General features: G+C 42.6%; 1 protein-coding gene and 1 pseudogene across 4 annotated transcripts in view; one reads left to right on the top strand and one right to left on the bottom strand.

Moving 5' to 3' along the window:
• Positions 1–9,038, top strand: part of LOC120054666 (long-chain-fatty-acid--CoA ligase 1-like) — a 9,691-nt gene extending 653 nt beyond the window's left edge. For 3 of the 4 annotated variants that reach the window (XM_039002197.1, XM_039002213.1, XM_039002204.1), the window contains exons 3-20: positions 10–74; positions 195–296; positions 493–592; positions 3,880–4,058; positions 4,247–4,279; positions 4,385–4,436; positions 4,656–4,729; positions 5,041–5,118; positions 5,216–5,350; positions 5,472–5,606; positions 7,294–7,389; positions 7,489–7,561; positions 7,683–7,771; positions 7,906–8,022; positions 8,124–8,267; positions 8,362–8,463; positions 8,577–8,648; positions 8,807–9,038. In XM_039002197.1, the coding sequence (XP_038858125.1) occupies positions 10–74; positions 195–296; positions 493–592; positions 3,880–4,058; positions 4,247–4,279; positions 4,385–4,436; positions 4,656–4,729; positions 5,041–5,118; positions 5,216–5,350; positions 5,472–5,606; positions 7,294–7,389; positions 7,489–7,561; positions 7,683–7,771; positions 7,906–8,022; positions 8,124–8,267; positions 8,362–8,463; positions 8,577–8,648; positions 8,807–8,947 (1,787 nt within the window). In that variant the 3' untranslated portion in view covers positions 8,948–9,038. The remainder of the gene's footprint in view (positions 1–9; positions 75–194; positions 297–492; positions 593–3,879; positions 4,059–4,246; positions 4,280–4,384; positions 4,437–4,655; positions 4,730–5,040; positions 5,119–5,215; positions 5,351–5,471; positions 5,607–7,293; positions 7,390–7,488; positions 7,562–7,682; positions 7,772–7,905; positions 8,023–8,123; positions 8,268–8,361; positions 8,464–8,576; positions 8,649–8,806) is intronic. The other variant, XM_039002223.1, reaches the window with a different exon arrangement.
• A 2,743-nt stretch (positions 9,039–11,781) lies between these two features.
• On the bottom strand, positions 11,782–50,456 carry LOC120051158 (annotated as a pseudogene).
• Between the last annotated feature and the right edge of the window lie 21,633 nt (positions 50,457–72,089).

Genomic DNA, 72,089 nt, shown 5'->3' with positions numbered 1-72,089 from the left:
GATGCACAGGGGATGGCCCATGCCTTGGCTTCAGGAAACCTGGGGAGCCTTACCAGTGGATCTCCTACACTGAGGTCTGTGGAGTGTGGATCTTTGGTCTTTGATTGTTATTACCAAGTAATTACATTATACGGTATGCTCAAGCTCTATTCATTGATTTGAATTATTGTTGCTGTCTGATTGTCCTGTTTTAGGTGGCTGAACAGGCACAGGTGCTGGGCTCTGGGCTTTTGGGCAAAGGCTGCCAACCAAAACCTGAGCAGTTAGTTGGAATATTTGCCCAGAACAGGCCAGAGGTACAGAAGGCTACACATTCCTTCCCTGCTATTCTACGTAGTGAGATGCCATGATGTTTAATCCTAAGATTTCCCTGTCTGTTAGAGCACTGTCCTTGTAGAGACACCACTAACGTAGTGACCAAGCATCAGTTAGGAAGGAGTCTGGGCTCTGTCTTTCTAATAGTGTTGCTCTGTCTCCCTCTGTTGGTGGCAGTGGATCATTTCAGAGCTGGCCTGCTACACCTTCTCTATGGCTGTGGTGCCCCTGTATGACACACTTGGAGAGGAGGCCATGGTGCATATCCTCAACCTGGGTAAGGCTGGAATACTCTGTTACAACATACTGTAATATATATATTACAGTGTATATATATATATACACTGTAATATATATATATATAGTACCAGTCAAAAGTTGACACACCTACTCATTACAGGGTTTTTGTTTATTTTTACTATTTTCTACATTGTAGAATAATAGTGAATACATCAAAGCTATTAAATAACACATCTGGAAGGATGTAGTAACCAAAAAAAGTGTTAAACAAATCAAAATATGTTTTATATTTGAGACTTCAAAGTAGCCCCCCTTTGCCTTGATGACAACTTTGCACACTCTTGGCATTCTCTCAACCAGCTTCATGAGGTAGTCACCTGGAATGCATTTCAATTAACAGGTGTGCCTTGTTAAAAGTTAATTTGTGGAATTTCTTTCCTTAATGCGTTTGAGGTCAGTCAATCCGTAAAATGTCACGAACTTTGAAAGTTTCTTCAAGTGCAGTCGCAAAAACCATCAAGCGCTATGATGAAACTGGCTCTCATGAGGACCGCCACAGGAAAGGAAGACCCAGAGTTACCTCTGCTGCAGAGGATTAGAGTTACCAGCCTCAGAAATCGGCAATTAACTCCACCTCAGATTGCAGCCCAAATAAATGCTTCACAGAGTTCAAGTAACAGACACATCTCAACATCAACTGTTCAGAGGAGACTGCGTAAATCAGGCTTTCCTGGTTGAATTGCTGCAAAGAAACCACTACTAAAGACACCAATAAGAAGAAGACTTGCTTGGGCCAAGAAACACGAGAAATGGACATTAGACCGGTGGAAATCTGTCCTTTTGGTCTGATGAGTCCAAATTTGAGATTTTCAGATCCAACCACCGTGTCTTTTTGAGACGCAGAGTAGGTGAACAGATGATCTCCGCATGTGTGGATCCCCTCGTGAAGCATGGAGGAGTTGGTGTGGGGGTGCTTTGCTGTTGCCCCTGTCTGTGATTTATTTCGAATTCAAGGCACACATAACCAGTATGGCTACCACAGCATTCTGCAGCAATATGCCATCCCATCTAGTTTGCACTTAGTGGGACTACCATTTGTTTTTCAACAGGACAATAACCCAACACACCTCAAGGCTGTGTAAGGGATATTTGACCAAGAAGGAGAGTGATGGAGTGCTGCATCAGGTGACCTGGCCTCCACAATCACCAAACCTCAACTAAATTGAGATGCATTGGGATGAGTAGGACCGCAGATTGAAGGAAAAGCAGCCAACAAGTGCTCAGCATATGTGGGAACTCCTTCAAGACTGTTGGAAAAGCATTCCAGGTGAAGCTGGTTGAGAGAATGCCGAGTGTGCATCAAGGCAAAGGGTGGATACTTTGAAGAATCTCAAATATAAAATATATTTAGATTTGTTTAACACTTTTTTTGGTTACTCCATCATTCCATATGTGTTTAATAGTTTTGATGTCGTCACTATTATTCTACAATGTAGAAAATAGTAAAAGTAAACAAAAACCCTGGAATGAGTAAGTGTGGCCAAACTTTTGACTCGTACTATGTATGTAATATACAGTTGAAGTCGGAAGTTTACATACACTTAGGTTGGAGTCATTAAAACTCGTTTTACACCACTCCACAAATTTCTTGTTAACAAACTGTAGTTTTTGCAAGTTGGTTAGGACATCTACTTTGTGCATGACACAAGTCATTTTTCCAACAATTGTTTACAGACAGATTATTTCCCTTATTCACTATCACAATTCCAGGGGGTCAGAAGTTTACATACACTAAGTTGACTGTGCCTTTAAACAGCTCGGAAAATTCCAGAAAATTATGTCATGGCTTTAGAAGCTTCTGATAGGCTAATTGACATAATTTGAGTCAAATGGAGGTGTACCTGTGGATATATTTCAAGGTCTACCTTCAAACTCAGTGCCTCTTTGCTTGACATCATGAGAAAAAGAAAAAAAATCAGCCAAGACCTCAGAAAGGAAATTGGAGACGTCCACAAGTCTGGTTGATCCTTGGGAGCAATTTTCAAACGCCTGAAGGTACCACGTTCATCTGTACAAACAGTAGTACGCAAGTATAAACACCATGCAGCCGTCATACCGCTCAGGAAGGAGACGCGTTCTGTCTCCTAGAGATGAACGTACTTTGGTGCGAAAAGTGCAAATCAATCCCAGAACAACAGCAAAGGACCTTGTGAAGATGCTGGAGGAAACGGGTACAAAGGTATCTATATCCACAGTAAAACAAGTCCTATATAGACAGAACCTGAAAAGCCCCTCAGGAAGGAAGAAGCCACTGCTCCAAAACCGCCATAAAAAAGCCAGACTACGGTTTGCAGCTGCACATGGGGATAAAGATCGTACTTTTTGGAGAAATGTCCTCTGGTCTGATGAAACAAAAATAGAACTGTTTGGCCATAATGACCATCGTTATGTTTGGAGGAAAAAGAGGGAGGATTGCAAGCCGAAGAACACCATCCCAACCGTGAAGCACGGGGGTGGCAGCATCATGTTGTGGGGGTGCTTTGCTGCAGGAGGGACTGGTGCAGTTCACAAAATAGATGGCATCATGAGGGAGGAAAATTATGTGGATATACTGAAGCAACATCTCAAGACATCAGTCAGGAAGTTAAAGCTTGGTCGCAAATGGGTCTTCCAAATGGACAATGACCCCAAGCATACTTCCAAAGTTGTGGCAAAATGGCTAAAGGACAACAAAGTCAGTGTATTGGAGTGGCCATCACAAAGCCCTGACATCAATCCTATAGAACATTTGTGGGCAGAACTGAAAAAGTGTGTGCGAGCAAGGAGGCCTGCAAACCTGACTCAGTTACACCAGCTCTGTCAGGAGGAATGGGCCAAAATTCACCCAACTTATTGTGGGAAGCTTGTGGAAGGCTACCCAAAACGTTTGACCCAAGTTAAACAATTTAAAGGCAATGCTACCAAATACTAATTGAGTGAATGTAAACTTCTGACCCACTGTGAATATGAAAGAAATAAAAACTGAAATAAATCATTCTCTACTATTATTCTGACATTTCACATTCTTAAAATAAAGTGGTGATCCTAACTGACCTAAGACCGGGAATTTTTACTATGACTAAACGTCAGGAATTGTGAAAAACTGAGTTTAAATGTATTTGGCTACGTTGTATATAAACTTCCGACTTCAACTGTGTGTGTGTGTGTGTGTGTGTGTGTGTATATATATATATATATTTTTTTTTTTAATAAAAAGATATTGGTCCACTCCTATACCACTGTCCTTTTACTCTTTATGTTCATTCTGTCTGTTTCACCTCCTAGCTGAGATCTCCCTGGTGATCTGTGACAAGGAGGAGAAGGCAGAGTCCCTTCTGGGGAATAAGGAGAAGGGTGTGACGCCTACTCTCTCCTGTCTGGTGCTCTTCAATCCCTGCAGTGATGCCATAGTGGAGAGGGGGAAGAACTGTGGAGTGGAGATTCTAGAACTCACACAGCTCATGGTGGGAGGAGGGTAGATGTATAAAATGTAAAGAGGATGAATTGATAGAATAGATGCCTGCTTCTTTGGTTGTGATACTGGATCAACATCACAAACAAAAGATCCCATCACACACCCTTTCGCCGGGGTTAGATTAGAAGTCACCTTGAGTACCACAGACATGACCGTGTGTGTGTGTGTATATTGCAGGAACTTGGACGACAGAACCTCAGAGATCCTGCGGTGAGTTTTCCTCTGGTAAATGTCGATTAGGTCACAATTACAGTTTTTGCTGCTTCCCTACTGTTTTTGATCCTGTTGTCATTCATCCGTGTCTGTTTGTTGCAGCCACCCCAACCCCAGGACCTGGCAGTCGTGTGCTTCACCAGTGGAACCACAGGTACCATGTGTTTTTATAGATCTCTGTGTGAGTCCTCAAGTACCCCCACTACCCTGCATGTTAATCATATACTTAAGCATTTACCCACGCTACTAGGAATGTGCCCATGGGGGCCCACTGACAACCTCTCATTAAGTTATGAGATAAATTCCGGTGTTACACAGAGCCGTGCAGTGATGCCCTCCTCCAAACTAAACTGTGTTCTGTTTATTTGGCCAGGAAAGCCCAAGGGAGCCATGATCACCCACGGCAACATCGCCTCCAATTCCTCCTCTGTTATTAAGATCCTGGAGGTCTGTTCTGGCTCCCACCTCCATCTTGAATTCAGAAGGAGTTTCATGGCTAGCTCCATTTTCTCTCTATTTGTCTCACTCCATCCCTCGTTCCATCTCTCTCACTGTTCTTCTCCCTGTAGTGTTTTAAGAGATGATAAATGGGATGTTTAATAGCCCTTGTGAATGTGAAATAGTTTACCCATAATTGTCCTTGTAAAATATACATTGCTGTTGTAAAATCTAGATTGCATATTTTAATTGGTTGTATGTCATCTCTATTATCCACTGTGTAACTTTTTTTAATGCGAAATTATTTCCCTCCAATACAGGGGTCATTTGTAATTCAGCAAGAGGACGTGTCCATATCTTACCTGCCTCTTGCCCACATGTTTGAGAGGATGATTCAGGTAGCTCAATCTCTTATGATTACAATAATACTTTTCTATGTCTGTCTTGGTGACTAAACATGTCAGACAGTGCTCTAAATGCTCCTGTCTGCCTCAGGTGTCCATGCTATGTCATGGGGCCAGGGTAGGATTCTACCAGGGGGATATCTCCCTGCTTATGGACGATATTAAGACTCTGAAACCCACCTTCTTCCCAGTGGTGCCTCGCCTGCTCAACCGCATCTACGACAAGGTCAGCAGATGAGTGCAAATCCTATGATACTGTACTAACCATACCAATTGTATTTGTTTATGTAGCCTTACTTCTAATTTTTTCTATGTTCTCTTCTGTGTGCATGCATGTCTGTGTGTAGATCTTAGGCTCCGTGACGTCCCCATTACGCCGGGCAGTGCTGCACTATGCAGTGAGGAGGAAGCAGGCTGAGCTCAGCAGTGGGGTGGTACGTAACAACAGTCTGTGGGACTGGCTGGTGTTCAACAGGATTCAGGTACGTCACTGAACACATACAGTGCATTCTGAAAGTATTCAGACCCCTTCCCTTTTTCCACATTTTGGTATGTTACAGCCTTATTCTAAAATTAATTAAATATGTTTTTTCTCATCAATCTACACACAATACCCCATAATGACAGAGCGAAAACAGGTTTTTAGAAATTTTTGCAAATGTATTAAAAATAAAAATAAATACCTTAAGTATTCAGACCCTTTGCTATGAGACTCAGAATTTGAGCTCAGGTGCATCCTGTTTCCATTGATCATCCTTGAGATGTTTCTACAACTTAATTGGAGTCCACCTGTGGTAAATTCAATTGATTGGACACACACCTGTCTATATAATGTCCCACAGTTGACAGTGCATGTCAGAGCAAAAACCAAGCCATGAGGTCGAAGGAGTTGTCCATAGAGCTCCGAGACAGGATTGTGTCGAGGCACAGATCTGGGGAAGGGTACCAAAACATTTCTGCAGTATTGAAGGTCCCCAAGAACACAGTGGCCTCCATCATTCTTAAATGGAAGAAGTTTGGAACCACCAATACTCTTACTAGAGCTGGCCACCCGGCCAAATTTAGCAATCGGGGGAAAAGGGCCTGACCAAGAACCCGATGATCACTCTGACAGAGCAGAGTTCCTCTGTGGAGATGGAAGAACCTTCCAGAAGGACAGCCATCTCTGCAGCACTCCACCACTGTGGAGATGGAAGAACCTTCCAGAAGGACAACCATCTCTGCAGCACTCCAACAATCAGGTCTTTATGGTAGTGGCAGCATCATGCTGTGGGGTTGTTTTTCAGGGACTGGGAGACTAGTCAGGATCAAGAAAAAGATGAACGGAGCAAAGTACAGAGAGTCTTGATGAAAACCTGCTCCAGAGCGTTAGGTCCTCAGACTGGGGTGAAGGTTCACCTTCCAACAGGACAACGACCCTAAGCACACAAGCAAGACAACGCAGGAGTGGCTTCAGGACAAGTTTCTGAATGTCCTTGAGTGGCCCAGCCAGAGCCCGGACTTGAACCCGATCTAACATCTCTGGAGAGACCTGAAAATAGCTGTGCAACGACGCTCCCCATCCAACGTGACAGAGCTTGAGAGGATCTGCAGAGAAGAATGGGAGAAACTCCCCAAATACAGTTGTGCCAAGATTGTAGCGTCCATACCCAAGAAGACTTGATATTGTAATCGCTGCCAAAGGTGCCTCAACTAAGTTGAGGCGGCAGGTTAGAGCATTGGACTAGTAACCGAAAGGTTGCAAGATCGAATCCCCGAGCTGACAAGGTAAAAATCTGTCATTCTGCCCCTGAACAAGGCAGTTAACCCACTGTTCCTAGGCCGTCATTGAAAATAAGAATTTGTTCTTAACTGACTTGCCTAGTTAAATAAATAAAAAAGTACTGAGTAAAGGGTCTGAATACTTATGTAAAAATGTTTTACGTTTTTTTTATTTTATATATTTGCAAAAATGTCTAAACATGTTTTTGCTTTGTTATTATGGGGTATTGTGTATAGATTTGAGGGAAAAATCTATTTAATACATTTTAGAATAAGGCTGTAGGGTAACAAAATGTGGAAAAAGTCAAGGGGTCTGAATACTTTCTGAATGCACTGTTAAGTCTCCCTTTTCAGAAAACTGTATTTGTTAGATGTAATTGGATTCTCGTTGTTTCTTTTGTGTTTCAGGCTAATTTAGGAGGTAATCTGAGGTTCATCCTGACCGCCTCTGCGCCCATCGCCCCCACCGTGCTCTCCTTCCTCAGGGCCACCCTCGGCTGTCTGGTGAGAATGCCTGCCTGGAGCTCAGACTAAATGTGTGGGTTTATTTTAGATGGGAGTGTGAGGTTTAGTGATGTGGAATGTGCCTGCTGCTCTGTGCAGATCTTCGAGGGCTACGGGCAGACTGAATGCACAGCAGGCTGCACCTTCTCCATGCCAGGTGACTGGAGTGCAGGTAAGGTGCTGACTCTCTGACTATGACTATGGGAAACTATGTACTTCATATCTGGAGACTAGTCACTGATCCCAGTAGCTGCGTGTTGGTTATACTCTGGTACTGTGTGTGTGTCTCTCAGGCCATGTTGGTGCTCCATTGCCCTGTGCCATGGTGAAGTTGATTGACATTCCTGATATGAACTATTATGCCAAGAACGGAGAAGGAGAGGTGAGTTGGTAACAAAGCATCATGGTATTACCGTGTTATTGTACAACATACCCAGCAAAAATGTATCCCTCTGGCTGTTGTGTATCATATGCTGTTCCTATATTAACACTGTTCCTACCTTTCTGCTGAGTTAGATCTGTATCCGTGGCCACAGTGTGTTCCGGGGATACCTGAAAGATGAGGAGAAAACAACAGAGGCCCTGGACAGTGATGGCTGGCTGCACAGTGGAGACGTGGGCCAGTGGCTACCGGTGAGCTGGGTTACAATAGAGGACAATGATCAGTAGATACTCCAGTCAGTCAAGTCATATAGATTTTTATGTGAATGTGTGTCGGTATGTTTTCCTGTTAGAATGGGACACTTCGTATCATCGACAGGAAGAAGCACATCTTCAAGCTGTCCCAGGGAGAGTACATTGCCCCTGAGAAGATTGAGAATGTCTACATGCGTTGTGTCCCTGTGCTACAGGTCTTTGTGCACGGAGACAGCCTACAGGTATTTGTGATATTCTGGTACTCACTGTCAGAGAATAGTCCCTTTTCTAAGACACAGTCATTCTCACTAACACTGTTTTATGTTCTGTTTCCAGTCTCAACTGATCGGTATTGTTGTGCCAGACCCAGAAGTGTTCATTGACTGGGTTAAGGAGAGGGGAATCTTTGGATCCTATGAGGAACTCTGCCAGAATCCAGTATGTGACATCACCCTGGTTCACTCAATAGGCCATCTGCGCCTTTACAATGTTTGCTGTTGTTGGATTGTATCAACTCCGAAGGTACTGATTGAAATCTTCTCTCACTACAGGATGTGAAGAAAGAAGTGTTAGAAGACATGACAGCCGTGGGGAAGGAAGCTGGGCTGAAGTCATTTGAGCAGGTGAGGAATCTTCAACATGAATACAGGCATACATTGACTTCATATTTGTAACAAATGTGCCATGGTATATGAAGACATAAAACATGGTGTAACAGGAAACTGAAAACAACATAAAGACATGAGTCTGATCGTTTTGCCATCTCTTTCCTCACTGTCAGGTGAAGGATCTGCACCTGCATCCAGAGATGTTCAGTGTTAGCAACGGTCTCCTCACCCCCACTCTGAAGACCAGACGAGTGGACATCCACAGGGTCTTCCAGGAACAGATCACAAACATGTATAGCACAACAGCCATCTAGAAGAACTCTATCCACTGTAACATGCTCACACACTCCAATGACATTTACAGTTGAAGTCGGAAGTTTACATACACTTAGGTTGGAGTCATTAAAACTCGTTTTTCAACCACTCCACAAATGTCTTGTTAACAAACTATAGTTTTGTCAAGTCGGTTAGGGCATCTAAGTAATTTTCCAACAATTGTTTACAGACAGATTATTTCACTTATAATTCATTGTATCACAATTCCAGTTGGTCAGAAGTTTACATACACTAAGTTGACTGTGTCTTTAAACGGCTTGGAAAATTCCAGAAAATTATGTCATGGCTTTAGAAGCTTCTGATAGGCTAATTGACATCATTTGAGTCAATTGGAGGTGTACCTGTGGATGTATTTCAAGGCCTACCTTCAAACTCTGTGCCTCTTTTGACATGGGAAAATCAAAAGAAATCAGCCAAGACCTCAGAATATTTTTTTAAACCTCCACAAGTCTGGTTGATCCTTGGGAGCAATTTCCAAACGCCTGAAGGTACCACGTTCATCTGTACAAACAATAGTACGCAAGTATAAACACCATGGGACCATGCAGCCGTCATACCGCTCAGGAAGGAGACACATTCTGTCTACTAGAGATGAGTGTACTTTGGTTCGAAAAGTGCAAATCAATCCCAGAACAACAGCAAAGGACCTTGTGAAGATGCTGGAGGAAACAGTTACAAAGGTATCTATATCCACAGTAAAACGAGTCCTATATAGACATAACCCGAAAGGCCGCTCAAGAAGGAAGAAGCTACTGCTCCAAAACCGCCATAAAAAAGCCAGACTACGGTTTGCAACTGCACATGGGGACAAAGATTGTACTTTTTGGAGAAATGTCCTCTGGTCTGATGAAACAAAAATATAACTGTTTGGCCATAATGACCATTGTTATGTTTGGAGGAAAAAGGGGGAGGCTTGCAAGCCGAAGAACACCATCCCAACCGTGAAGCACGGGGGTGGCAGCATCATGTTGTGGGGGTGCTTTGCTGCAGGAGGGACTGGTGCAGTTCACAAAATAGATGGCATCATGAGGGTGGAAAATTATGTGGATATATTGAAGCAACATCTCAAGACATCAGTCAGTAAGTTAAAGCTTGGTTGCAAATGGGTCTTCCAAATGGACAATGACCCCAAGCATACTTCCAAAGTTGTGGCAAAATGGCTTAAGGACAACAAAGTCAAGGTATTGGAGTGGCCATCACAAAGCCCTGACCTCAATCCCATAGAGAATTTGTGGGCAGAACTGAAAAAGCGTGTGCGAGCAAGGAGGCCTCCAAACCTGACTCAGTTACACCAGCTCTGTCAGGAGGAATGGGCCAAAATTCACCCAACTTATTGTGGGAAGCTTGTGGAAGGCTACCCAAAATGTTTGAACAAGTTAAACAATTTAAAGGCAATGCTACCAAATACTAATTGAGTGTATGTAAACTTCTGACCCACTGGGAATGTGAAGTAAATCATTCTCTCTACTATTATTCTGACATTTCACATTCTTAAAACAAAGTGGTGATCCTAACTGACCTAAGACAGGGAATTTTTACTAGGATTAAATGTCAGGAATTGTGAAACTGAGTTTAAATGTATTTGGCCAAGGTGTATGTAAACTTCCGACTTCAACTGTACAAGAACTGTCTCTGTGTTTTCTGTAACTGGACAAAGATATGCAGTTTGTTGTATCTCACTATAGTACTAAAAACTGAGCATGTAGCCAAGCCAATAGAGGTTATTCCTACAGTACACCGCTCAATACTATCAAACACAATTGGTACGGTTTTCAGGGGATTCCATACTTTTTAGATTTTTGTACATACATCAGTATGTCAAATATATTTTCATTGTTTGCATATCATAGACAGTAGGAACAACAACATTAAATGGGACCAAACTATTTTTTTCCTTGCAGAAAACCTGGCCATATAATTATTTTTTTAAGTGGTAGAGAAAGTGGGTAAGTAGACATTAGGTGAGCCTGATATTGCCCCCCTGGACCACACTTCCATCCTTCTGACCAATACGTAGCATCTAAACCTCGGGAAAGCTGTTTCTTACAGTGCAAATTAATTAATATTCACGTGTGTATTCTCTGATTCTAGAGATGATTTAGTGTTCTCAGTGAAGCTGTGACTGAGATACAGTATCTTTGAACAAGATATCTGCAGTAAATCATTCCCATTTACTGACCACTGTCCTTTCTCCAAAGTTATATAAGGGATTCAACTGAAACATTACCCTTAAAGACATGCTCCAGAACTTTTTTTAAACCTCCCGCTTTGGGCTGGGTGTGTCAATGTATAGTTCATACATTCATAAGCTACGAGCAGAATTACCATCTTTTCAATTAGCCACTACATCCTTAGTTTGAAAGGGATTGTGCTGTGTCATTTTCCCCCACATGGGCCAGCCCCTAGCAATTCAAGATGTAGCCAATGAGCTTCGACCCCTCGCCATTTGGGTGACCGCTAGAAAGGTGCATACACAGTAGAGCCCGAGAAAGAGCCCGAGAAAGCGCAATGACGTGGTGCACATATGGCATAAAACAATTTCGGGGACTATTTTTAAAACTACTGGCAAGAAATTATACAAAAGTACTGGAGAATCTCTAATATAATTTATGCAGTTGCCATTAAATAGTGAATTTGTAAATGGGAAGTACATTTTAAACTGAATATTGATGAAATATGTTCACTGGGCACTATTTTGACTAATTCCCAACAATGTAGAAATATTATTGTATGTTCCTTAATAAAGAAACTGATGATTATCGTCAGTCAATTTCATTTAGTTGAAATGTATGACAAGGCAGATCACTGAAGGAGACTCTTCTTACATCCATTTATTGCATGGTTGTTCATAGAAAATGACAATGGAAAAAGCTTCACTGAAAACTGTCTAAACAGGATGGTAAGTAATAGAGCTAAAAGAAAACAGCTTAATAAAAACCATTAACATTAAAGAAACAGATTACAAGTCATGTTTCTCACTCAATAATAATGGTAATTAAATTGAACTAGAACTATGTTTTGGATAAGCTAAAAAAAATTATAATACACATTTAGTCAAGAATGCATTTTGTACATAGCTGTCCACAAATAAAAGGCACATTCATTGCATTGTTCATAGAAAAAGAGTCAATTTGTCATGTTTTGAGGGAATTCTAAGGAACAATTTCATCCTCAATCAGAAGCATTTTTCATTAATAAATATGCAACAAAGGTGGTGATAACAAATAGTTAGGTGATGTACTTAAATCATATGCCATGACCTCACCTTAGGCAATAACTGATAGACATTAGGAACATTTACTGGAGAGTTTAAATCAATAATTAATCTGTTTGCACAAATAAAACTGAGGACAAACAATGGAATAAAGAACCACTTCGATAACGGTCAAATGAAGGAAAGCTATGGGAACAATGAACAGTAAGTGTCACTAGAGGGAGCAAGAGCGTTGCTTTTGGAAGGCAAGTACTCTAGCTTGACTTGTAAACCTACTGTACGTGAAGAAGAACAAGAGAAGGGTATAAGGACTCAGTCTAAGACTGTCAGATTCTTCTTTTCAGAAGTAGGGGACGATTAGGGAACAGACAAAAACATTTTGACACCTTTTATACAGCCACCATCAGAGGTCTGAAGATGAAAGAGTTTGACATATATCAATAGCTGGGAAGCTGGAGTGGCTAGTGTTAAATACTACTTTCAATATATATATTTTTTTACCCCAACAAATAAGCTTCCGGTCCACAATGCACAGGCTAGATCACTGTGCATAAACACTGAGGGAGGGAGAAATAGAGATTCAAATTAATGTAGCTTTCTGACCTACACTTCATCCTCTAGTCCGATAACATTTAAATACTAGTGTTCAATACAGTACTACCAATTTGTTACAATAAATTCCATATTGGTACGTACCTTGATTTGGAAAAGATTACAAAACTCAAAATGATCATAAACGAGTATGCAGCTTTGAGAAGAAAGTGTGATCCACGGATATCCTATACATCTATAGTTCTATGTGTAATTCTACGGTGTGACCCACAAATGAGTTCTTAGAACGGTTTCATTCCATCATTTAAAAAATATATACATATTGGCTTATGATAATAGCACTTGGCTGATGGCTTGGTGGCAGTTAAAATGCTTTGAGTTGCTATCAGTGTTTCTTTAGATGTGAGGAAAGGGTCAGATAAGAGATGTGAGAGAGGTGGGAAGATGAGTGCAAGAAACCAGTTGATGATTAGGATATGACCAAAGCTGTCCATTTGCGCATTGAGAAGGATCCTGAAGAGCAATCCATTCACTGATGTTTGAAAGGAGTCAAGGCCAGAGGTATAGAGCGAGCCCTTCCCCTCCTTGGTGTTCTCACCCCCTCTCAGTCATCAGCGACAATGGACAGAGCACGCAGCTCACTCAGCTTGGCTTCATTCTCCCTCTCACTCTGCTCATCAGTCAGCCCTGCCTGGTCCATCTGATCCGTCAACTCACTGAAAATATTGTGCATCTCCGTGAAGTACACCACCTGAAAGAGAGAAGGAAAGAGAATGGTGAATTTACTGAGGTGGAAAACTTTAAGACGATGAGGGTCTTACGGAAAGAGAGCAGTTAAAGTTCAAATCAGAACCCTGCCCAGTCCACCCCCACAATCTAGCCACAGTTTACTTACAACATGCAGAGGCTCATGGTCCTATAGCCCTTCACCTCCACTAATGAGAAGCCATTCAGAAGTAAAGGAGCGAGCCCGTAGAAATCAAACAACTAAAACAAAGCCCAAACCCCAGCTCTTCAGTGGGTAGTGACCCTGCCTTTTCTCTTCCAATCTGAACATGAGATAGAGAGTGTTCGCTGAAAGCTTTCTTGACACATCCCACCCCTGCTTCTTCCCCCAGTTCATGAGTCAGGATCCCAGGAGAGATGCTTTGATGATTAATAGACTTTAATCACATTACAAGACTCCAGAAGAGTGGGCAGAGAATGAAAGTACTGGGAAATACAACCCCTTGAAACCCACACACATTTCAATATTTATTCATGCAGCGATGCATACGCTACAGTGCACTTTAGGGGGCATTTCGGACTTATTTGTAAATGCACACGTGTGTTCTGCATAGAGGCTGGAATAAAAGAAGAGCTGCTGGCAGATCAAGGCATTGAAGAATAGAGAGACAGGCCATTTCAGATAGGAAAATGAAGATCTCTCTCTTGGGCAGGGAGAAGACGAAACCACATGCAACTATAAGAGATTTGTCACAGGATGCATGCTGGTAGAGAAATTATCATGTAGCCATTTTCAACTAATTACATTTGAACTGTGATTAACTATCCAAATGTCTATTCCACAGGACGTGTGCCAGCTTCAGTCCAGTTATATTAACAGAAGCTAGTTGGTATACCCAGTGACTAACCGGAAGAGGAACCCAGTTTGAAAAGCCTCTGTGTTTATACCGAACTCTGTCACCTAGACCACATGAGTGGGCCATGAGTATTGGGTTACCAGTGTATGTGGGGGCAAAGCGGATATTTTTCATTTAAAAAGTGGCTTGGTGAAAAAGCTATGGGATACATGTCAGTTATAATGTACACCAGATCACTGTGTCCGGTCTGGGGTGAACATCCTTTATGTCATCCGGTCTCTACAATTAGCCCAGTAATCATGTGCCATAAACTCCATGGACCACCTATGAAAAGGAGCCAATGGCCAAATTCATAATGGTTTATATTACCTCCTCTGACCTCAACTCTTTATTTCACTAACAATATTTCAAAAACATACAGTACGTGAGAGAAAAAATTTGGCATCCAATAAGATCCCATCTCTATCAATCTGGTCTATCAATTGCCTCAGAAGTGCAATATAACTAAATCATTATGACAGTAGCGTGTCAAAAGAACACATTTCTTTCTGCTAGTACAAGCAGTACAGAACACCCTAACCAAGAACAACCACAGGGAATCCACACTCAGACAATGTCTCAATTATCCAGCATCCGTACAGGTGGACAGGCACATCCGATCACAGCAGAGCATTGCGTCCCATTCATAGCCGTTTCATGAAACTCCTGCTAGTGGTGCTAGAGCCTCAGAACAAAGGGAGGCATTGTGAGGGCGCCCTGGGAGCCATGGAGCAGGTCCGGGGGAGAGAAAAGAGGGGGAGTGGGAGTCCAGACCGTGCATGGGCTGCTGTGCTGACTGACCACCCAGGAGCGGCTGTGTTGGAGGAGTGGGTGTTTAGACCAGCCCAGCACTGGAGTCTGTCGCTCTGGCCCAACTGCACCCCCCCACCCCCGCCTCCATTCACAGTGTTCTGGAGTTAGAGATGAGCTTTTGAATTTGAGTCATCAGCGCTTATCCTTCAGAGGGCCCTCATTACTGTTTCAAGTCATTCTTTGCAGATGACTGAGTACAGACCTGCACCAATGTCCATAGAGGACAGAGCACTGAAAAATGGACACTAACAGTGGGAAGGCCCAAAATCTTCACCCAATAATTTTATATCCACAACCTATCTCTATTAAATCCTTATCTTATAGGGCATTGGGTCCATGTTTCTATAATCATCATTCTAGGGAGAGATAATGGCTCAGTGATGTCCAGTGTTACATTACAGAGCTACTATGGAGGAGATAATCCTGATCAGTTAACAAGATTACCAGAGACCTAATGGCAGCTGCCAAGTTTATTCAGACTGCCTCCAGTGACACCATCTCCTGAGCTGTGAAGATCAGGCTACGTTACTGTTACACAAGTCTGTCTTTACTCAGACAACCCAGGAGGGCTCCATTCAATTCCAGTCTTCCAGTAACAGTCATCACATACAAGCCTACGCCCTTGTTGTAATCTAACAGAAACACAGAGAAAGTAAAGAACTCTGTCACGGAAGACAGAACTATGGATAGATCAAAGGGCGCAAATATCAACTTCCTTTGAACCCCCTCTGGGCTTGCCTGGTAGTATCAATGACAAAATGTTGTTTGAGTCTGATAGGCAGCTGTCGGTCTGTCAGTGTGTTTGGGGGTGGGGTGCCAGCCTGGCCTAGTGACGTGGCCACTACTCAATCTGATTAGGCGTGTGCCAGTCTCTATCCCAAAAAGGAAATGACATGGCTGGGGTGGGGTGCGGGGGGTAGGCGTGGGCGACAGTTGCGGGTGCCCAGCTCAGCTGCTGGGCTGGTTAAAGCGAGACGGGCTCGCGGGTTAGAGGGGCTGGAGCCAGACAGATAGACGGACAGACCTGGGCCTCCTGGGCTAATCAGGGAGGCGTGGGGGGTTAATCACATTAAGACTAGGTGGAGGGAGACAGGGAGGATTACACTCTCTCTCTCTCTCCACTCCACTACCACTCTCTCTGTTGTTGGTCAACAGACAGCTGGGGGCAACACAACACTACAGATCAACAATATACTAAAATGACGAATAAAACCCATTGGAAACTTTTTGGCCTGGGATTGGAGAGATGTGAACATGTTTTGTGTATCAACTGAATGCTCATACATACCTAGGCCTAATAATTAATAACTGTGCATGTATGTATGCATTACAAAGATGGCTCACGGGAGTTAAACTGGGTATGTGTGCACCCAGCCACACTAGCTCACCTGTGCCCGGATGAGTGCCTCAAAGCTGGGCTGAAAGTAGTCGATGCGGCTGTGGTAGAACTTGGGCATCTCGTCCAGCAGCTGCTTGTTCTTGGCTTCAAAGTCCTCCCTGACTGGTCTCAGCTCCTCCCTGGTCTGGCCAGGGGCAAACAGAAGACAGGTCAACACTTCAACAAAACACACCTCATCATCACTATGGAGTCTCAACAATCACATTCCAGCTACGTTCTCAGGAATGTCATCTGTCAATAACCATGAAAAACAATAGGAGAATGAAAATGTGTTCTGACGCAGAACAATAGAGAAAAAAAGAAAAAGACTAATCACGACCACAAGTGAAGAGGAGTGGGTTATGTGGGAAGACTTGGCTGTGTGCAGACCACACCATCGCTGATCAGGATGTGTGATGTGTTAGTACGTAGTCTATTGGTGGGCATAAGGAAATGATATCTCAACGAATATGTATGATTTAGAGTGCATGATGTGTGTGTATGTTCGTGGGGGGGGGGGGGGGGGGGGGGGGGGGATGTAACAGCATCACCTGTGAGCACTCATGTTTATCTTGAGAATCTACTCTGTGTGTCCGTCCTTAGTGAGTCTGTTAAAATGGTGTGGTAGTGTTTTGTCAAGATCATTTCTCTAAGAGCTGTGGGATTCAAAGACCAAGGAGATAGGGGGCCTGTTTAGGCTTTGTGTCCCTGACAATGCTTTTCTCAATGTGTGTGGGTGGGCAGCCATGTGAGGGTGTGAGCCCAGGCAGCGCTGCATTGATATCTGTGAATGTGTGTGTGCTACTGAAGAGGTCTCTGTGAGTGTGTCTACAATACTCAATTACGTGCCTGTATATGTGCAGCAGTGTCTTTTCTAAAGGCTATACTTGAGAGCCTGGTAGCTTGTGTGGGTGAACAGAGAGCACATTTACAGTATGCATTGCGCTCAACTATTTTTGTTCACAGCCAGTCAACATTTGTACCTTGTTCACTTCTTGATTGTATTGAACACACTAACATCATACTAGGATTTCTATTGCCCAACAGAGAGATGGAGTGGCAACACGTGCCAGCAGAAGCTGTTAGCACTGTTCCGTTACATTGAAAGAGCAGCGAACCTGGTGCAGTTTGACCATGGTGGGGCCCGGCCCGTCTTCTCCCTCTCCTCATACTTCTCTACTTTGGACTGTAACCTCTTGTAGTCCTGTAGAGCCTGCTCCCTTCGTTTCACAGCCATGTTGAGGCTGGGGAACACACTGCTGTACCTGAGACGCACAGACAGAGACACAGTGAATCAGACCTGACACACAGAGACAGAGCGACAGATACCAAAGAGCCAAAGTGACTGCTTTGTACCTGAGATGTGGACATAACGAGACATGACATTGCTCTGTGTACATGGACATACAGACAAGAGCCTGTCAGAGGAACAGCTGCCTATTGACAATCTGAATGAAACTTCCTACATATTGCAATGTGTCCGCAATTCAGACCAATAAATCTAAACAAATCATGCGAAAATGAACCTACGGTGTTGTCTTAAAATGATAAACATGTGCATTGAAAAAAGTATTGCACTTTAAAATCGAAAGTAAACTAAACAAGAATAAGCTTTCTCTAAACCACTGACAACTTGTTGAAGTGCTCATGTGAGATCTCGTGGATCAATAGCATGCAGCACAGAAAAGTGTTCTCAAGTAGGAGACATCTTAGTGTAGACTGGAGTCACTTTCAAACAACCAAGGAGGCCAATCTTCGGTCAAACCAACACCAATTTTTATTTAACTACTATAGTGCAAATGGCATGAAACAATTCATTTGGTTTCAATGATTTTATTCCAAATGAAAATACAATCTTTCCGAGAGAATCCTTGTCTCAGGTACTAAAAATAGGAAACACATTTGTAACTTAGCAACAGGAGTCCGTGCCTCATCCTGGGACTTACTTTGCTCCAACACACTGGTTCTGTACGTTCTGCTTTTATGGGAAATACAGTACAGAAATGCAGCTACACCACTTAATTTGCAAAAGATTTACATTTTCCAAACTAGAAAACTAAAACGGTTGCAAACCTGTTTAGTCAGAAAATCTTACCATTATAGACTAACCATCAAGTCAATGGTGGAGATGTCTAACTAGACACCTGGATTTTCACACATTTGAGAGCACTTTAATATACTTTGTATGATTCTATATAGGCACAGTAAGTCAGGTGTCACATCCACCATGCATGTTTATTTACCCAGGTCCAAGTTTCATAACCTGATGACAATGCTTTGTTTTTCTATGATTCATCTGGGAGGATTCCATACAGGCTGCAGCTAGCTATAGCCTAGTTCCTTGAACGTCTGCTACTCTCACTAGTGTAAAGTGTGCCAGTGATTCATTTTTTCCTCAAACAATGAGCCAATTCTCCTGGTCCTCTTCTTAATATACCACAGGTGAGGGGAATCCACAATGGACCTGACATGAGGTTGCGAAATCCAGTCTGCCTCAACAAAGAGTAGAATAAGCCCTGTGAGGGGGTGGCCAGCTGGGGTGGGGGGAGTTGGGCAGCGTGACGTGACCTGGGCTCAGCCTAAGACAAGCTGTGGATTGTTTCCCACAGGAAGTTGAGAAGGGAGCGGCCCTGTATCGTTCTGGCGACGTCACAGAGCCCAGCCCCACGACCCACGCTCTCCCTCTATTTATAAAACAACACTTTGGCCCAGTTTACGGCAGGCAGCCAGGCTGGGTGGATGCCTTCCTCTAGTAATTTACGATCTGTCTCTTGCTCCAGTGTAGTGTACACATACTTCAAGTGCCAGGGGATTACACAACCGCCCCCCTAAGCACGAATGCACTCCGACACGATTCCATTGGCCCATGACAACAATACACACCACACTGACTCATTAAAGACATAAAGGCTGACCGCATTCTCCTCCTCCAGAGCACCTCACTTCACACCACCTCTGCACGGCATCATGAGGTGCCATGTGATCAGATGCTCGCACTTCAGACTACATCACAATAGAGTAGTAATGATAACATCTGGGTCACTCACACATGTTCACATTGTAGATAGGAGGTATCCTGACAGTCAGCGGGACCACCACTTCCTTTCTCTTAATGATGTGGACTGAGAGAACACCTGTGTGAGCCGATATTAGGAGGTCACTGTTCTAATGCTGTCATACTTAGAGGATGCTAATGTGTCTGTTGTGCTCAGACTATCTAAAGAGGAGCTCTGTGGGAGCCTGGCTGACTCAGCTGTAACTGTGACATGTAGAGGAGTGACAGTGGCTGTGTTTGAAGGTCACTGTACACACTGCGTAATGATAGTTTGGGATCGCTGGCTGGGCTGGACATTTCCCTAGATGTCTCTGGTCTGACTTCCACATACTGACCAGTTAGCTCCAGACCAGCCTATATTTAATCCGGCCTCGTCTAGGCCTAAGCTCTGCTGGATGAAGGGCGCACCACCACTGTCTGTGTGACAGGTCAGTCAGGGTGTGGTGGCTGGCTGGATGGAAAAAGCAGCTGGACGAGAGCTTGTTTATGACAAGTTGATCCACAGCCGGACCGACACAACCAGACAGCCAGCCAGACAAGCCTGAGTCTGGACCAACCAGCCCGAGTCTGGACCAACCAGCCCTGCCGGAGCAGAGACAGTAGTCTGGCAGGTTGACTGACCGGTCCACTGAACACTGTCACATGACAAAAGGCCTCTCTAAGAACATGTTCACCTTCCATGTCTCATTGTCTATGAAATGAGGAAGTAACACAGTGAAAGCCAAGTTTACGCAATCACATAAGGCATTATTTATGCGTAATGAAAATACAAAGTCACTGTAGGCTAAGTGTTGTGTGAAGGCTAGAGTGCCAGCAGAACCTCTGTTTTGATAGGGACGGTTTGCTCTGCCGCAACATGCCTGATGCTTTGTCTCTGTTGATCGAAAGTGAGAGGACGACTCACGCAAGCTAGATACCTGATACACCAGATATTTAAAAAAAATATATGTTTTTATTGTCACATTCACCAGATAGGTGCAGTGAAATGTGTTGTTTTACAGGGTCAGCTATCAGGCAAGAGCAGAATTTTTTTTCTAGAATAACTTAAATAAAAAAAACATTTCTGTGATTGTGAACTAAAATGTAGGCTAGTTTATAGGCTACATAATTTTGAGACACCCTCGTAAAACACATCTAATTGCTTCAATCTGACAGTGACAGAAAACAAAACAGCACCTTGAGTAACTCCCAAAGTAGACTAAATGAATGTTGATAAAACGTTTACTGGAGACAGGAGAACAAGTGGAGACATAGGACGAGGTGGATAATTGTATAATAAGGCAGGTTTATTCAAGTGTAAAAATATTAGGCAAAGCGTGCAGCACGGCTCCTTCTGTCTGATTCGTATGGAATCGTCAGGAAAAGAGGCAGTTTAAACAGTTGTACAGTTTTATATAGGCAACAAGCAAAGTAGGTTGATCTGGTAGTCTGGCCTTCCGATTGGTCGATCTGGGTCTTGGGTAGTCCTGATCAGGCCTGATGTCGACATTCCATTGGCTCTTCCCACAGTCCTTTGTCTTGTGCTCCAACCTTGAGTTGTGTGTGTCTGTGATTGTCATGGGGGAGGGGAGTTGTGTGTGTCGGTGGTTGTCGTCTAATGAGATCAGCATATGTCCAAGCGAAAGAGGGGGTGTGTGCATGTTGTGTCAACTATAGCTAATGTTGAGAAGTTGTTAAAACAAGTTACCAATATCTAATACAATTTCTTACATGAACCATAGTGTCAGGGGCAGTCACTTTCTTCCCCCAACCCCAGGTCTTACAACAGGGCTGCCTTCTGTCTCACCTAAAAGAGCAACAAAGCAGAAAGGATTAGGATAGGAGGCCTCATACCCACTCACTCCCCCTTAGGTATGAGCATGAGTAATCGAGTCCTCAAACGCACATCAAAGCTCGATCTTTAACCAGAGACCACTTTTTTTTTTAAATACTGTAAAACTATTTGGTGGAATGTGCTTTGTGGCTGCCAGAATGGGCAAGTGAAATTTTGTCTTGAAGACAACGGTAATTTGCTTTGACTCTAATGTTCCATTTGTACATGCGCCTTTCCGAGGAACAACAAAAAATAAAACAAGTAAAGCATCACACTGTTCTCATTAAATTCCCTTTCACCTCCATATCTCATTCACTCAATGGCATTCTGACTCCTCCCGCCACACACGTGCGTGCTGAGTGCGCACACAAGCTCCTTTGGCTTACAGAAATACATGTCTATAAAACAAATCTGATGGAATTCACAAGATATATTCCTTGTCAAGTGTTATCACAAATTCAAAATGGACTGTTTGATTGAAGTAGGAAAATATGTGTTCCAACGAGCTGCAGTTTTGGAATAATTGCGTCCTGTCTATTTCTCGCTTATGCTACTTTGCGACCTGCTAGTGCCATTTAGAATTGGTTAGCCTAGGGCTCTAGGCTATAACCCCCCTAAACATTGACAAGTTCCACACTGAAAATATGCAAAAATAGTTTGATAAAGACAAAGAGCCTACTTTCATCAGAATCATTGAGCATAGGCCTACTCACCAAACTGATGTCGTGGCTGTAATTCATCACCATACAATGTTCAATGTGGAATTGTTCATCCACTTAAATTCCAAAGAACAGGCAGAATAAACTAAATCGAACATCTGTATGTCGAAAATATATATTTCAACTTGCCAAATTGACCCAGGTTTCAAATGATCACTCTTTGAGAATAACTGTTCCAGGCACGAGACGTGAATTACTTCACAATGGCAACTTTTTACATTAGATTAAAAAATAAATAATAATTATTACATTATATTCAATTTCTTTACAATGAAATAGGCGTGTCTTGACTATGATAAGGACTCGAGAAATAAGAACATCTTGTCTGCTAAATAAATAAAAAACAAGGCATTTTGTTTATTTTTAAACAAGGCTTCTAGAAGCAAGCACCACTGCTGAGGTTACTGCCTTTTTGAAGATTATGTTCCACAATGTAATACACTGCTCAAAAAAATAAAGGGAACACTTAAACAACACAATGTAACTCCAAGTCAATCACACTTCTGTGAAATCAAACTGTCCACTTAGGAAGCAACACTGATTGACAATAAATTTCACATGCTGTTGTGCAAATGGAATAGACAAAAGGTGGAAATTATAGGCAATTAGCAAGACACCCCCAATAAAGGAGTGGTTCTGCAGGTGGTGACCACAGACCACTTCTCAGTTCCTATGCTTCCTGGCTGATGTTTTGGTCACTTTTGAATGCTGGCGGTGCTTTCACTCTAGTGGTAGCATGAGACGGAGTCTACAACCCACACAAGTGGCTCAGGTAGTGCAGCTCATCCAGGATGGCACATCAATGCGAGCTGTGGCAAGAAGGTTTGCTGTGTCTGTCAGCATAGTGTCCAGAGCATGGAGGCGCTACCAGGAGACAGGCCAGTACATCAGGAGACGTGGAGGAGGCCGTAGGAGGGCAACAACCTAGCAGCAGGACCGCTACCTCCGCCTTTGTGCAAGGAGGAGCCCCGCCAGAGCCCTGCAAAATGACCTCCAGCAGGCCACAAATGCTAATTGCTTGCTAATTGCCTATAATTTCCACGTTTTGTCTATTCCATTTGCACAACAGCATGTGAAATTTATTGTCAATCAGTGTTGCTTCCTAAGTGGACAGTTTGATTTCACAGAAGTGTGATTGACTTGGAGTTACATTGTGTTGTTTAAGTGTTCCCTTTATTTTTTTGAGCAGTGTATAACCAGTTGATATTACGATTTCAATAAATTAATTAACATTTTATTGACAGAATATATATATGGGGCAATTTAGCAATTAGGATTTGTAATGGTTATGATAAATTAGGCATTGTTGCGATCTGTTGGCATATAGATAAACGTGCAATTTTTCTTTTCCATTGCGGCCCTGAGTTCTAAAAATAGATTTGCTTTTCCATTCGAGTACTCGAAAAAAAAATCCTGCAGGTACTTGAACAGTCAAAGAATGTCAAATGCCCATCCCTACATATAAATACCCTGATGTCATTCACTGTCCCCCCTGAGTCGATGGAATTCACGGCTGGGAGAGAGGGACAGAGAGGGACAGAGAGAGAGAGAGAGAGAGAGAGAGGGACAGAGAGAGAGAGGGAGGGAGATTACAGAGAGCTGGTAGTCCCATCCACCAAACTACCAGGTGTGAAATAGGGAAGAGACTCAGGGGGTATGCTAATTTGGTATATAGCAGACCTAACCCACTCTATTAAATTAGTCAAAACAGGAACATTTTACATTTGGCTAGAAATGAATAAGGACATTATCTCAACTAGAGGTCGACCGATTATGATTTTTCAACGCCGATACCTATACCGATTATTGGAGGACCAAAAAAAGCCGATACCGATTAATGATATTACTAGTTTATCTAGCGTGTCCTGCGTTGCATATAATCGATGCGGTGCCTGTTAATTTCTCATCGAATCACAGCCTACTTCGCCAAACGGGTGATGATTTAGCACTGTCGTTCCACCAAACTTAACCATAAACATCAATGCCTTTCTTTAAAATCAATACACAAGTATATATTTTTAAACCTGCATATTTAGTTAATATTGCCTGCTAACATGAATTTCTTATAATTAGGGAAATTGTGTCACTTCTCTTGCGTTCCGTGTAAGCAGTCAGGGTATATGCAGCAGTTTGGGCAGCCTGGCTCGTTGCGAACTGTGTGTAGTCCATTTATTCCTAACAAAGACCGTAATTACCAGAATTGTACATAATTATGACATAACATTGAAGGTTGTACAATGTAACAGCAATATTTAAATAAAGGTGTAAAAAAATATATAATAATAATAATAATAATTCGGCCAAATCGGTGTCCAAAAATACAGATTTACGATTATTATGAAAACTTTAAATCGGCCCTAATTAATCGGCCATTCCGATTATTCGGTCGACCTCTAATCTCAAAAGAGAAAAATGTCCTCATGTGTGCTAGCTATATCCCCCAGTAGAATCCCCATACTTTAATGATGACAGCTTCTCCATCCTAGAGGGGGAGATCAACAATTTCCAGGCCCAGGGACATGTACTAGTCTGTGGCGACCTAAATGCCAGAACTGGACAAGAACCTGACACCCTCTGTCACGACTTCCGTCGAAGGTGGCTCCTCTCCCTGTTCAGGCGGTGCTCGGCGGTCGTCGTCGCCAGCCTACTAGCTGCCACCGATCCCTTTTCTTTTTAGTTTGGTTTTGTCTGTCTTGTGTTCACCTGTGTCGAGTTTAGGCTAATCAGTGGGGTATTTAATCTCGCCCTACCCGCTAGGTTTTTTGGATTGTTTGTGTTACTGTCGTTTGCTTGGGTTGCGTTTTTCCCTGTTAAGCAGGTTTATTTCACGGGACTGTTTTTCCCGCACGTTAGTTTTGTAGAGGAGTGTGTTACTCCGTTTTCGACAAGACTGCGTTCCTGTTTTCTAGTGGCTGCTTTTGTGGTCCTGTACCTGTTTTGTTGGTGGACCAGTAAATAAAACGCCCTTCTTGAAATTCTTGCTCTCCTGCGCCTGACTCCACACCCACCTCTCCTAGGGAGATATTGACACCCTCAGCACACAGGGGGACAAACACCTACCTGGGATGTGATAGCATTCCCTCCGCCATATGCCCCACTAGACACAACTACGACAACATAACTAACAAAAACGGGTCACAACTCCTGCAGCTCTGTCGGGCGCTGGGTATGTACATAGTCAATGGTAGGCTTTGCGGGGACTCCTATGGTAGGTACACCTATAGCTAATCTCTTGGCAGTAGTACTGTAGACTACTTTATTACTGACCTCAACCCAGTCTCTTAGAGCATTCACAGTCAGCCCACTGACACCCCTATCAGATCACAGCAAAATCACACTCTACTTGAACGGAGCTTTGCTCAATCATGAGGCATCAAAGCCAAAGGAACTGAATAATATAAAAAAAATACTATAGATGGAAGGAAAGTAGTGTGGAAATCTACCAAAAAACAATTAGGTAACAAATTCAATCTATTCTAGACAATTTCCTGGACAAAACATTTCACTGTAATAGTGAAGGTGTAAACTTGGCAGTAGAAAACCTAAACAGTACATTTGACCTCTCAGCTTCCCTATCAAATCTAAACATTTCAAGCAGACAACCTAAGAACATTAACAACAATGACAAATGGTTTGATGAAGAATGCAAAAACCTCAGAAAGAAATTGAGAAACCTAACCAACGAAAAACATAAGAGACCCAGAAGACCTGAGCCTACGCCTTCACTATGGTGAATCACAAAAACAATACAGAAATACACTACGGAAAAAGAAGGAACAGCACGTCAGAAATCAGCTCAATGTAATTGAAGAATCCATATAATCTAACCACTTCTGGGAAAATTGGAAAACTCTAAACAAACAACACGAAGAGTTATCTATCCAAAACGGAGATGTATGGATAAACCACTTCTATAACAAAGAACAAACAGCAAAAACATATACAAATCTTAGAATCAACTATTAAAGACTACCAGAACCGACTGGATTATCCAATTACATTGAATGTAATTAAACTACAGGACAAAACACAAACCCTCCAACCTCAAAAGGAATGTGGTGTTGATGGTATCCTAAATGAAATGATAAAATATACAGACCACAACTTCCAATTGGCTATACTTAAACTCTTTAACATCGTCCTCAGGTCTGGCATATTCCCCAATATTTGGAACCAAGGACTGATCACCCCAATCCACAAAAGTGACCCCAATAACTACCATGGGATATGTATCAACAGCACCCTTGGGAAAATCCTCTGCATCATAATTAACAGTAGACTCGTACATTTCCTCAGCAAAAACAATGTACTGAGCAAATGTCAAAATTGGCTTTTTACCAAATTACTGTACGACAGACCACGTATTCACCATGCACACCCTAATTGACAAACAAACCAAAACATAGGCAAAGTCTTCTCATGCTTTGTTGATTTCAAAAAAGCTTTCGACTCAATTTGGCATGAGGGCCTGATATACAAAAAATATACAACATTATAAAATCCATGTACACAAACAACAAGTGTGCGGTTACAATTGGCAAAAAACACACACATTTCTTTCCACAGGGCCGGGGGTGAGACAGGGATCCAGCTTAAGCCCCACTCTCTTCAACATATATATCAACGAATTGGCGAGGGCACTAGAACAGTCTGCAGCACCCGGCCTCACCCTACTAGAATCTGAAGTCAAATGACTACTGTTTGCTGATGATCTGGTGCTTCTCTCCCCAACCAAGGAGGGCCTACAGCAGCACCTAGATATTCTGCACAGATTCTGTCAGACCTGGGCCCTGACAGTAAATCTCAGTTAGACAAAAATAATGGTGTTCCAAAAAATGTCCAGTTGCCAGGAACACGAATACAAATTCCATCTAGACACCATTGCCCTAGAGCGCACAAAAAACTATACATACCTCGGCCTAAACATCAGCGCCACAGGTAACTTCCACAAAGCTGTGAACAATCTGATAGACAAGGCAAGAAGGGCCTTCTACACCATCGAAAGGAACATAAAATTCGACATACAAATTAGGATCTGGCCAAAAATACTTGAATCAGTTATAGTCCTTTATGGTTGTGAGGTCTGGGGTCCGCTCACCAACCAAGAATTGACAAAATGGGACAAACACCAAATAGAGACTCTGTATGCAGAATTCTGCTAAATATCCTCCGTGTACAACGTAAAACACCAAATAATGCATGCAGAGCAGAATTAGGCCAATATCAGCTAATGATCAAAATTCTGAAAAGAGACGTTAAATTCTACAACCACCTAAAAGGAAGCGATTCCCAAACCTTCCATTACAAAGCCATCACCTACAGAGAAATTAACCTGGTGAAGAGCCCCCTAAGCAAGCTGGTCCTGGGACTATGTTCACAAACAGACCCCACAGAGAGCCAGGACAGCAACACAATTCGACCCAACCAAATCATGAGACAACAAAAAGATACTTGACACATTGGAAAGAATTAACAACAAAAAAACTGAGCAAACTAGAATTCTATTTGGCCCTAAACAGAGAGTACACCGTGGCAGAATACCTGACCAACGTGACTGACCCAAAATGAAGGAAATATTTGACTATGTACAGACTCACTGAGCATAGCCTTGCTATTGAGAAAGGCCGCCGAAGGCAGTCCTGGCTCTCAAGAAAAGACAGGCTACAGTATGTGCACACTTCCCACAAAATGAGGTGGAAACTGAGCTACACTTCCTAACCTCGTGCCAAATGTATGACCATATTAGAGAGACATATTTCCCTCAGATTACACAGACCCACAAAGAATTAGAAAACAATCAGTTTGTGACCTGTTGCCACAAGAAAAGGGCAACCAGTGAAGAACAAATACCATTTTAAATACAACCTATATTTAATGTTTATTTATTTTCCCTTTTGTACTTTAACTATTTGCACATCATTACAACACTGTATATAGACATATGACATTTGAAATATCTTTATTATTTTGGAACTTTTGTAAGTGTAATGTTTACTGTTAATCTTTTATTGTGTATTATCTAGTTCACTTGCTTTGGCAATGTTAACATATGTTTCCTATGCCAATAAAGCCCTTAAATTGAATGGAGAGAGGGAGTGACTGAGAAAGGGAGAGACAGAGAAAGGGAGAGCATATTTTCATGCTCATCATTTCGTGGATATGTTGGTGGGTGCTTATATTTGTCCTAATACAGTGAGTGTTAATTACCCAACTAAGTGTAGCCTAAATTTGAATACACATACTCTGGCACGTACACAGCCCATTGAAGTGACAAATAAAAAAAACTCCATTAACACTGTCCAGGCTCAAGCCATTCTCTGCTCTATTTAAGATTCCACACATTTTCTTACAGATCGACACAAAAACATCAAGACTATTGAGACTTCAGAAACAATGATTAACATTCTGTTACTGGTGGACTAATGGCATTTTATTTCTAATGGAAGCTTAATGTATGGTGGCTTAATAGAGCAGTCCTCTACTTTGATGGCTAATTACAATATGCGGAGCTTCAACGCCATAAACATGCAACAGGGCTGATGGCTTGTTTTCCTCGTCCTAAAATAGTGGTCACCAACCTTTTGAGTCAAGATCACTTTCCGAGTTAAAATGCAAGCCGAGATCTACCGCTCAGGTTTTTTTTTTTAAACACATCTTCAAAAATGTAAGCATGTAACAGTTCTGTAGCAATGAGGTTTGTGCAGTAGGCTATAGGCCCAAATATTATCACTGCATATTGGCTATGCTTGAATTGCCCTGCCAATGTTGTTCTTCCCAGACCATTTTGAAATTATATCAATATTTTTTAATTAGGTATATGATCACACAGATAATGGATAATTTGTTGTATTACTTGTGAAGCACAGCTGAGTGAGCTTAATAATTTGCTTTTTTTTACTGATGGGCCTGCATCTGATGGTCAGTCGGAGAGGGAGGGATGGAGGGAGCAGCGTTGAGGCTGCCTCTCACCCATCCCTCCGCCCTCCGCTGAGAAAAGGTGACATAGTCTTCCAGCTGATGGCGAAACTCAAGTCGCACTGCCTCATGCACCAATTCATGTTGTTACTCCTATGACCAGAGAAAGTGAAATATTCCTTGATATTAAAAAAGACACACAGGCTGCAAATAATAACAATGCAGGCTTATCGGAACACTTTTGCTATACTCATTAATTGCAGCTGCAGTGCTGGTTGTAGCGTGTGGAAGTAGGGATAACTGTAACGATTGTCGTCGGAATGAGAAGGATCGGACCAAGGTGCAGCGTGGTACGTGTTCATGATATTTATTTTAACTCAGAACACTAAGACAAAATAACAAAAATAGACCAACACGAAACAGTTCTGTCTGGTGCAGACACAAAGACAGAAAACAACTACCCACAAAACCCATGTGGGCAAGAGCTACCTAAGTATGGTTCTCAATCAGAGACAACGATAGACAGCTGCCTCTGATTGAGAACCACACCCGGCCAAACAACAAAGAAATACAAAACATAGAACACAGAACATAGAATGCCCACCCCAACTCACGCCCTGACCAAACCAAAATAGAGACATAAAAAGGATCTCTGAGGTCAGGGCGTGACAATAACGTGCATTTTATGGCTAATAAAGAAAGGTGTTGAACAAAAATGTTGACAGTGCTGAATAACAATTTAAACATGAACTTACACAAAAACAGCAGCTCTTTGCTGTATTCGTTCAGTCTCTCTCTAGTCATGGTTTTAAGTTTTGAAATCACAGTATCAACTTTGCTGTGCGTTCTAGGCTTTTTCCCCAGTCTATGGCTCGAAGAAACTGTGCAGACACAGTGATCTGAGCTATCTGATTGGTCAGCGGTGGGCCTATAGGTGCACTTGATTTGCTCTCTGGGCCTGCCGGGTAGGCGGAGTTCTACCTTCAGTTAAAAATGGGAACATTTTGCCTTCCCAGCGCTAGGGCTGCTGAATCAAGAGCACCTACCACCAACAGTGCAAAACTAATTTTAAAAAATAGGAACGCAAGGCTGTCACGAAATTGGGGAGAAAAAGGGGTAAAAAAAAGAAATTTCAAAATAAAAGTTTGGTGATAAACTAGGAATGCCTAAGAGATCAACCAGGCCGTTCCCACAATGTGTTTGTCCAATGCAGTGTATGTTTGTGTACTGTCCTGAGACAGTCCTGCTCCCCAGCCAATCCCCTGCCCCTGGCCCAGGAAGCTGGGCCCTCTGCCATATTCAGAGCCTGCCCACACGTCCGCCTGCCGCCCACCAGGAAGAGGAAATTAGAACCATTCCATCCTGTCACAGCTCTGCTACCAGAACACACGAGGAGACAAATAGTGCATGCACACAATCACTAACTAGTGCATTCATATGTTCCATCAAAGTTCATTTTGCCAGGGGTTTGACATGACAAGATCAGGAATTTCAGACAGATATTTTGTTATAAACAAAAAAGTTAAAACACACACAAATTCACCAGACAGCAAACACATTGAATCTCTCTCTCTCAAACACACCCCACTCCAAAAAGCAGCCTCTGGGGGAGGGGTCAGCAGGAGGAAGCAGGACCTTAACAAGCACTACGGAAGACGGATGGGATCCCTGCTCCCAAGCCTGGCCACTCCCTCTACCGCCTCTGCACTCTCTGTGTGTGTGTGTGTGTGTGTGTGTGTGTGTGTGTGTGTGTGTGTGTGTGTGTGTGTGTGTGTGTGTGTGTGTGTGTGTGTGTGTGTGTGTGTCAGGGCCAGGCTTCAGGAATGGAATAGCACTCACTGCGTGCTCGGATGGACGGGGGCGAGTATAGGGAATTAAACTTTAAACTTTCTTCCAGACACACTACCACAGCAGCCCCATTCCCTGTCCAGTTCAGTTTTACTATCTGCTATGCTTTATTACAGCGCCTTCTGGAGCTAATGCTACGTTCCAACTCCCCTTGTGTGTGCGCTCCTTCCCACTCTACAGACACAGCAGCTGTGGCTTGTGATGTATTAAAAACATGCGGACAATGGGAGAGGTGCAGGTCTAGATAGACACATACTTTTTAAGAGGATCGATCACCGTCTTCGAGATCTGGTTCACCTGTGGACGAACAGACACGGGTCAATGTTAGAGATAAAAAAAATATATACAGTACTTCTCTTAATATGAATGTCTTTATGAATAAAAATTTGTTGTCAAAGTGGATTACATCAAGTTGAACATAATAGCTCCTCCAAGTCCCATGCCTCCACACAAACAATCAACAATTGTGTATTTTCAAACAGAGCACTCAAAACAGAGGGGAGGGAGGTGAGGCGGGTTGCAAAGAAACTTTTGTGACGTTGACTGTTTTATTGTACACAAGCCCCGAGGAGAAACCCCTGAATATTCATTGAGCTCAACAATACAAAAGGATACAACTGTCAGGGGACGGACATGAAAGCAAAGCCCCACTGATTTCAAATCCTGCGGAGGGTGGGTTGCTTTACAAGATGAAAGTTCTTTGCAAACAAACATTTTAACAATAACAGTTTATATTTTCCTGCATTCTCCTTCTCGTTGCCAGAGCCGACAGAGGAAGGGAGGGAGGGGGAATTTGTTAAATGGAAGTAAATTGACATCTCATCTTGAGGCCTCCAGCCCTGACGCCAAAGTCCCATCGATAGAAGTTGGCACACAATTAACAACATGTCCAGTGTCATTTATATTGCACAGTCAAAATGAATGCTAGATCTCTGACAGAACGCTAAGTTAACCTGGCAAACAACTCCAGTGAACAACATTGCTAAGAACATTTCATGAGAAATAAAAGTGGCAAGACAACTCCATGAAGTGACAGCTCCATATGAACAGTGAGCCTAGTACAAGTAATTACTTGCTCACTAGTTATTGGAAGGATAGTCAATCACAGAATATAAGAAACAAATACTGTAAAACAGCAGAGCTTTCTGAATGCCCTGACCATCTCTGAGAAGACACACACACATCAACACTGCTCGCTAAAACAAGTACATAACACGAATGAATTTGGTTTGAGGGAAAACAAGAGAACCAATAACAAATAAGTACATGGGAATTTACATTTTCCTCTGTTTTACATATTCACACCATCCCCCCCTCCCTGGGAGAGAGAAAAGTCTGGAGCTGCGCTGCTGCTGAGGTGAGTGCATGCAGTAAGCGGGGAGAACAACAACAGCACATTTGCTTAAGCATGCTGGTGCCCTCTACCCTCTGCCCCTTCTCACAGAGGGGGGGGGGGGGGGGGGGGCAGGACTATTCCACTGAGGCCCAGCAGTGCCTGAGGCCGGCGCTCTAGCAGCAGTCTCCGTGAGTGAGTCACGGGGCAGAGGCCATCCCGGCACACAGGCCTCCCAAAAATACACGCAGATCGCAGAGGAAATCAATATCCCTCCAAACGGTGCATCCGCTACTGCTCAGCCGCCATTTTCACTGGGGCTCGGCTTCAGCAGCAGTGTGCCGGGGGGGCTGTGCGCCCTCCTCAGCCCCAGAAATAAACACACAGGCCTGGGCCACTGCTGCCTTCATTATCCCTGCACATTTTATCTGCTCGCTCTCTCACTCACAGCCCCGCGGCAGAACATCTTCTCTCAACACCAAAGAGAGCAAAGGGTGGTTGCTTTTGTGTCTGTTTTGCTTGAGCAGTTGAGTTGTTGGTGGTGCCGTCAGAAGGAAGGAACAGCCAGCTTGGAGGGAGAGCTGGTGGAGTATGATTCTGGTGAGCTGCGTTGGGCTTTAACAACTCTGGACTCCTGAGGTGATATTCAAAAAAATACTGAACCAACTGACCAACCAAGGGCCTAGAAACGCTTTGCTTGTGCGTCAGCTCTCAACCAGTTAACCGAATGCCAAGCTATGCGGCTCAGAGAGATATACTGTAGCAGAACACGGTCATGTCAAACATCTTGTCGACTGAGACTGTCTGAAAAGGAGGCCTCTAAACTCAAGCACCAAATTGTGATAACAGAAGGGTTGCATGTCAAAATACTGTGAAGGCCACCTAACTACCAGGCTCAATATGATGGAGAATAATGTATTTTGTTTTTTGTATTTTCTAACTTATGATGACTGCTTCACTTCCAGAAGTAAGAAGGTATACTTGGCTCCATGCTGCCTGGCTGGAGAACTGTCCAGCAGACCATGGCCATGGAGCCAAGCAGGGAAATTATACCCTATAGAGCCAGCCAACGCCTCCAATCCTACGCACTTTACAGCAAACCTGCACCTTTGTTACTGACCTGCAAAATGCCAGTGATGTAAAAATACAATACCACATAGACATCTTGCTGTTCCTGATCATATGACTCAAAGCAGCTCAAAACCGATTCGAGATGATTTCGAAAGCTCGAGTAGAGTCCAGCAAGATGAGTGCTGTGTAGTGCAGAGCTGGCCTCCCATATTTGTCAGAGGTGAAGGTTATGAGGGTTATTAGCATAGCCAGAGGGAAGAGGACTCAGAGGAGAACAGTAAGAGATGTTAACTACACTTCAGGGTTCTGACACACTGTTTAACTAAGAGGGAAGTGGAGAAGGAAAGAAAAAAGCAGACTAAAAATGGATGATCACAAATACATTTGCCTTGGACATTTTCATAGAAATGGGGTAGAGAATATTGACTACTCTTCATCTTTTGCAAGGGTTCCAGATTTTAAGGGGAGAATAACTCTTGTTCTGATGTAAAAATGTTACTCATTTCCAATCTTCAGAAGAATGAGAAGACATTTCATCTTAAATACAGTCAAAATGGAAGGACTGTTCTTGGCAGACCAACAAGCCAAACTCTTGAAAAGACCTACCATAGGTCACAAGCTGTGAACCACAAGCACAGTCACCACACATCTTAGTCCAGTCATTCCAAATGGCTACTGTAAAACTTGATCTGAGCACAATGTGTGTTTTACGTCCAGTCTTTGCTGGAAGAATGCCTGAATGCCTTGTTGAGTGCTTGAAAGGAATTCACAGAGATCTTCAGAATATGTACAGAGAGGGACATTGTTACTCAAGGTAAGGCCACAAGACACATAAAAGGACGCTGGGAAAACCAGTCTAAAGCACACTCATGGAAAAAGCACTCTTCTAAAATTGTAGTAGAATCAGGTCTTGTACATATTTGTTTTTCTGCATTCTTGATGATCAGTGTGATTCCCTGTTGACTGACTTCTCTCTCTTAACAGAGATGTCTCTCACAGTGCAATGCCCTGAAGAAATGCACATGCAATGCCATCCCTATGATTACCTGCAGCGATGATTTTAATCAAATATGTGATGTACACATGGCAAATAATATAAAGGAGCTGAGAGCAGAAGCAGCATTCCTCACAGAGAGACTGTGGAAGATCATGCAGAGAACAAATCCCATTAAAACAGCCTGTGACATTTCCAAGTGAAGCTATTCCATAGTACGAGTTATTTTAAACACTAGTGAGTCACAAATGCATCCGATCTACAGCTCTCTGATATTCGACAAAGACAAGCAGCTAATAGACCAGTGTGCTGCTGGAGACGCTCTCAAAAGAAGACAAGAGAAGAAAAGAGATCCTGAGTGAGTTTTTTCTTCTCGTTCACACAATATTGACAAAGATGAAAATACACTTAGGAAAACCAAACCCTTTTTGGTTTCAGCCGTTTGAGTGTTTGAAGAGAGGGGAGCATATGAGGCATACCTGTCAGAATTCTGAATCAAATGCTCATAGGTAGAGCTGTGAAAGCTAGGCTGGGGGAGTGTTTCTTCTACCATTGTATAGGCCCCTTGCCTAAAAGAGTATACAGTTTATTGGCCCCCTGCCTAGAAGAGTATATTGTATATTTTGGTTTCAATAGACAATTTCGATGCAAGAGGACCTGACCTAGATGTTGCTCTGGGGTTTTTGCAATTGCACCCCACCTGGAAAATAATCTAGGGGAACGACTCAGCTGTGGTGTGAGGCTGAGGAAGAGCACAGACAGGACCTTCTCCTGATTGAAGGAGTCCATCCTCTTCATGGCTGTGTCCAGAGCAGTCATGGACTCCAGAAAAGCCTGGTCCTGTTCACACAGTGGGTTACTGAGCAAGTCCCCTGAGATCTTCACTGCTGCCATGGACATGGCTGAGAGACACATATAGAACTCCCAAGGAATATTGTTATTACCATGTTAAAACTGAGCCTGAGAAGGGAAAGGAGGGAGGGAGAGAAAGGATAAGAAAAAAAACACCAAAACCAAATAGATATGGTGGAATGTAGAAACATCACCATGCCAACATACAATCTGTGTTATTAATTGTTGGCCTGGTTTGACTATTTGGCCCAGACATGCTTGGTGGGCATGGCTAACAGCAGAGGTTAGCACTGTGCCAAGACTGACACAGCGGGAGGGGTTCAAAAGTTTGAGCTTTTCGTGTAATAAACTAAAAGGAAAAGTAGGATAGAGCAGCACAGCATCAGTTGGAAGGAGTTGAGGGTGTGGTGGGCTCGGCTGCTGTACTGAATATTCAAAAAAGCAATAGGAATCCGTGCAAATGTTTCTACAGTCCCAGCGCCAATTACTGTTAATCTGCACCCTTGACACTTTATCTTTAGACCTAGAGTGCATATCGGATCACAGCATCACAATCAAAATAAATGAGCTGCACTGGGGACATGCAAAGAAGTTGATAAGGCAGGAAGTAAAAAAAGAAAAACATCAGACTCAACTTAGGACTCATTCAAACACTCTTAGGATCGGGTAAAGACCCATTTACTGTCAATCAAACATATGCAGGTGGAGTTTCTGGTTTTGTAATAACAGGTTGAGCCTGCCCTAACCTGGCATTCACATGAGAATGTATATGTGGGTAAAACAAGCCACGTTGATTTAGTGGTTATGAAACAGACTAAAAGGCCCTTTCTCACCAAACCCTTTATTTTTGTCTGAATAATTTAGACGAAAAAAATTAATACAGCACGTCTTGTTTATGACACCTATCCCACTAATTGCGAAATATCCTGCCGCAATCAGTCAATTATTTATTTTTGGCCCAGGTTCGATTTTTGCATCTTTTCGCAAGTGAAAATAAACTGTTAACCAATAGAAATTGTTATCTGGGATACTGCCACTGCACTACCCCTGACAGGTCTGTGTTCTTTGTGTGAATTCATTAATTTATATTTGCCTGTTTTTTGCGTTTACAAATAATCAATGCTGCAATGTATCAATTTAGCCAACGTGATCACATCACACCAGAGCTACACGTCACTCTCGCCATTAAAACTTCTCCGTCAGTTCATTGCCAACGCTGTAACCTATTTCATTGCCATTCAGAAAGCAAGAGGATCGATCGATGCTTCTCTTCTCAAATAGGCCTATCAGTTTAACCCCCTAGAGTCAATGTCCGCGCCCCTGCGAAAATAAAATTAGCATAATAAAAATAGCTTGAAATATATTTAAACAATATTGCTGTTCATTGTCTATCTATACGTTACTCGTTCAAGACCTAGAGGGGAAAGAGAGTGACAGTGGCTTTGCCAGCAGAGATGCGTGAATTGCGCAAGAAGGGAACAGTGAAGACGGAGATAATATATTAATTAACTTCTAACTTAACGAATCATTCATATAGCCTATATATTAGGCTATGTATTATAGGCCTGCTAAAGTGTGATATAGACAACCCTAAAATACAGACCAAAAAATATCTGCTGGAGTTTACCCTTATCAATACGTTTTTGCGAAGATTTAGATAAAGCACTCACTCAAAATAAAATGTAGGCCTAGTGTCAACATAACCACCCGTTGCTTCACTAAAATTGATCAACGGCTATGGACAGGTTGTGTGCATGTGTTCCTATTTTCTAATGGTTGTCAATTTCATCCTGATATAGCCTTATATCACAGCTGTCTCGATATCTTCTCCTTACAACTTTCGTCAAATTATATGATAGGCTACATTGATTTAGCATTATCCTATAATGTAGAGTGGGTTTTGATATCCTACAAAAAGGATTTAAAGACAATGTTTTTCATACGTTTTGTTTTTGGGAAAGGAGAACTGTGATTTGCTTATGTGTCTAAGTGGTATGCGCTGCAGGCTGCTTTGATTGACGGGTCCTTTTAGGTTGGTGGGTGTGCGTGTATGAGTTCGCTAATTATCCATGTCCATTCAGGAAGTTTCCTAAAATATGTCTAGCCTGTCTGGACTTCACCTCTTTAATCAGATAGAAAGAAAACTATTGGCAGCAAGCATCATGATGGTCAGTTTAAGCGCGTGGAATGACGACAGTTCCCAGTTTTGCTTTTAACTGAATGAATCGCAGCCAAGCTCCTTTCATGAATAGCCTATCCTAATATTTTCAGTTGCATATTGTTTGTCCGGAAGTATTTTAATTTTCTCTCATTCTGCATCCTCTCATAGCCACTTTGAACAACATATTGCCACGGATAATGACTGCAGCAGTGTTGGTGGCGTTATGCGATGTTTTCGAAAAAACGTATTGGCTGGCGTGTCAAAATCGGATTGTGTATTTTTTCTGAATTCGGACAAAAAGATTGCACTGCAGTTGGTGAGCAAAGATCTTAACATGGTTGTCAAGCTACAGAAAATCTAACTGTTAAATTCCATTGTATCAGGTAATGAATAAACCGTTTGTGTTGCCAATGTAGAACTTGACTCAGCTTTTCTGCTTGCAGTCAAACAGATTGAAGAAAATGGCTCGTGGCCAGTGATATACAGACTCAGTAAAGATTTCTCTCTAAAGGCTTATGGACTTGCCTCAGAAGAGCCCACAATTTTATTGTCTTACTTTAAATAGACTAGACAAATGATTGTGTTATGAAAAGCTGTGTGGAGCACACTGTGTGCTAACATATTGTGCAGGCAGGTCTACTCTTTGTTTGGTTGGTGGAGAAAGGACCTGTGCAACAGATGGAATCCATTAATTCTAATGAGACATTGACAGCTCTGATACTTTGAGGCATCATCCCATATTCCAGAGCACAAAGCAGAGGAAATGAAGAAGCCCCATCCTTCTCCTCTCCACCCTCAGACTAGCTATCTACCAGGGGCACATTCTGCTACTGCTCCTCCCAAAGATACCCATTTCCATCTCCAAAAGAGCCAACCAAAAATATATATTTCTTCTGTGCAGAAATACACAAGCTATGAGTAGGAAGCATGTGAGATATATTGCTAATCTTTAAAGGCTACTGAATAAAACCTCACATTCCAAAAAATTCATTTTTCCAAAATTGCATAACAGACATGTCCCTGAAAAACCTGACAGGCACAACAATTAGGTGTCAGTAAATGTATGCCTAGCGTGTGAAAGAGATGAGACGAATGAGAGCAAGTTAATGACAAAGGAGATTTGTACATGAAAGAAAAGATGATCAGTGGGAAATCCATTTTTTTCTGAGATTGGCCAAAATATACAACACTGGGTCAACAACAAACCTATATCAGCCTGTGCTTTTCTTCATCTTTGTGGAGCTTCTTTGTCTGATCTTCCAACCTGTAAAGGAAGGGATTTTGTTTTTTTTCAGGTGTACCTTGGATATCACAATAATATAACATATGACATTTGGAAAGCATCTGTCCAAGTACAGTTGGGCATCAACAGAGCAAATTGACGGTAGGATCATGTTTTTACATTCAGCAGGGAGAGTACTGAAAAAGGGTGGACTGTGTCCATCCTGATCAAACCCCTCTAATCTCTATAAAGCATTCACCGACACAGTCTTAATGGGATATCTCAGTCCAGCCTGCATGTTACAAATAATCACCTACAAGTCACTATAGACTGGGACATTCAATAGGATTACAAAAATGCATTGATTTAATATAAAACACATTATTATGACTTCCCTTTTGCTAATTAAAAATACTAGGATTGCTTTTTGTTACTGTCAACTAAATTCTGGCATAAAAGCATTTATGTCTTCAATCATCCCTCCGCATTCATTTAAATGATGGGTGTTAAAATGGCAATTACGAAACTATGGAGGCTGAATCGTGTGCCGTTCATTATATCAATTAAGGGAAACGAGGGGCTGTTTAGCAACTCCCAGGAGAATGCTGTCACATCAGTTTTCAGGGTTTCATTAAGGGAGGGGGGAGGAGAAGGGGACTGAAAAAACAACAGTTTTCCTATTTCCATCTTCATTCTCCAATCTGTATGAACTGACGGGAGGCAGGAGAATGCGAGGGCTGAGGAGGGCTCTTCTGGATGTGGGCCAGAAGTCCATTTCTACAAGGTGTTAATGGAGGCCTGCTGGAGCAGCTGCTACTCCTCGCTCCTGTGTGCCCCAACAGTTTGCCCTTTACTGCCGCCAACAGCCAGCCTCTCTACACTCCCAGATGCTGCGGTATAATGCCGTAGGAGTATGGATTTAGAAACTGATCTCAGGTAGACAAATACTGCTATGGGATTATAGATGCTAGACTTACTGTGGAAGGCATTGGATGATGAAATAATTTGCTAAATTTGACCCGACCTGTCTTTCAAATGACACGGTATATTTCCACACAAATTAATAGATTATTGAATTCAACAACAGTTCAAAGAGCTAGATGGCAGATTTATGTTCACTAAGAGTTAACGATATGTAACAGAGGGGAGTGCTAAGACGTCTGTACATGCCTGCTCCTCTTACTCATCATGTGTAAGAAATGTGTATTGTGGTGCCATGTCTCCTACTCAACAAAACCTAAATGTGAAGTGCTCTCACTCAGTCTGCAGGCCCCTCGGGGAGTCTCTTTAACCTCTGACACACAACAGGGGAGGGCCTCCTATGTGCTAGCTCACAGAAAGTCTTGGGCAAGAGAATGCTTCTCTCCCTCGTTTCACACAAACCATCTACACTGAAGAAAAAGATAAACGCAACATGCAACAATGTCAAAGATTTTACTGAGCTACAGTTCATATAAGGAAATCAGTTAATTTAAATCAATTCATTAGGCCCTAATCTATGGCTTTCACATGACTGGGAATACAGATATGCATCTGTTGGTCACCTAACTTAAAAAAAAAAAAATAGGGGCATGGATCAGAAAACCAGTCAGTATCTGATATGACCACTATTCGCCTCATGTAGCGTGACACATCTCCTTCACATAGAGTTGATCAGGCTGTTGATTGTGGAATGTTGTCCCACTCCTCTTCAATGGCTGAGCGAAGTTGCTGGATAATAGCGGGAACTGGAACACGCTGTCATACACGTAGATCCAGAGTATCCCAAATATGCTTAATGGGTGACATATCTGGTGAGTATGCAGGCCATGGAAGAACTGGGACATTTTCAGCTTCCAGAAGTTGTGTACTGATCCTTGAGACATGGGGCCGTGCATTATCATGCTGAAACATGAGGTGATGGCAGCGGATGAATGCCACCACAATGGGTTTCTGGATCTGGTCTCTGTATCTCTGTGCATTCAAATTTCCATCGATAAAATGTGATTGTGAAGGGCCTCCCGGGTGGCGCAGTGGTCTAGGGCACTGCATCGCAGTGCTAACTGCGCCACCAGAGTCTCTGGGTTCGCGCCCAGGCTCTGTCGCAGCCGGCCGCGACCGGGAGGTCCGTGGGGCGACGCACAATTGGGCTAGCGTCGTCCGGGTTAGGGAGGGTTTGGCCGGTAGGGATATCCTTGTCTCATCGCGCTCCAGCGACTCCTGTGGCGGGCCGGGCGCAGTGCGCGCTAACCAAGGGGGCCAGGTGCACGGTGTTTCCTCCGACACATTGGTGCGGCTGGCTTCCGGGTTGGAGGCGCGCTGTGTTAAAGAAGCAGTGCGGCTTGGTTGGGTTGTGCTTCGGAGGACGCATGGCTTTCGACCTTCGTCTCTCCCGAGCCCGTACGGGAGTTGTAGCGATGAGACAAGATAGTAATTACTAGCGATTGGATACCACGAAAATTGGGGAGAAAAGGGGATAAAATTTATTTAAAAATTAAAAAAAAAAAAAAAAAAAAAAAAAAAATGCGATTGTGTTCGTTGTCTGTAGCTTATGCCTGCCCATACCATAACCCCACCGCCACCATGGGGCACTCTGTTCACAACGTTGACATCTGCACAATACATTTGAAACCGGGATTAATCCGTAAATAGCACAACTCCAATGAAGTCGGTAACGACGACGAACTGCAGTTAAGTCAAGACTCTGGTGAGGACGACGAGCACGCAGATGAGCTTCCCTGACAGTTTGTGCAGAAATTTTTGGGGTGTGCAAACCCAGTTTCATTAGCTGTCCGGGTGGCTGGTCTCAGACGATCGCGCAGGTGAAGAAGCCAGATGTGGAGGTTCTGGGCTGGCGTAGCTACACGTGGTCTGCGGTTGTGAAGCCGGTTTAACGTACTGCCAAATTCTGTAAAACAGCATTGGCAGCTTATGGTAGAGAATTTATCAATTATCTGGCAACAGTTCAGGTGAACATTCCTGTAGACAGCATGCCAATTGCATGCTCCCTCAAAACTTGAGACATCTGTGGCATTGCGTTTTGACAAAACTGCACATTTAATTGTGTCCTTTTGTCCCCAGCACAAGGTGTGTAATGAACACGCTGTTTAATCAGCTTCTTGATATGCTACATCTCTCAGGTGGATGGATTATTTTAGCAAAGCTGAAATGCTCACTAACAGGGATGCAAACTAATTTGTGCACAACATTTGAGAGAAATAAGCTTTTTGTGTGTATGGAAACAAGGGACCAACACTTCACATGTTGCGTTTATATTTTAGTTCAGTGTATATTGTGTAACCTAACTCACTTCAGCATTGGGTCAGAAGAGAGAGGTGTAAGATTCTAACATGGTATTTCCCATGAAAATAATTATTTCAAGGTTAAATGTTGAGAACAGGCATGTGTGTTCACCTCTAAAAATCTATGGGAAACTTACACTTAAAATAGCACTCGTTATGTTTTCTAGTCTGTCAATTCCGGGTTCATCTGCAATGAGGGTTTTTGCTGCACTAATGATGCAGAGTCAATACATACAGTATGTAAAACGGAGTACAAATGACAAATTAAGTCATCTCCAGCACAATAACAGTGTCTACATATGTAAAAATGGCACATTTCTATGATCTGTGGTTAAAAAGAGAGAAAAAAGGTCCTAAAAATGCCTCTCTGTGACATCACATAGTAGGATTAAAAGTTTGCTATTTTTAAGGGTATTTTCTTGCTGCACACAAATCTCAGTGTTTGAAGATCAGTTCATCGGGTAGAACTTTTTAACGTTATTTTTTTTCTACAAAATGTAGAAATGTGCCGTTTTCACATATGTAGACACTGGTTTGGTGCTGGAGATAATGAATATGAGTTTGAAAAGAGGAGTTCCCCTATAACATTAGTGGCAACAAACTTACTTTTGGAGCTTGTTATATTCTTGTTCAAAGTCTCTTTCAACCTGTAAAAACACATTGAAACTCATTGTTAGATACAACATTATCATCTTTATGTTCATGTTTGTTCATTCAATGTTGTTACCTTCGATTATGGTCCTAACATGTGCTTGATGAATACTGAATATCCCTACTATTGGAGAGCCAATAAAGCCATATCCTGAGCACAGCCTGGCTCCCCCTAATTTGCTTCATGTTGTTAGTTCTAAAGGTCTGGTTGACAGCCCCCACCCACCCCCTCCCTGCTCCGCCTCAGATCAGACTGGACTGATTGAACAGGCCAGCGCTGGTTATGGAGGTAGCAGGGGTTCCTGTCTTGTGGTTCTGTGGGCTTCTGGATAAACAAATAAACAGTGAGGGAGGCAGCTGCCTGTCTGTCAGTGGAGGCAGGGTTGTCCACTGGGCTCCCTGTACTGTAGCCCACTCCCTGGGTCTGGCCTGGGATGTCACAGGAAGCTGCCTGGGAGCCCGTTCTGACTGTCTGCCACTGCCGGACCACAGAGACAGACAGATTACTGTGGAAGTGGTTTTCCCCAAAGGAAGGCACCCACTCACCAGCACTTCAAGGCAGCCACCTCTGCCCCCTCACATGGTTTGGACAAATTGGCACCCCACAGGCCCATGCTCATTGATGAGAGTGTCTGACGATTTGCTGTTGGTTACCTCTAGTACACTATGTTAATTTTGTGAATAGACTCATACGCCTTATACAATAAAGATATTTCAGAAAACCCAAGAAACAAGTTAAAGATGCAGTTGGTTAGAATGAGGAACTTAATTTGGGTTTCCTTCTCATCTTTAAACTTAATTTCTGATTAGAGGCTCCTTTGGAGGTCAATGATTGGATGTAAAAGCTGTATAACTCCTGTCCATTCAGTTCCGAAAACAACCATGCTGTGGGACCTGGAACATTGTTTGAGGTTTATGTGTGATTCTCTCCACAGGCCAAACAGACATGCATTAACTCCTTCACTGTCCAGTGTGTGGACAGAAGTGCTCTGCTCTCCCCAAGTCTAAATCCAAGGTTTCAGAGAAAAAATGGACAGGTTAAGCCAAATGTCCTCTTCCATAGCCACTACAGGGCTTTGATCTTTTAGCATACAATTTGAACAACAAAATGCAACCAAATATTTTTATTAGTTGGGCCAGACTTAGCCTAGCCTTCCCCTATAAAAGAGGTAAAAATATCTAGCTTGTATTTCTGCAGTCTGAAAGTCTCTTACTCATCTGTAACAACGTGAGGAGTCGTAAGATCCCAGTGTGCTTCCATATACACTACATGACCGAAAGTGTGTGGCCGCCCCTTCAAATTAGTGGAATTGGCTATTTCAGCCACACCCGTTGCTGACAGGTGTATAGCATCGAGCACACCGCCATGCACTCTCCATCGACAAGCATTGGCAGTAGAATGGCCCATACTGAAGAGCTCAGTGACTTTCAACATGGCACAGTAATAGGATGCCACCTTTCCAACAAGTCAGTTCCTCAAATGTCTGCCCTGCTAGAGTTGCCCCGGTCAACTGTAAGTGCTGTTATTGTGAAGTGGAAACATCTAGGAGCAACAATGGCTCAGCCACGAAGTGGTAGACCACACAAGCTCACAGAATGGGACCACCGAGTGCTGAAGCCTTAGCGTGTAACAATTCTCTCTCCACATTTGCAACACTCACTACCGAGTTTCAATCTGCCTCTGGAAGCAATGTCAGCACAATAACTGTTCGTTAGGAGCTTCATGAAATGGGCTTCTATGGCCAAGCTGCCGCACACAATGCTAAGATCACCATGTGCAATGCCAAGCGTCGGCTGGAGTTGTGTAAAAGTTGCCGCCATTGGAGCAGTAGAAACGCGTTCTCTGGAGTGATGAATCACGCTTCACCAGCTGGCAGTCCGACAGACAAATCTTGATTTGGCGGATGCCAGGAGAACGCTACCTGCCCCAATAAATAGTGCGAACTGTAATGTTTGGTGGAGGAGGAATAATGGTCTGGGGCCGTTTTTCATGGTTCGGGCTAGGCCTCAGTTTTAGTGAAGGGAAATCTTAGCGCTACAACATACAATGACATTCCAGACAATTCTGTGCTTCCAACTTTGTGGCAACAGTTTGGGGAAGGCCCTTTTCTGTTTCAGCATGATAATGCCCTTGTGCAGAAAGCGAGCTTCATACAGAAATTGTTTGTTGAGATTAGTGTGGAAAAACTTGACTGGCCTGCATAGAGCCCTGACCTCAACCCCATCAAACACCTTTGTGATGAATTGGATCACCGACTGCAAGCTAGGCCTAATCGCCCAACATCAGTACCCGACCTCACTAATACACTTGTGGCTGAATGGAAGCAAGTCCCCACAGCAATGTTCCAACATCTAATGGAAAGCCTTCACAGAAGGGCTGTTATAGCAGCAAATGGGGGACCAACTCCATATTAATGTCCATGATTTTGGAATGAGATGTTCAACGAGCATCTGTCCACATATTTTTGGCCATGTAGTGTAACAACCATACAACAACACGCTAAATAAAGCCTGGTAGCAAATGTCTAGTGAAATTAGACATTTAATTATGTATTGTCTAGTTTCATAGGTGTTGCAACACAAATAATGGAAGATCTTATGTTGACACATTAGTTTTTATTTTTGGGGGGGGGACAGAAGACTGAACACTTACCGTTTTGGAAACAATCTGCTTTTTTGGTTGTCCAATCTTGAAGGGCATCCTAGAAGTAAACAAAATTATAAATTGGTGGGACAGACCACATTCCGCACATCACAAATACAATCTAACACATCCAAACAGGCATTTAACTGAAATGAGGCATTTTTAAGGGGCTGGCAGACAGGTACTCTGACTGGTAGGTAATAATGTGTTGCGAGGTGGGTACAAGTGAACAAGTGAATCCTTTGGCTCAGTCACAGCTAGCCAAATCCAAATGCTGTTAACCCCTGGCCTTCTGGAGTGTGCTTCAGGAGCCCTGTGCATTGACTTCCTGTCATCACACGCCACATCTGGCTTCCATTACTGGTGGATATCACTAATTAGAAGTGGCTGTCGCCTCTGCTCTGTGTGGCTTTCCCGCAACCCCCCCCCCCCCAGTCAAACACAGGCCCACATGTTGTACTGGCCATGGCCTGACAGATTGCTGTGAATGGAGACTGCAGCATGGCAGTTCACAATGCATCACTCTGCACCCCTTACAGAATCCAGTCTGCCTACACCCTAAGCCTACAGTGCATTCAGGAAAGTATTCAGAGCCCTCAACTTTTTTCCACATTTTTACGTTACAGCCTTACTCTAAAATTGATTAAATTGTTTGTTTTTCCCCTCAATCTACACACAATACCCCATAATGACAAAGTGAAAAGTTAAAAAAAAATTGCACATTGATTCAAAATAAAAACAGAAATACCTTATTTACATAAGTATTCAGACCCTTTGCTATGAAACTTGAAATTGCATCCTGTTTCCATTGATCATCCTTGAGATGTTTCTACAACTTGATTGGAGTTCACCTGTGGTAAATTCTATTGATTGGACATGATTTGGAAAGGCACACACCTGTCTATATAAAGTCCCACAGTTGACAGTGCATGTCAGAACAAAAAACCAAGCCATGAGGTTGAAAGAATTGTCCGTAGAGCTCGGAGAGGCACAGATCCGGGGAAGGGTACCAAAAAATGTCTGCAGCATTGAAGGTCCCCAAGAACACAGTGGCCTCCATCATCTTAAATGAAAGAAGTTTGGAACCACCAAGACTCTTCCTAGAGCTGACCGCCCAGCCAAACTGAGCAATCGGGGGAGAAGGGCTTTGGTCAGGGAGGTGACTAAGAACCCGTCACTCTGACAGAGCTCTAACGTTCGACTGTGGAGATGGGATAACCTTCCAGAAGGACAACCATCTCTGCAGTACTCCACCAATCAGGCCTATATGGTAGTGGCCAGACGGAAGCCATTCCTCAGTAAAAGGCACAGGACAGCCCGCTTGGAATTTGCCAAAAGGCACCTAAAGGAGTCTCAGACCATGAGAAACATATTTCTCTGGTCTGATGAAACCAAGATTGAACTCTTTGGCCTGAATGCCAAGCGCCATGTCTGGAGGAAACCTGGCACCATCCCTATGATGAAGCATGGTGGTGGCAGCATCATGCTGTGGGGATGTTTTCAGCGGCAGGGAGACTAGTCAGAATCGAGGGAAAGATGAACGGCACAAAGTACAGAGATCCTTGAAGAAAACCTGCTCCAGAGCACTCAGGACCTCAGACTGGGGTGAAGGTTCACCTTCCAACAGGACAATGACCCGAAGCACACAGTACTGAGTCAGTATAAATATGTGTATGTGTGTAGAGTCAGTATAAATATGTGTGTGTGTGTGTTATGTGCGAGTGAGCAAATGAACTGTGTGTTGGTGCCTGTTGGTGTCAGACTTCTTGCTCCGGTACGACATGCCGTGCGGAAGCAGAGAGAATAGTCTATGGCGTTAACAAATTTTCCGGACCTTACTTTCACACTGCCTGATATAAGAGGTCCTGTATGGCAGGGAGCTGTGATGTACTGGGCTGTCCGCACCACCCTCTGTAGCGCCATGCAATCGAGGGCGGTGTAGTTGCCATACCAAGCAGTTATGTAGCCAGTCAAGAGGGCCCATGCCAAATCTTTTCAAAATCCTGAGGGGAAAGAGGCGCTTTGAGTGTGTGTGGACTAATTTAGTGATTTGGACACCGAGGAACTTGAAGCTCTCAACCCGCTGCACTGGATGGGGCTTGCTCGCCCACCCGTTTCATGTAGTTCACGATCAGCTGCTTGGTCTTACTGACGTTGAGGGAGAAGTTGTTGTCCTGGCACCACACTGCCAGGTCACTGACCTCCTCCCTGTAGACAAGGGTTCCCCAACTGGTGGCATGTGAGCTGAATTTGGCCTGCAGGTGGTTTTAATTGGCCACCCAAGTAATATATATATATATATATATATATACATACAGTTGAAGTCGTAAGTTTACATACACTTAGGTTGGAGTCATTAAAACTCCACTCCACAAATTTCTTGTTAACAAACTATAGTTTTGGCAAGTCGGTTAGGACATCTACTTTGTGCATGACAAGTGATTTTTCCAACAATTGTTTACAGATTATTTCACTTAATCACAATTCCAGTGGGTCAGAAATTTACATACACTAAGTTGACTGTGCCTTTAAACAGCTCGGAAAATTCCAAATGTTGTTATGGCTTTAGAAGGTTCTGCTAGGCTAATTGACATCATTTGAGTCAATTGGAGGTGTACCTGTGGATGTATTTCAAGGCCTACCTTCAAACACAGTGCCTCTTTGCTTGACATCATGGGAAAATCAAAAGAAATCAGCCAAGACCTCAGAAAAAACATTGTAGACCTCCACAAATCTGGTTCATGCTTGGGAGCAATTTCCAAACGCCTGAAGGTACCACGTTCATCTGTACAAACAATAGTACGCAAGTATAAAGACCATGGGACCATGCAGCCGAAGAACACCATCCCAACCGTGAAGCACAGGGGTGGCAGCATCATGTTAGATGGCACAAAATAGATGGCATCATGAGGAAAGAGAATTATGTGGATATATTGAAGCAACATCTAAAGACATCAGTCAGGAAGTTAAAGCTTGGTCGCAAATGGGTCTTCCAAATGGGCAATGACCCCAAGCATACTGGCTTAAATGGCTTAAAGACAACAAAGTCAAGGTATTGGAGCGGCCATCACAAAGCCCTGACCTCAATCCAATAGAACATTTGTGGGCAGAACTGAAAAAGTGTGTGCGAGCAAGGAAGCCTACAAACCTGCCTCAGTTACACCAGCTCTGTCAGGAGGATTGGGCCAAAATTCACCCAACTTATTGTGGGAAGCTTGTGGAAGGCTACCCGAAATGTTTGACCCAAGTTAAACAATTTAAAGGCAACGCTACAAAATACTAATTGAGTGTAGGTAAACCTCTGACCCACTGGGAATGTGATGAAAGAAATAAAAGCTGAAATTGTAACGCTCGTCGTTAGGTGGAAGAGGAGGACCAAGGCGCAGCGTGGTAAATGTTCATGATGATGAATTTTAATGCGAATCCAACAAACAGAACACTAACAAAATACAAAACAATAAACGAAGGGAACAAACGAACGAAACAGTACCGTGTGGCGAACAAACACTGACACGGCAACAAACACCCACAAACCAAAAGTGAAACCCAGGCTGCCTAAGTATGATTCTCAATCAGGGACAACGATTGACAGCTGCCTCTGATTGAGAATCATACCAGGCCGAACACAAAAACTCAACATAGAAAAACACACAGACAGCCCACCCCAACTCACGCCCTTACCATACTAAATAAAGACAAAACAAAGGAAAAAGGTCAGAACGTGACAGAAATAAATCACTCTCTACTATTATTCTGACATTTCACATTCTTAAAATAAAGTGGTGATCCTAACTGACCTAAAACAGGGCATTTTTACTAGGATTAAATGTCAGGAATTGTAAAAAAAAAAAAAAAAACTGAGTTTAAATGTATTTGTAAGGTGTATGTAAACTTCCGACTTCAACTGTATAAATATATTTCACTGTTGGACATGAAAGACTAAATAACCAGGAAATCAGCTCCAAGTGATTTACATTTTGGAAATATGTTCCCACGTAATCCCACACATAATAGATATGTATGTAAGGTTTGAAATTATTATGTTTTAGTCAAATATTGTATCTGTTTCGGCTTCTTGTGGTCAATTTGCAGTCTACAATTATTTGTAATTATGTTCAGGCCAGTCGATCAATAAAGAAATAAATAGTCCCGTGGTTGAATCTAGTTGATGATCCCTGTTGTAGGCTGTCTCATTGTCAACAGTGATCAGGCCTACCACTGTCTTGTCGTCAGCAAACTTGATGATGGTGTTGGAGTCTTGCGTGGCCACGTAGTCGTTGGTGAACAAGAAGTACAGGAGGGAACTAAGCACACACCCCTGTAGGGCCCCCGTGTTGAGGGTCAGCGTGGCAGAGGAAATGTTGCCTTCCCTCAACACCTGGGGTTGGCCCGTCAGGAAGTCCAGGATCAGGCTGCAGAGGGCGGTGTTCAGTCCTAGGGTCCAAAGCTTGGTGACGAGCTTGGAGGGGACTATGGTGTTGAACGCTGACCTGTAGTAAATGAACAGCATTCTCACATAGGTATTCATCCCTCTTATCTAGGTGGATGGGGGCAGTGTGGAGTGCAATTGAGATTGCATCGTCTATGGATCTGTTGGGACGGTATGCAAATTGGAATGGGTCTAGGGTTTCTGCGATGATGGGAGTTGATGTGTGCCATAACCAGCCTTTCAAAGCACGATTACAGATGTGTGCTACAGGGCGGTAGTCATTGTGGCAGGTAAACTTAAAGTTCTTGTGAACAGGAATGATGGTGGTCAGCTTGAGATGTGGGAATTACTGACTGGGACAAGGAGAGGTTGAAAATGACCGTGAATATGCCTGCCAGCTGTTCTCCGCATGCTCTGAGAACACACCCTGGAATATCACCTGGCCTCGCGGCCTTAAGCGTGTTTACCTATTTAAAAACCTTACGACAGCCTCGGAGTAGCGACATCAACCAGTCCCCTGGGTCAGCGGGGGCCCTCATTCCCGGCTCAGTGTTATTTTTTGTCAAAGAGTGCATAAAATACATTGAGTTCGTCTGGTAGAGGCATCGTTGGCAGATCACAGCTGGGTCTTCCTTTGTAATCCGTAATGGACTGTAGCCCCTTCTTAATGCATCGAAGCCTATGTAATAGGATACCACCTTGTTCCTATATTGCCCTTTTGCTTGTTTGATGGCTCTGCGGAGGTCGTAGCGGGACTTCATGCACTTGTTTGTGTCTTCAGCCGTAGCCTCCGGGTTGGCTGCGATAGCCCTGTGTGCGGGAGCCCTGTTCTTTAGCTTAGCGCCAACCTCTGTGTTAATCCAGGGCTTTTGATTGGGGAAGGAGCGAACCTTCACTTTGGGGACAACGTCGTGATGCATTTCCTAATGAAGCCGGTGACGGAGGTGGTTAGCTTGACGGAGGTGGTTAGCTCTGCTATTGGCAGAGTCCTGGGACATATTCCAGTCAGCGCAAGCAAAGCAGTTTTGTAGCATAGCATCGGAAACAGAGGACCATTTCTCAACGGAGCGCATCAAGGGTACTTCCTGTTTGAGCTTCTGCTTGTGACATCTTATGATAGTTTTGATAGGTAACAACTTATTTTATTAATGCCATCCGTCTTTTATCTGCCTGAATCCAACTTTCTAAACCATGTCTTGCTACATAAGTTGTTACTTAAAATCACCAGAGTGATGGAGAATCCATGAGAAAGAAAACACTATTTTTATTGCCACCAAACATGGCTGTAGGTTGACATTGACGTGACACTAATAACATCCAAGGAACATGATGGACGGTTGCCGTTGACAGGCACAGTGAGACAACAGCTGCGTCAAAAGAAAGGTGTGTAAACTAATGAGATGGAAAGATGAGGGTGCGAGGCAGGGCCGTGTTGTGTAACCAGGGAACACCACTGATGTGTGTGTGGCAGTTCCCTTTGATAACAGCTCAATCAGAAAACCCAACACAGCCAAGAGAGGCAACAGGAAAATGGGCTTAATCCGAATTACAACAGAAAGGATGCTTTCACTGGCAGGAGGGAGTATTAAGTCCCTATCAAACTAACCCTGGTAAAGCGCTGGGGAAAATATGTTCTTTGATTCCCCTTTTGACTCCTAGAGATAAGCAGTGTTGTAACAACATGGATGCATCCCATTCATAAATCACTGACTCATATCAGATCAAGTTTTACGGTCAAAATAGCTGATTCAGGAGGAAAAGTTTCACATGTCATACCTTTGGTGAGCCAACGCCATCATGGAAAACTACGTTTCGTCACCCACTGAAATTCCTGAGGTCCACGGGGAGAATCATCTTACTACCCATGCAACGCATCACTAGAACACTATGGCAGTAACTGGGCCTAGCCTACCTATCTGAGCAGTGATCACATAAGACTTGGCAAGGACTGTACGATATGTCAACTGTTTGTTAATCACGCAGTAACTTTCCAAGAAAGAAGGTAAGATCATAAACGTGGCAAAGACTGCTAGAATTCATGCAAAACACCACGACTCTATATCTTTGGCCCAATACAAAAGATCTTGGCCCAGCAGAACATACAATCGAGCCCCACAGTCACAAAGTATACAGTGCATTCGGAAAGTATTCAGACCCCTTTACTTTTTCCACATTTTGTTACGTTACAGCCAAATTGATTAAATAAAGAATCCTCATCAATCTACACACAATATCCCACAATGCGAAAACAAAGCGAAAACAGGTTTTAATAGAGTACCAGTCCAAAGATTGGACACACCTACTAATTCAAGAGTTTTTCTATCATTTTACTATTTTATACATTGTAAAATAATAGTGAAGACATCAAAACTTTGAAATAACACATATGGAATGATGTAGTAACTAAAAAAGTGTAAAACAAAACAAATTATATTTGAGATTCTTGAAAGCAGCCACCCTTTGCCTTGATGACAGCTTTGCACACTCTTGGCATTCTCTCAACCAGCATCATGAGGTGGAATTTCTTTCCTTCTCAATGCATTTGAGCCAATCAGTTGTGTTGTGACAAGGTAGGAGTGGTATACAGACGATAGCCCTATTTGGTAAAAGACCAAGTCCATATTATGGCAAGAACAGCTCAAATAAGCATAGAGAAACGACAGTCCATCTTTAATTTAAGACATGAAGGTCAGTCAATCCGGAAAACTATAAAGAACTTTAAAAGTTCCTTCAAGTGCAGTCGCAAAAACCATCAAGCGCTATGATGAAACTAGCTCTCATGAGGACCGCCACAGGAAAGGAAGACCAAGAGTTACCTCTTGTGCAGAGGAAAAGTTCATTAGAGTTACCAGCCTCAAATTGCAGCCCAAATAAATGCTTCACAGTGTTCAAGTAACAGACACATCTCAACAACTGTTCAGAGGAGACTGCGTGAATCAGGCCTTCATGGTCGAATTGCTGCAAAGAAACCACTACTAAAGGACACCAATAAGAAGACTTGCTTGGGCCAAGAAACACAAGCAATGGACATTAGACCGGTGGAAATCTGTCCTTTGGGCTGATGAGTCCAAATGTGAGTTTTTTGGTTCCAAACGACGTGTCTTTGTGAGACACAGAGTAGTTGAACAAATGATCTCCGCATGTGTGGATGCACGGAGGAGGTGGTGTGATGGTGTGGGGGTGTTTTGCTGGTGACACTGTCAGTGATTTACTTAAAACACTTAACCAGTATGGCTACCACAGCATTCTGCAGTGATACGCCATCCCATCTGGTTTGCGCTTAGTGGGACTATCATTTGTTTTTCAACAGGACAATGACCCAACACACCTCCAGGCTGTGTAAGGGCTATTTGACCAATAAGGAGAGTGATGGAGTGCTGCATCAGATGACCTGGCCTCCACAATCACTCGACCTCAACCCAATTGAGATGGTTTGGGATGAGTTGGACCGCAGAGTGAAGGAAAAGCAGCCAACAAGTGCTCAACATATGTGGGAACTCCTTCAAAACTGTTGGAAATGCATTCCCGATGAAGCTGGTTGAGAGAATACCAAGGGTGTGCAAAGCTGTCATCAAGGTTGGCTACTTTGAAGAATCTAAAATACTAAATATATTGATTGTGTCACGATCGTCGTCAGGGTAGAAATGACAGGACCAAGGTGCAGCGTGGTGAGTGTACATTTCTTTTAATGTTATAAATGTCGCCAACAAAACAAGAAATACCAAAAACGAACGTGAAGCTGACTAGGGCTATACAGGCCACTAACACAGACAACTACCCACAACTACCAAAATGAAAAAAGGCTGCCTAAGTATGATTCCCAATCAGAGACGATAGACAGCTGTCCCTGATTGAGAACCATACCCAGCCAAAACATAGAAACAAACAACATAGAATGCCCACCCAAAATCACACCCTGACCTAACCAAATAGAGAAATAAAACGTCTCTCTATGGTCAGGGCGTGACAGATTGACACTTTTTTGATTACTACATGATTCCATATGTGTTATTTCAATAGTTGCTGTCTTCACTACAATGTAGAAAATAGTAAAAAATACCCTTGAATGAGTAGGTGGGTCCAAACTTTTGACTGGTATTGTACATTTTTGCAAATGTATAAAAAAATAAAATAAAATAGAGAAATACCTTATTTACATAAGGATTCAGACCCTTTGCTATGATACTCGAAATTGAGCTCAGGTGCATCCTGTTTCCATTGATCATCCTTGAGATGTTTCTACAACTTGATTGGAGTCCACCTGTGGTAAATTCAATTGATTGGACGTGATTTGGAAAGGCACACACCTGTCTGTATAAGGTCCCACAGTTGACAGTGCATGTCAGAGCAAAAAACCAAGACATGAGGTTGAAGGAATTGTCTGTAGAGCTCTGAGACAGGATTGTGTCGAGGCACAGATCTGGGGAAGGATACCAAAAAATGTCTGCAGCATTGAAGGTCCCCAAGAACACAGTGGCCTCCATCATTCTTAAATGGAAGAAGTTTGGAACCACCAAGACTCTTCCTAGAGTTGGCCACCCGGCCAAACTGAGCAATCGGGGAGAAGGGCCTTGGTCAGGGAGGCGACCAAGAACCCGATGGTCACTCTGACAGAGCTCCAGAGTTCCTCTGTGGAGATGGGAGAACCTTCCAGAAAGCCAACCATCTCTGCAGCACTCCACCAATCAGACATTTATGGTAGAGTGACCAGACGGAAGCCACTCCTCAGTAAAAAGGCACATGACAGCCCGCTTGGAGTTTGCCAAAAGGCACCTAAAGGACTCTCAGACCATGAGAAACAAGATTCTCTGGTCTGATGAAACCAAAATTTAACTTTTTGGCCTGAATGCCAAGTTTCATGTCTAGAGGAAACCTGGCACCAACCCTACAGTGAAGCATGGTGGTGGAAACATCATGCTGTGGGGATGTTCTTCCCTAGGTCGTGACTGGGTCGAGGGAAAGATGAACGGAGCAAAGTACAGAGAGATCCTTGATGAAAACCTGCTCCAGAGCGCACCTCAGACTGGGGCAAGGGATCACCTTCCAACAGGACAACAACCCTAAGCACACAGCCAAGACAACGCAGAAGTGGCTTCGGGACTAATCTCTGAATGTCCTTGAATGGCCCAGCCAGAGCCCGGACTTGAACCCGATCAGACATCCCTGGAAAGACCTGAAAATAGCTGTGCAGCGACTCTCCCCATCCAACCTGACAGAGCTTGAAAGGATCTGCAAAGAAGAATGGGAGAAACTCCCCAAATACAGGTGTGCCAAGCTTGTAGCATCATACCCAAGAAGACTGTTTTTTTTTTTTTTTATACATTCACAAAAATGTCTGTTTTTGCTTTGTCATTATTGGGTATTGGGTTTAGATTGAGAAAAATAAAATTATTTAATCAATTTTATAATAAGGCTGTAACGTAACAAAATGTGGAATAAGTCAAGGGGTCTGAATACTTTTGAATGCACTGTACTTAGCTAACAGCCTGTGGACACTGCCTTATTTGCTCAAATCCCAAAGCGATCCAAAGAGAATGGTAGGCTAGAGGGGTAGAGGAAGGAGGATGGTCTATGCTGTGGGAATCGTTTGTTATGTTTCTTCACACACAGTGGCATTTCAGTAGAGGCCTGTACATTTAGAAACTTTGGTTAGTCTGTAAGCCCTGATCCCATGACCTACTCAAAGAAGGGCAGGAAAGACAGAGTGCACAGAGCATGTTACATTAGGTAAATAAAGAGCACAACTTTCTCTTCTATGGACAGACTTACAACTTAAGCTATTAGTCAAAGTGAACACTACACAGGTGTTACAGTGAACCAAGCACAATTGCACTAAATTGTACTCAAACTACAATAGGTTAGATGTCTTGTTCATCGACTGTATGGATAAGTATGGATAATTCCATAGGCTAAATTGTTATACTGCATTGTTGGTTAAGGGCTTGTAAGTAAGCATTTCACGGTAATACTTACTTTCACCTGTTGCATTCGGCACATGTGACAAATAAAATTAGATTTGAAATATCAGGTAAAAAATTATTATGCTTTGCAGCTTTGGACAAGTTCCATAGCTGACAGTTTTTGACAAGGAGCATGTGTGCACCTACGTTGAAAAATGTAGGCGCACACAAAGAAACTTAGGAGCACAATGCCAAATATTTTAGGTAATAACACTGGAATCCTTATTTTTCTAGGCGCAGTGATGTTCCTAAATACAAATTCCAGGTCGCACAGCAAAATATTTAAGCACATATGTGAGTAAAATTGTCTCACTGTAGAACCTTACTTAGCCTATAGGACAATATCCTTGATATAGCCTGGACCTATTCTGAATTATGTTAAAAGTAAAAGCATTATTATAGTATATTAGGCTATATTGTATGGTGTTGTTGTTTAAGGCAGGGCAATTCCATGCCAGCGTAGACTGAAACATTTTTGGTATCTCAGATTGTTCTGGCACTTCTCACATAGTAACTTCATTGGGAGGAAAGACGCTCGAGATGCTTTTTACTTGTATGACAAACAATATTTTTGAAAATCATGATGAAAGTGCCCATTTTAGACCTAGTATACATTCCTCCTGTATGATCTGTGAACCGTACAGATCATGATACAGACAACATCTTGGTGTCATTATACTCCTTATAGTGTTCTCAAATTATAGTGTTCTCAAATATGGAGTAGCCTATGTCTAAATTCTAAAATACACATTGACTTTTTTTATTCAACATTAAGAATAGTAATATCTCAAAAGTACCCTTTCTGAGATTGCTTATTTTTAAACATATTGTTTGTAAGAATATACTCTTCAAACATCAACTTTCCTGAGTGGGCTCTCTGGTACTTTTAATGATATGACCCATTTCATACATAGAAATTGACATTATAGGTAATTAACCAATCACAGTCCTCCTTTAGGATTGCACATTCAGAAAATAGCCAGCAGAGGGAGCTCTGTTTGAATCTATTTTCCCATTCACTGTGTTGGTGGTGCTCATAAAATGTAAAAATACTAATAAAACGAATATATCTTGATGAAATAAGTATTCAACCACCTGAACCAATACACGTTAGAATCACCTTTGGCAGCAATTACAGCTGTGAGTCTTTCTGGGTAAGTCACAAGGAGCTTTCCACACCTGGATAGTACAACATTTGCCCATTATTATTTTCTAAATTCTTCAATCTCTGTCAAATTGGTTGTTGTTCATTGCAAGACAACCATTTTCAGGTCTTGCCTTAGATTTAAGCAGATTTAAGTCAAAACTGTAACTCAGCCACTCGGGAACATACCCTGTCTTCTTGGTAAGCAGCTCCAGTGTAGATTTGGCCTTTTAGGTTTTTGTCCTGCTGAACAAAAAGTGAATTGCTTTGCCACATTTTTTGCAGAAAGTATTTTTTGATTGTATTAGGATCCCCATTAGCCGATGCCAATTGATGATAGTTAGTCTTACTGGTGTCAGACACGTAACAAAAAAAATGCATTACAAAAAATACTTTACAATTTACATACAGTACCTACTCATTCAAGGGTTTTTTCTTTATTTTTACTATTTTCTACCTTATAGAATAATAGTGAAGACATCAAAACTATGAAATAACACATATGGAATCATGTAGTAACCAAAAAAGTGTTAAACAAATCAAAAGTATTTTATATTTCAGATTCTTCAAATTAGCAACCCTTTGCCTTGATGACAGCTTTGCACATTCTTGGCATTATCTCAACCAGTTTCATGAGGTAGTCACCTGGAATGCATTTCAAATAACAGGTGTGCCTCGTTAAAAGTATATTCGTGGAATTTCTTTCCTTCTTAACTTCTTATGGCTGCAGCCCGGCGTCGGTACACTTATGACAACAGCCACTTCAAGTGCAGGGCGCGAAATTCAAAAGATATTTTTTTTTAAATATTTAACTTTCACACATTAACAAGTCCAATACAGCAAATGAAAGGTACACATCTTGTGAATCCAGCCAACATGTCCGATTTTTAAAATGTTTTACAGCGAAAACAGCAGGTATATTTATGTTAGCTCACCACCAAATACAAAAAAGGACAGACATTTTTCACAGCACAGGTAGCATGCACAAAGCCAACCTAACTAACCAAGAACCAACCAAACTAACCAACAAACAACTTCATCAGATGACAGTCTTATAACATGTTATACAATAAATCTATGTTTTGTTCGAAAAATGTGCATATTTCAGGTATAAATCATAGTTTACATTGCAGCTACAATCAGAAATTGCACCGAAAGCAGCCATAATAATTACAGACACCAACGTCAAATACCTAATTACTCATCATAAAACATTTCTGAAAAATACATAGTGTACAGCAAATGAAAGACAGGCATCTTGTGATTCCAGCCAATATTTCCAATTTATTAAGTGTTTTACAGCAAAAACACAATATAGCGTTATATTAGCTTACCACAATAGCCAGAAACACATGCCATTTCCCAGTAGCAAAAGGTTAGCGATCGTAACAAACAAGCAAAAGATATATAATTTTTGACTAACCTTGATATTCTTCATCAGATGACAGTCCTATAACATCAGGTTATACATACACTTATGTTTTGTTCGAAAATGTGCATATTTAGAGCTGAAATCAGTGGTTATACATTCTGCTAACGTAGCTACTATTTCCCACAACGTTCGGATATTTTTCTGACACTTTTTCTGACACACATATTCTGACCAAATAGCTATTCATAAACATAACTAAAAAATACATGTTGTATAGGAAATGATAGATCCATTAGTTCTTAATGAAATCGCAGTGTTAGAATTCTAAAAAATAACTTCATTACGACATCCAGCTTCGGTATAGCTAGAGTACCCAAAACTTGGGCGCCGACGACTAGTTCACATCTACGACAGATATATGAAATAGCATCATAAAATGTTTCTTACTTTTGCTGATCTTCCATCAGAATGTTGGACAAGGTGTCCTTTGTCCAGAACAATCGTTGTTTGGATTTAGAACGTCCATTTTCCCTCTTGAATTAGCAAGCACACTAGCCAAGTGGCACGGATCTCTCCATCGTCAACAAAGTCAGAGAACGGAACACGGCAAAACTCCCGAAAAAATTTCAATAATCTGATTAAACTATATTGAAAAAACATACTTTACGATGATATGGTCACATGTATCAAATAAAATCAAAGCCGGAGATAGTAGTCGCCTATAACGGCAGCTAAACAGAAGGCAAATCCAGGTACCACCTCGCGCTCTCCAGAGTACCGGAAATGGGGGACACGTCATACAAAGAGCTTGTATTCCACTTCAGACCAAGATAAACACTAAATTTCTTCTCTCACCGCCTCTTGACATCCAGGGGAAGGTGTATGACGTGCATGTATACTCATACGTTTCATGCCCATTTATAGGCAGGAAGAAGAACAGAGCCTCGATTTCAGACTTTCCACTTCCTGGTCAGGAAGTTTGTGCCAAATGAGTTCTGTTTGACTCACAGATATAATTCAAACGGTTTTAGAAACTAGAGAGTGTTTTCTATCCAATAGTAATAATAATATGCATATTGTACGAGCAAGAATTGAGTACGAGGCCGTTTGAAATGGGCACCTTTTATCTGGTTACTCAATACTGCCCCTGCAGCCCAAACAGGTTAATGCGTTTGAGCCAATCAGTTGTGTTGTGGCATGGTAGGGTTGGTATACAGAAGACAGCCCTATTAGGCAAAATACCAAGTTCATATTATGGCAAGAACAGCTCAAAAAAGCAAAGAGAAACGACAGTCCAGCATTACTTTAAGGTCAGTTAATGCAGAAAAGTTCAATCGCAAAAACCTTCAAGCGCTATGATGAAACTGGCTCTCATAAGGACCGTCACAGGAAAGGATGACCCAGAGTTACCTCTGGTGCAGAGGAAAAGTTAATTAGAGTTACCAGCCCCTCAGATTGCATCCCAAAGAAACACTTCACAGAGTTCAAGTAACAGACAAATCTCAACATAATCTGTTCAGAGGAGACTGTGTGAATCAGGCCTTCATGGTCAAATTGCTCCAATGAAACCACTGCTAAAGGACACCAATAAGAAGAAACTTGTTTGTGCCAAGAAACACGAGCAATGGACATTAGAACGATGGAAATGTATCAACATGAGATTTTTGGTTCCAACCGCCGTGTCTTTATGAGATGCAGAGTAGGTGAACGGATGATCTCCGCATGTGTGGATCCCACCGTGAAGCATGGAGGTGTGATGTGTGGGGGTGCTTTGCTGGTGACACTGTCTGATTTATTTAGAATTCAAGGCACACTTAACCAGCATGGCTACCACAGCATTCTTCAGCAACACCCATCTAGTTTGCGCTTAGTGGGACTATCATTTGTTTTTCAACAGGACAATGACCCAACACACCTTCAGGCTGTGTAAGGAGAGTGATGGTGCTGCATCAGATGACCTGGCCTCCACAATCACCCAATCTCAACCCAATTGAAATGTACTGGGATGAGATGGACCACAGAGTGAAAGAAAAGCAGCCAACAAGTCTTCAGCAAAGCTGTCATCAAGGCAAAGGGTGGCTAGTTTCAAGAATCTAAAATATGTTGATTTGGTTTAACACTTTTTTGTTACTACATGATTCCATATGTGTTATTTCATATGTTTGATGTCTTCACTCTTATTCTGCAATATAGAAAATAGTAAAAATAAAGAAAATGCCTTGAATGAGTAGGCGTCCAAACTTTTGACTGGTACATTACTTTTAAAATCATTAACATGTACAGTGGCTTGCGAAAGTATTCACCCCCCTTGGCATTTTTCCTATTTTGTTGCTTTACAACCTGGAATTAAAGTGGATTTTGGGGGGGTTTGTATCATTTGATTTACACAACTTGCCTACCACTTTGAAGATGCAAAAAACTTTTTGGGGTGAAAGAAACAAGAGATAACAATTCACCCCCCCAAAGTCAATACTTTGTAGAGCCACCTTTTGCAGCAATTACAGCTGCAAGTCTCTTGGGGTATGTCTCTATTAGCTTGGCACATCTAGCCACTGGGATTTTTGCAAAACTGCTCCAGTTCCTTCAAGTTGGATGGGTTCCGCTGGTGTACAGCATCTTTAAGTCATACCACAGATTCTCAATTGAATTGAGGTCTGGCCTTTGACTAGGCCATTCCAAGACATTTAAATGTTTCCCCTAAAACCACTCGAGTGTTGCTTTAGCAATACGCTTAGGGTCATTGTCCTGCTGGAAGGTGAACCTCCATCCCAGTCTCAAATCTCTAGAAGACTGAAACGGGTTTCCCTCAAGAATTTCCCTGTATTTAGCGCCATCCATCATTCCTTCAATTCTGGCCAGTTTCCCAGTCCCTGGCGATGAAAAACATCCCCACAGCATGATGTTGCAACCACCATGCTTCACTGTGGAGATGGGTGTTCTCGGGGTGATGGGAGGCATTAGGTTTGCGCCAGACATAGCGTTTTCCTTGATGGCCAAAAAGCTAAATTTTAGTCTCATCTGACCAGAGTACCTTCTTCCATATGGTTGGGTAGTTTCCCACATGCATTTTGGCGGACACCAAACGTGTTTGCTTATTTTTTTCTTTAAGCAATGGCTTTTTTCTGGACACTCTTCCGTAAAGCCCAGCTCTGTGGAGTGTACGGCTTAAAGTGGTCCTATGGACAGATACTCCAATCTCCGCTGTGGAGCTTTGCAGCTCCTTCAGGGTTATCTTTGGTCTCTTTGTTGCCTCTCTGATTAATGCCCCCCTTGCCTGGTCTGTGAGTTTTGGTGGGCGGCCCTCTCTTGGCAGGTTGTTTGTGTTGCCATATTCTTTCCATTTTTTAATAATGGATTTAATAGTGCTCTGTGGGATGTTCAAAGTTTCTGATATTTTTTTATAACCCAACCCTGATCTGTACTTCTCCACAACTTTGTCCCTGACCTGTTTGGAGAGATCCTTGGTCTTCATGGTGCCCCTTGCTTAGTGGTGTTGCAGACTCTGGGGCCTTTCAGAACAGGTGTATATATACTGAGATCATGTGACACTTAAGACTTTATTTAACTAATTATGCGACTCCTGAAGGCAATTGGTTGCACCAGATCTTATCAGGGGCTTCATAGCAAAGGGGGTGAATACATATGCACTAACCACTTTTCCGTTTAAAACGTTTTTTGGGAATATTTTGAAACAAGTTATCTTTTTCATTTCACTTCACCAATTTGGACTATTTCGTGTATGTCCATTATATGAAATCCCCCAAAAAATCTATTTATATTACAGGTTGTAATGCAACAAAATAGGAAAAATGCCAAGGGGGATGAATACTTTTGCAAGGCACTGTAGTGTGCATCTATCAGGTACACATACATGTTAGTACATACACACAACAATAGGAGAGGCGTTGCTTTATTCGTTTTTTTTAAACCAGGTTTGCTGTTCACTTGCGCTATCCTTTTTGAAATGGGAGTTCCATGCAATCATGGCTTTGTAAAATACTGTACATTTCCTTGAATTTGTTCTGGACCTGGGGAATGTGATAAGACCCCTGGTGGCATGTCTGGTGGGGTAAGTGTGTTTGTCAATGCTGTGTGTGTAAGCTGACTATGCAAACAATTTGGAATCTCCAACACATTAAACGTTTCTTATAAAAACAAGAAGTGATTCAGTCAGTCTTTCCTCAACTCTTAGCCAAGAGAGACTAGCATGCATAGTATTGATATTAGCCCTCTGACTACAATAAAGAGCAAAGTGTGGTGCTCTGTTCTGGGCCAGCTGCAGCTTAACTAGTTCTTTCTTTGCAGCACTTGACCATATGACTGGACACAAATCAAGATAAGACTAGAGCATGCAGGACTTTAGTTCCGTGTTGCAAACTGGATTCATCTTTTGGAGTATTTGTATTCTGTACAGGCTTCCTTTTCACTCTGTCAATTACGTTGGTATTGTGGAATAATTACAATGTTGTTGATCATTCCTCTTGTCTCCTATCACAGCCATTAAACTCTGTTTTAAAGTCAACATTGCCCTCATGGTGAAATCCCTGAGGTTTCAATCCTCTCTGGCAACTGAGTTAGGAAGGACACCTGTATCTTTAGTGATTGGGTGTATTGATACACCATTAAAATGTGTAATTAATAACTTCACCATACTCAGAGGGATATTCCATGTCTGCTTATTTTTACCCATCTACCGATAGGTGCCCTTCTTCGCGAGGCATTGGAAAACCTTCTTGGTCTTTGTGGTTGAAACTTTGTTTGAAATTCACTGCCTAACTGAGGGCCCATACAGATAATTGTATTTGTGGGCTACAGAGATGAGGTACCTATTCAAACACTATTATTGCACACAGTGTGAGACCATGCAACTTATTACGTGACTTGTTAAGCAAATATTTACTCCTGAAATAATTTAGGCTTGTCATAATAGGGTTGAATACTTGCCACAAGACATTTCAGCCTTTCATTTTTTATAAAATAGGTAAAAACATAATTCCACTTTTGACATTATGGGGTATTGTGTGTAGGCCGGTGACAAAAAAAATCTAAACGTAGTCCATTTTAAATTCAGTCTAACACAACAAAATGTGGAAAAAGTCAAGGGGTGTGAATACTTTCTGAAGGCACCATAATTAGCAGCGAGCCCATTCTGGAAAATGTACTTGTAGAGTATATTGTTCCAAACAATAGCCTGTCTTACAATTAACAAAATTAAAACGTGTACTTTTAATATATTAATAAGATTTTTTTATTTCAGAATCAAGACTTGCTCCATATTTTAGAGCACACTATAAGGAATATAATGACACCAAGATGTCTGTACAATTTACATGTACGGTTCACAGATGTCTGTACGATTTACATGTACGGTTCACAGATCTCTACCTTTTTTTCTTGTAAAAATTTAGCTAATGAGAGCAAGGCATAAACCCTAATTTGCCCTGAGTTCAACACAACAATATGGCTGTTGGTGTAGGCCTAATTAATGTAGGTAAGGCCCACTGTTTTAGCTGTCAGCAAACTGCGGTGCCCGGTTTTACATTCCCTAAAACATAGTGACTCGTGTTAAAACCAACAGTTTAACACCCCTGCTCTTCCCATTGACCAAACCTTCAGAACTAAGCTGTTTCCTTATGGACGTCACTCTACTCTAGTCTAGACGTATGCATGCCCAGAGAAACAACCGTCTTATTTACCAGCACAGCCATTAGCTCTGCATGATAAAAATACAGAAATGATGCTGCTACAGGAAGAACCAATGACTACGTTGGAACTATAAATGTGTGCGCCATTGGCAAGGGGATAACATATCACTTCAATTGGGGCTATTGCCTGGAGTACAGAGGGCTGGTTGAGGACATTAGGAGTGCAATTGTTCGGATGACCCCTGAGTCAAATCTCTCACGTCACAGAAGCAAGAGTGAGGGCCTGACTGGAATGCGTTGGTCAGCATAGTTGATAAAGGGCTCTTTCACTGGACATGCACCACACATTTGACCTTGTGCTTGGCTGTGCGTAGAGGCCTGCACGGGCAGGAATTTTAAGCCTGAGCCCTACCCATGCCAGCAACGATTAAGCCCTACCTTACACAGGCCCGATTGCTCCTGCAAAATTTAAGGCACCCCACATTTGACCCTGTGCTTGGCTGTGCGTAGAGCCCTGCACGGGCATAAATTTTAAGCCCAAACCCTACCCATGCCCGTGACCATCAGGTCCTACTCCACCAGGCCCAATTGTTTCTGCCAAATTTAAGGCCCGGACCAAAGGCCAAAATAACTTCAATCATTAGTATCGATTAGCTACTGATCTCTGTCTGTCTGTCCCCCTCCCTGCAGTGCTCACACAGCATGCACTCTGCTGCTAGTCTGTCACCCTCAGTCGGGCTGTAAAAAAACAGGATGCGTCCGGTTTTCAGGATGCGACTTCTGCTTTTGGACATTAACAAGGCGACACTCAATCTTAACTCCTCCACAACATTTACTGGATTGGTTGAACAGTGCAGAAGAGAACCTTCCTTGACAGTTTGTTTTTCTCTCATCCGGACCAGAAAGAGACACTGCTCAAGTGTTTCTTTAACGCCTGCTACGTTACATGCTGACCAGACCGGACACGTCGCAAAATAAATTTTGAAATCCATGTTATTCAATTATTGCACCCACACTGCTCGCGTCTGCAACGCCAAGGGCTAAAATAGAACTCATTCTTATTTCTGACGCAGATCGCGGTGCAAGTCCTGCCTCTCCCATCTCCTCATTGGTTTATAAAAGCAGGTACCCACGTGCCATCTCCTCATTGATTATATCCACGTAGGTGATTGAAAGACTAACTGTTTTGCCGGTAGTCATGGTAATACAATGAAAGTTTAGATGCAATCACCATATAAATTAAACGATGAAAAAGCCTGGAAGGAGGAGAGATAACTAGAAACGATTCAGTTGGCCGTTTTATGTGTGGATTAATTGTCGGAGTAGAGGTCCTTGTGCATTTCAGGTAAAATAACAACTCAATGTTTATATCCCAGGACAAATTAGCTAGCAACAGCAAGCTAGCTAAATAGGACAAATTAACGTTAGCTAGCAAGTGCAAGCTAACTAGCTAAATTGCCATACATGTTTAATGCTTTTCGACCTGTCCCCAAATTATGTAGGGGGACAAAATACATGTATGCACGATAGCGCACGCGCGCAGCCGGTTTGGGTTCCGTGTTAGGTTAATAGTCTGCCTGTGCGAGTATCCAGAGCAATGGCTCCGCCTCGGGCTGCTCAAAGACGAGACAAGTTTTTGTCACTCTAAACTCAGGAACATTATTTTCTGTGAAATAATCTGTCCTGTCGACTCGGACAATGTTCTGGTCGTATATTTGACGTGGTTGAAGCACGTCTGCCACCATGTTATGATCTTAGTAAGTTAAGACCGTAGGCTAGCCTACTGCGCAGCAGAGCATGAGCAAATGGCTCAGCTGCAAAATGCTTGATCAATTTAGTGATACACGAGCCCTGCCCGTACCCTAGTAACGTTAATTGATGAAAAAAACAGGCCCAAACCCAATAAAGGTGTGTAGTAATTGAACCTCCCAGGACGAGCGTCGTGACTCTTAACAAAACTCGAGCAGCTTCTATGAATGGGTTATCGCCTACCTAAGCAGGTAACGTTAGTTAGCTAAAATTGGCAACCTGACTAGTTAACTAAGAATTTAACTCCACTACAACGTAACATTGAAGTTAAATCCTAAGGTTAGTGCCAGGTAAGTATTAGCTCTCTTTGCTAGACAGTTGGTTAGTTAGCTAGCAAGCCAACACGTCATAAGTTGTTGTTTATGGTCACTATGCTAACGTTAGCTGGCGAGCTAGGGTGCTAACTATCTAGCCAATGTAAATAACAGCTCACAAGCTACGCTCGGGATGCTAGCCTTTTAAAGTTAGTTGACGAGTTTGCAAGGCAAATGACACCATACTGTAAGCTATAATTGTTAACACACTACATGTGTATAATATTTCTAAATAGCTTGGCCAGTTCTAGACACCGTTAACTTACTGAAAGCTAAGCCAATGGCTAGCTGTTAAGTTAGCTAGCTAACCCCACAATTTCACTAGTCGAGTCAAACCGTTAGCTTGTTGAAGACGATTAATTTGTCTATCTCTTATCAAAATACATACCAGCTCATTTTGTCTGAATTTCTCATCCAGTTTCAATGGGCAGCTTTTCTCTCTTCAGAAAACCTCATCCCATTTCACATAAAATACTTGCTAGCTAGATAAAGTAACCAGAAAGTGGCTACAGTAGTAGCACAGATAGATGAGAACATATTTGGTAGTAGTTTTGGGGGGGGGGTTAAACTACGGAAAGCAGAAAGGCCTGCACGGCGCACTTGGTTAGTGAGAGGGAGACTAGGTATAGATCCAAACTATTTATGTGGGCTTGTCTGTTCAGCAATGTCATTTTTGGAGTTTGAAATGTAATATTATAGCTTAGAAAATTGTTACTGACAGATGAGCTCGCATCAAGGAAAGATCATAAATAAAAGAGATCCTGGACTTTCAGGATTTCATGCTGATCTCTCTTGATTTCAGCCCAGAGGTGGAAGCATGGAGATAGTATGGATGGAGTAGGATGCCATGCCATTAAGTGTGTAGGCAGATCACATTTCTAACTATATGCTATTTCATAACATAATACACCTGTTGATAGGCATAACATAATGTTTGAGGACTATTCCTCTAATAAATCAAATATAATTTGAGAAGTCTGTATAGGCATCAGGCTGGGGAACACACCATCCACGTCGTTCATTATTTTCCATAGAACACATACTGTAACCCCTCATTGATTATCCCTTATATACTTATATACAGTACCAGTCAAAAGTTTGGACACACCTACTCATTCAAGGGTTTTTCTTTATTTGTACTATTTTCTATATTGTCAAATAAAATAAAATTGTATTAGTCACGTGTGCCAAATAGAACAAGTGTAGACCTTACAGTGAAATGCTTACTTGTGAGCCCCTAACCAACAATGCAGTTTAAAAATAATATATAAAAACATATGAATAAGAAATAAAAGTAACAAGTAAATAAGGAGCAGCAGTAAAATAACAATAGGGGGACTATATACAGGTGGGTACCGGTTAGTCAAGGTAATTGAAGTAATATGTACATTTAGGTAGAGTTATTAAAGTGACTATGCATAGATGATAACAACAGAGAGCAGTAGCGGTGTAAAAAGGGTGGGCAATGCAAATAGTCTGGGTAGCCATTTGATTAGATGTTCGGGAGTCTTATGGCTTGGGGGTAGAAGCTGTTTAGAAGCCTTTTGGACCTAGACTTGGCGCTCCGGTAGCAGAGAGAACAGTCTATGACTAGGGTGGCTGGAGTCTTTGACAATTTTTAGGACCTTTCTCTGACACCGCCTGGTATAGAGGTCCTGGATGGCAGGAAGCTTTGCCCCAGTGATGTACTGGGCCGTACGCACTACCCTCTGTAGTGTCTTGCGATCGGAGGCCGAGCAGTTGCTATACCAGGCAGTGACGCAACCAGTCAGGATGCTCTCGATGGTGCAGCTGTAGAGCATGTTGAGGATCTCAGGACCCATGCCAAATCTTTTCAGTCTCCTGAGGGGGAAGAAGTTTTGTCGTGCCAGCTTCACGACTGTCTTGGACCATGATGGTTTGTTGGTGATGTGGACACCAAGGAACTTGAAGCTCTTAACCTGCTCCACTACAGCCCTGTCCTGTAGTCCACAATCATCTCCTTTGTCTTGATCACGTTGAGGGAGATGTTGTCCTGGCACCACACGGCCAGGTCTCTGACCTCCTCCCTATAGGCTGTCTTGTCGGTGATCAGGCCTACCACTGTTGTCATCGGCAAAGTTAATGATGGTGTTGGAGTCATGCCTGGCCGTGCAGTCATGAGTGAACAGGGTGTACAGGAGGGGCCCCTGTTTTGAGGATCAGCGTGGCGGATGTGTTGTTACCTACCCTTACCACCTGGGGGCGGCCCGTCAGGAAGTCCAGGATCCAGTTGCAGAGGGAGGTGTTTAGTCCCAAGATCCTTAGCTTATTGATGAGCTTTGAGGGCACTATGGTGTTAAACACTGAGCTGCAGTCAATGAATAGCATTCTCACATAGGTGTTCCTTTTGTCCAGGTGGGAAAGGGAAGTGTGGAGTGCAATAGAGATTGCATCATCTGTGGATCTGTTAGGGCGGTATGCAAATTGGAGTGGGTCTAGAGTTTCTGGGATAATGGTGTTGATGTGAGCCATGACCAGCCTTTCAAAGCACTTCATGGCTACAGATGTGAGTGCTATGGGTCGGTAGTCAGTCATTTAGGCAAGTTACCTTAGTGTTCTTGGGCACAGGGACTATGGTGGTCTGCTTAAACGATGTTGGTATTACAGACTCGGATAGGGAGAGATTGAAAATGTCAGTGAAGTCACTTGCCAGTTGGTCAGCGCAAGCTCGCAGTACACGTCCTGGTAATCCGTTGGGCCCTGCGGCCTTGTGAATGTTGACCTGTTTAAAGGTCTTACTCACATCGGCTGCGGAGAGCGTGATCACACAGTCTTCCCGGAACAGCCGGTGCTCTCATGCATGTTTCAGTGTTTTTTTGCCTCGAAGCAAGTATAGAAGGAGTTTAGCTCATCTGGTAGGCTCGTGTCACTGGGCTGCTCTCGGCTGTGCTTCCCTTTGTAGTCTGTAATGGTTTGCGAGCCCTGCCACATCCGCCGAACGTCAGAGCCGGTGTCGTACGATTTGATCTTAGTCTGTATTGACACTTTTCCTGTTTGATGGTTCGGAGGTTATAGCGGGATTTCTTATAAGCTTCCGGGTTAGAGTCCCGCTCCTTGAAAGTGGCAGCTCTAGCTTTTTAGCTCAGTGCGGATGTTGCCTGTAATCCATGGCTTCTGGTTGGAGTATGTACGTATAGTCACTGTGGGGACGACGTCATCGATGCACTTATTGATGAAGCCAATGACTGATGTAGTGCACTCCTCAATGCCCTCGGAGGAATCCCAGAACATATTCCTGTCTGTGCTATCAAAACAGTCCTGTAGCTTAGCATCTGCTTCATCTGACCACTTTTTTTAATGATGGAGTCACTGGTGCTTCCTGCTTTCATTTTTGTTTGTAAGCAGGAATCAGGAGGATAGAATTATGGTCAGATTTGCCAAATGGAGGGTGAGGTAGAGCTTTGTATACGTCTCTGTGTGTGGAGTAAAGGTGGTCCAGAGTTGTTTTTACCTCTGGTTGCACATTTAACATGCTGATAGAAATTGGTAAGACTTATTTAAGTTTCTCTGCATTAAAGTCCCCAGCCACTAGGAGTGCCGCCTCTGGGTGAGCGTTTTCCTGTCTGCTTATGGCGGAATAAAGATCATTGAGTGCAGTCTTATTGCCAGCTTCAGTCTGTGGTGGTGTGTAGACAGCCACAAAAAATACAGATGAAAACTCTCTAGGTAGATAGTGTGGTCTACAGCTTATCATGAGCTACTCTACCTCAGGCGAGCAAAACCTTGACTTCCTTAGATATCGTGCACCAGCTTTTATTTACAAAAATACATAGTCCGCCGCCCCTTGTCTTACCAGACGCCGCTGTTCTATCTTGCCGATACAGCGTATAACCAGCCAGCTGTATGTTGATAATGTCTTCGTTCAGCCACGACTCCATGAAGCATAAGATATTACAGTTTTTAATGTACCGTTGGTAGTTTAATCTTCTGCGTAGGTTATCAATTTTATTTTCCAAAGATTGCATGTTTGCTAGCAGAATGGAAGGCAGTGGGAGTTTATTAGATCGCCTACGAATTCTCAGAAGGCAGCACGCCCTCCGGACCCTTTTTCATCGCCTTCTCTTCACGCAAATGACAGGGATCTGGGCCTGTTCCCGGGAAAGCACTAAGTCATTCACGTCGGACTCGTTAAAGGGGAAAAAAGGATTCTGACAGTTTGTGGTGAGTAATCTCAGTTCTGATGTCCAGAAGTTATTTTCGGTCATAAGAGGTGGTAGCAGCAACATTATGTACAAAATACGTTTTTTTTTAAATAAGTTACAAACAACGCAAAGAAATTAACAAAAAAATACATTTTGGATAGGAACACGTAAACGTCAGCCTTCTTCTCCGGCACCATCTTAGCGCCCGGAGAATAATAGTGAAGACATGAAATAACACATATGGAATCATGTAGTAACCAAAAAGGTGTTAAACAAATCAAAATATATTTGAGATTCTTGAAAGTAGCCACCCTTTGACTTGATGACAGCTTTGCACACTCTTGACATTATCTCAACCAGCTTCACCTGGAATGCTTTTCCAACAGTCTTGAAGTAGTTCACACATGCTGAGCACTTGTTGGCTGCTTTTCCTTCATGAGGTAGTCACCTGGAATGCATTTCAATGAACAGGTGTGCATTGTTAAATGTTCATTTTATGGAATTTCTTTCCTTCTTAATGCGTTTGAGCCAATCAGTTGTGTTGTGACAAGGTAGGGGTGGTATACAGAAGATAGTCCTATTTGGTAGTCCATATTATGACAAGAATAAGCAAAGAGAGACGGTCCATCAATACTTTAAGACATGAAGGTCAGTCAATTTCAAGAACTTTGCAAGTTTATTCGCGTGTAGTTGCAAAAACCATCAAGAGCTTTGATGAAACTAGCTCTCATGAGGACCGCCACAGGAAAGGAAGACCCAGTGTTACCTCTGCTATAGAGGATAAGTTCATTAGAGTTACCAGCCTCAGAAATTGCAACTCTGCTTCACAGAGTTTAAGGTACAGTCATCTCAACATAAACTGTTTATCGGAGGCTGCGTGAATCAGGCCTTCATGGTTGAATTGCTGCAAGGACACCAATAAGAAGAGACTTGCTTGGGACAAGACAACACGAGCAATGGACGTTAGACCGGTGGAAATCTGTCCCATCTGGTTTGCGCTTAGTGGAACTACCATTTGTTTTTCAACATGACAATGACCCAACACACCTCCAGGCTGTGTAAGGGCTACTTGACCAAGAAGGAGAGTGATGGAGTGCTGCATCAGATGACCTGGCCTCCACAATCACCTGACCTCAACCCAATTGAGATGGTTTGGGATGAGTTGGACTGCAAAGTGAAGGAAAAGCAGCCAACAAGACTGTTGGAAAAGCATTCCATGTGAAACTGGTTGAGAGAATGCCAACAGTGTGCAAAGCGGTCATCTATGCAAATTGGTGGCTTCATTGAAGAATCTAAAATATAAAATATATTTTGATTAAAAAATTAAATAAATTCTTACTACATGATTCCATATGTGTTATTTCATAGTTTTGATGTCTTCACTATTATTCTACAATGTAGAAAATAGTAAAAATAAAGAAAAACCCTTGAATGAGTACGTGTGTCCAAACTCTTGACCTGTACTGTGTATATATATCAGTATGTAAGGGATAATCAATGAGGGGCCACAGTATGCGTTCTATCGAAAGTAATGAACAACATGGAAGGTGTGTGTCATGACACCCTAGCTGAGTGGAACTATTATTTTCAGAGTTGATTATCCCTCTTATACCATGGCTATAATTTACCACATTTGCCTGTAGTAGCTAGCAAGTTTACTAGAGTGCTACAGTAGTTGCCATGGTAACCAAATAACTAAGACTTGCTAGTTTAGCTAACCAAACCGTCAGTCCTACCTTGCAATTATGAAAATCGAATTCAACAATGCCAAAAATGTTTTCAATTCGACTTTTACTTTCAAAAGCAGCTCAAACATAGACCATGTAAGAAGGAACTATAGGCATTGAATTCTAACATGCAAATATACAGTGCATTATTTAAGCAATAAGGCCAGAGGGGGTGTTGTAAATGGCCAATATACCCCGGCTAAGGGCTGTTGTTAGCATGACGCAATGCGGTGTGCCTGGATACAGCCCTTAGCCGTGGTATATTGGCTATATACCACAAACCCCCGAGGTGCCTTATTAAGTAATAATGCCAGAGAAGCCGGTGTTTGGAGGATATATTGGCACGGGTGTTAGGCTCGAGACTAAGACCTCCAAACAACGGCTTCAAGGAGCTTATCACTCAATAAGGCACCTCAGGG

This window comes from Salvelinus namaycush, chromosome 1 (assembly GCF_016432855.1).
Source record: "Salvelinus namaycush isolate Seneca chromosome 1, SaNama_1.0, whole genome shotgun sequence".
Lineage (NCBI taxonomy): Eukaryota > Metazoa > Chordata > Actinopteri > Salmoniformes > Salmonidae > Salvelinus > Salvelinus namaycush.
Note: the sequence above shows the minus strand (reverse complement) of the source record. Positions and strands in the feature narration are given on the sequence as shown.